The following is a 72,089-nucleotide window of genomic DNA, read 5'->3' as shown; positions in this document are numbered from 1 at the left end:
CTTAGACTTCAAATTAGCTCAAATGCTTTCAAAAACATCAATAGCAATGACTCTAGTTGAGGATTAAGCCAATAAACACAAGATTTGACCAAATATTGAATGCTTAATCTCTGTTTTACCAAAGTCACTTGCAGATTTGATGAAGAGCTTGGATCTCACTGTAGACTTGATCAAATTGAATTTTGACTTCACCAGCTTATAAAGTATGCTTGAAAACACTTGGGGCTAAGAGGAATTAGACCCATTTGAACTGATGAAGAAGAGATCTGCAAATTTCTCCCAGAAACAGGCGCCTGCTAAATTCGCGAATTCTCTCTCGTCCGGCGGCGGTTTGCTGCGTTGTTTCGACTGGCTGGAGTAGCAAGGAGTTGGCTAGCTAGGGCTAGAAGCAATAGGCCTAATTTTGAGTCTGCAAGGAGCTAGAGCTCCTCCATTGGCTGGGGGTACAGAGGCTAGTTGAAAACTAACTAAAATTTTGATTAATTTTTACTAATCCTAATTAATTAGATAATGGTCTCATAAACCTAATGGATTCTAGGCATGGCTCTGATACCATGTGAAATTAGAGCAATGTGATGAGCTATGGTGGATCAAATACTACAATCAACATCATTAACAAAGTGATTAGTAAATAATTAAGATGTAATTAGTGAGTAATTAGCAAATAATTAAGATATAATTAGTGTGTAATTAGCAAATAGCTTAATGTAGGCATGGATAATCAAAAACCAGCAAATTGTCATTAGGCCAATGCCTCAATTTATAGAGTTTACATCCAAGCATCAAATCCCACTGATTTCTCCTTGATTCACTCCACCTCTCCCAGAATATCTCCACCTCTTTTGCTTGATTCTCTCCACCTCTTCACTTTTCCCATAATATCTCCACACTTCCTAAATCTTCTCATGCTACCCTTTATTCTCTCCCAGTAGATTCTTCTCACCTTTTCATAGGTTCTTTCACATTTACACATTCTCTTTTATAGCCTCTAACCAAGGGCTTGTTCCCGCACACACCCTATTCACTTGTATATTTCAATAGGTTCCTCCTCATTACATAAAGTAGAAATGAGAACATGATCCACATGAGAATAATATGCATGATGAGAACTTGCACGAGTTCTTCTAGGTAAAGGAGCTGCCAACTTGCTATCCCTCAATGTCTGCACACAAGCCATTTTGGCATATGCCTAGATTCTTCTATGGTTGCTCTCTCCTCATCCACTACATCCTCAATAATTGCCTCATCAAAAGGCTGATTTGCAAGCTAATTTTTCACCTGCAAAGGTGGAATTTCAGCACTTGGTTGAGTATTAAATTGCTCTACATATGGCTGCCCTCCATTAAACAAAGGTAGGAGCGAATCAAACATGTCCTGTGAGCATACATTCTGCTATTTTTTGCATGAAAGCATGGGCTGAATTGATTTTTTAACAAAAGCAACATCTCTACTTACCAAAATATGCTTTGAGGCCGGATGGTAGAATCTATATCCCTTGATTTCTGAACTGTATCCCACAAATATGCATTTAACTGCCTTATCATCAAGCTTACTGCATTGTTGCTCAGGAACAAGAGCATAAGCAAGACAACCAAAAACATGCAAATGAGCCACAAAAGGCTTCCTGACATGCCAAGCTTTATAAGGAGTTTTAGATTGCAACACATAGTTGCCTCTAACCAAATACCATGAGGTAAATCTTGGGCTTTCACCATAAATCGTGCCATCTCCATGAGAGACCTGTTCTTCCTCTCAGCGACACCATGTTGCTGAGGTGTGTATGGCACTGTACATTGATGCCTTATGCCTTTTTCAGCCATATATGCATGAAATTCCTTGGAAATATACTCCCCCCCTCGATCTAAACGAAGGGTGCCAACTTTATATTCACATGCATTTTCAGCCATGGATACAAAGTGTCTAAAGCACATAAAAACCTCTGACTTCTGCTTTAATGGATACACCCAGCTATATCTGGAGTAATCATCAAAAGTGACGAAGTAGAGATATCCCCCAATAGATGGCGTCCTCAAAGGACCACATACATCACGATGTAGAAGCTGTAATTTCTTAATAGCTCTCACAGATCCATCCTATCCCGTCGCGTTTGAGCAGTAGTGGGAGGTACTAGTGGTGCATGTGGAGGAGCCACATCTATATCAGATTCTACTTTCAGATATACTTGCAGCACCTGGTTGCACTGGTAGTTGTGAAACAGGACGAGTTTCACTACCACTAACCACATTCCAAAGGCCTTTAGCAACCAATACATGCCTCATCATATAGGACCACAATGGGTAGTTAGTCCCATCAACAACATGTTGAATACATCACTACTACCAGAACCATTACTTTCTACCAAATGCAAAAACTTTCAACACACTACAAGTACTCAGTATTCACTGAATGCAACCTTGGATGGTTGTGAATGAGTGAATCACCTGTAAAGTGTATGAAAAATAACACAGAGTAGAGAATAGAGTGTTAATGGTAAAATTATGATGGTTAATGTTGTTGAAGACACTGTAGATGCTGCTGCACACTAAATCTTTGCCACCGCTACACAGCCCAAACACCCAAAATCGAGCAAAACCAATCCAAAATGACACCCTTGAAAAAACAAATCAATAGATAAATTTTCAAAAAAGATAGCTTACATACTTGAGAGATATCAAGATCATTCTATATACTACACACTACATTATACACTATAGTATACACCTTCTTCTCCTAAGAGGGTATCTCAATCAGAGACAGAAAAATAGGGCCATGTGAGGAGGGAGACAAACTACTAGATCAAGTGTCAAGGAAGCTAGCTCTGATACCAATTGTTGGAATTAGGGTTAGGGTTGTAATAATGCACACACACACAAGATAGAGAAGCTTGAGATCACACAAACTCATTAGATTAGAATGAACAAATGTGTGCCAGATATAAAAGATAACTACACCCCAAAATGAGTAGATAAGAGGGTGTACATATGCATGGGGGAAAAAAACATCCTAGTGAGGGAAAAAGTGCCTCAGTGGTCCTAAGTGTGTTCACACACATCAATACCATATAATGCTACAATGGTTGGCGATTATGGATAAACATAGGGAAAAAGTAATCAAATTTTTTTTTTAAATATAGCCCTAATGAGGTCTTAATGTTTGGAGGTTGGAAAAATTAAAGCAAATTTCCAATTAATTTCTAAACCTTCCCATGACACATCAATAGGTTAAAGTGGGTCAATAATAGGGGGACATGTGGATGTGGTTAAACCATTTCCCAAGGGCTTTAATAGGGAAGGAATGATGGCAAAAATTGGGTCAATAATAGAGGGGACATGTGGGATGTGGTTAAACCATTTCTCAAGGGCTTTAATAGGAAAAGAATACAGATGTATCAATTATAAGGACATGTTTCCCAAGGGATCAATATTCCTTAAGAAGGCTCTAAAACATTTACTACTAGCATAAATACAAGATTGAGAGAGATCATTAAATTCTAATAAAACCTCTTGTGGTTGATAAAGAAAGTGTTTCAAAGAATTTTTGTATATATTCACACAATTTATGAGGTTCAAGACTCAAGTTCTTATGAAGTCAAAGGTTTTACTACAAAAGTAATATGCTTAAATCTACCAATATACAAATGTTTACAAGATATTAATGTTTTCAAACCATTGGAGCATTGCAAAATATTTTTTTCCTTACTTTTTTTACCTTTCCATTATCTTTTATGACTGGTTGACTTGGTGAGGAGATATTTGAAGTAGAGTTTTTTTATTAAGTGTCCCTTAACTTTTTAATTAGTAGAGATATCATCACCGGAGGGGGGGGGGGTGGAGAAAGATTCAGGTAAGAAGATCTTAGGAGACTAGATGGAGTATTACCCCAAGATTCAGGTAAGAAGATCTTAGGAGACTAGATGGAGTATTACCCCAAGAAGGGCACCGACAAAAGGATTAGCTAATGCTTAATATTTCTATGTCATAAATTATCCTTCATGAAAAAAATTAAAAAAAGTAAGAGTAATACAAACTTCCATGGGTAAAGTGATCACCCACCAAGATAACAAAGCAAAAATTTAGCATAGGGGGGTGAAATCACCCAGATTATTCATAATAAACTAGAGAAGGTGATTAATCCATAAGATAGTAGTAGCAACAAATTGATAGTTTTTATCCATAATCTTATGACGACACGAAATGTAGGGTTGAAAGAAATTTCAACAATTTTTTAAGTAGTTGGGGTCACAAGGGACATTACTAGGAGATTTAGTGTGAAAAAATAAGTTCAAAGTCATTATTGGAACTAAGAAAAACTAATTTCAAACTCATTATTAGAACTAAGAAAAATGGTGGCTTTAATAGCATAGGCTTTGCATTGAACGGAATACTCAAAAGAAAGGCCACAAATAAGACCAAGGGAGCAGTGAAAAGAGATGAGTGGCTCATGGTTTCATGATTCCATAACTTTTGATCTGGTCTAAGGGAATTGAGTTCAATCTATCTTAGAGGTAATAATGGAATGAAGGAAATAAAATCATAAGGAGAGCTAGAGATTTTAGAAACAAGGATACTAAAAGAAGCAACATCAACAATACTAATTTAGTTTTACGAGTAAAGCTATCAAGGTCAATCAAAGGATCTGAGATAAAATTTTACTGATCAAAAGGGATAGTAAGGGCAAGGGTAGCTAAATCATTCATAGTAAGGGCAAGGTAATCAAACCATTCATAGTAAGGGTAAGGGCAATTAAACCATTCATACTAAGTAGTTTATTAACATAATAAACAAGGGAGAAGCCTTATAAGATTAACACTATTACAAGGGAGAAGCCTTGTAAGATTAATAATCAAAAGGGATAAAAAGGGCAAGGGTAGTCAAATCATTCATATGTAGTTGATTAACAATAAACAAGGTAGAAGCTTTGTAAGATTAACAATTTTACACCTCCATAGAATCTAAGGAAAATTTATTCTAAGAATTTATCAAGTTTAAGAACTCCAAATGTTTGATCAGTTCTACAACAGGAGGCAAGCAAATAATCATTAATAGAGGTAGTGTGAAGTCTTCCAAGTTCACATCTAAGGACTAATTAGAGGTTGAATACTAAAGTCTAAGTTAAATACCATTTAGCAGTTGAGTTAATACAAGCCTAGCATTGCAAGTTTAAAACTTTTGAAAACAATGGTCTTAAGCTATGTGAATCTTTGTTAAGAGAATCAATCTTTTTAGGGAAAAAGATAGATATGCATAGCATGGGAAATAATGAAAAAAAACCTATCAGGAGGCAATTGGGAATATCTAACAACATAAAGAAAACTATAAAAAAAGAAAAAACTTAAAACTTTGATGTAAATTTGAAAATTGATGCATCTCATCAAATTTTGAAAAACTTAAAGTTTTTCAAAATTCTTAAAACTTCAATGCAAGACTTAAAATTTGATACATTGCATCAAATTTTTGACATAAGATTTAACCTTTGGCAAATTACAATATATTTTTTCTACATAAGTCTCAAAATTGGAGAAAAACTTAAAACTTTGATGTAAAATTGAAATTGATGTATTTCATCAAAAATTTTTTATGAAAACTTAAACCTTGATAAAATCTTATATTTTAAAAAACATGAATCAATTTCACCCCCACCAAAAGGTGTAATTCAACCCCCCTCTTCTCTATGTGGTTCTGCATACATTGCTTTAGCTTAGCTATAGAACTGTAATGGATACATCTTGTAGGCTTTAATTGGGTGATTTTATGCATAATTAGAAATCTATTGGTAAGTTGTATGTACGGTATTCTAAGAAATAAGGACACTTCTTTTGTAGTGGACAGTAACATAAACATTTAATACTTGGTTGATATTTGGAAGATGATGAGAGATATTAGTAATAATCAAATAGAAGTGGACTGATAATTATTATGAATATTGACCGCAACTAATAGTATGAGATATTTGGAAGATGAGAGATATTAGTAGTAATCAAATAGAAGTGGATGGATAATTATTATAAATATTGACCCAACTAAGAATAACCTAATGTGATAATTTGGAAGATGAGAGATATTAGTAGTAATCAAATAGAAGTGGATGGATAATTATTATAAATATTGACCCAACTAAGAATAACCTAATGTGATAATTTTATGTGGGTCGGGACCTTAATGGTGGTATCTTACACCTTAATGGTGGTATCTTACACCTTAATGGTGGTATCTTACATCTTAATGATGCATCATTTAAAGGTACATATATACGTGATAGGGATGCTTTTTCTTCTTAAGTATTTTTTTTATTTTGATTGTAGATAAGGTAGCACTCTCATGTGAGTAAACTAAGTGAATAAGTGTGTGTGTGTGTGTGTGTGTGTGTGTGTGTGTGTGTGTGTGTGTGTGTGTGTGTGTGTGTGTGTGTGTGTGTGAGAGAGAGAGAGAGAGAGAGAGAGAGAGAGAGAGAGAGATGACCATGTTGGGGATTGGAGCAAGGTGAAAGGAGGTGAAAATTAGTTATGTGTATCAAAGAGATTTGAAGAGTTGCAAGGTTGAAAAATGAGTTGTTTGCTTCACTAAGTGAATGTACATGTGTGCATGTACTCACTCTCTCACCATGTTGAGTATGTTTGGATTTAGGCCAATATCCAAATTGAAAATGTATTGTCTTTAACTATTTATAAAATTGTCTCTACATTTCACATTTAAAAAAATTAATAGTAAAATTATGAATTTGTATAAGTTCCAAAAGTAATCTATTTTTTCTACAAGAAGGTCGGGGGCCCTAGTGACTCTCCTATTTCAAAAAAAGATCACTGTTGGTTTGAATGTCACATCTAACATATCACATAGTAGCACTACTTGTATCACATAGATCTTATACTTCTTACTGCTACTATCTTCTAAATGATGTTTGATGATAAGGGAAAGGTCAAAGGCTTAAATCTTTAATTTACAAACTTAGTGATGCAAATGGGGACTATTACCTATATGGAGACTAGTGTTGAGATTAGGGCATTGTGTGATGAGCTATGGTGGATCAAACACTAGAATCAACATCATTAACAAAGTGATTAGCAAATAATTAAGACGTAATTAGGTAATTAACAAATAGATTAATTAATGTAGGCATGGATACTCAAAAACCAGTAAATTCTCATTAGGCCAATGCCTCAATTTATAGAGTTTACATCAAGCATCAAATCCCACTGATTTCTCCATGATTCACTCCACCTCTTTTCCCTGATTCTCTCCACCTCTTCACTTTTCCTAGAATATCTCCACACTTCCTAAATCTTCTCATGCTACCCTTTATTCTCTCCCAGTAGATTCTTCTCACCTTTTCACAGGTTCTTTCACATTTACACATTCTCTTTTACAGCCTCTAACCAAGGGCTTGTTCCCGCACACACCCTATGCACTTGTATTTTCAACACCTCCCCTCAAGTGAATACTCCTAGTACACCTAGACCCTATACCAAGTTTGCCTTCCCTTACTTGATAGTCCGCGACTAGTGTCTACACCTCCCGTCAAGTTAACTTAGCACACCTGAACCCTATATCAAGTTTCTCTCTTACTTGATAGCCTGCGACCAGTGCCTCGAGTCCCTAAACTCATAGTCCTTGACACTCTCTCTCTCTCTATGTGTCCAAGGCTTACTATAGTTGCCTGCGACCTTGACTAAAGTGCTCACACATACATCTACCATGTGGCCTACATCATCGGTGGCTCAGAGGTGGTTTTACTTTGTTGGGGCAGGTTACATTGGGTTGTGGGGTCTCTCTCTCTCTCTCTCTCTCTCTCTCTCTCTCTCTCTCTCTCTCTCTCTCTCTCTCTCTCTCTCTCTCTCTCAGAAAAGATGATTCGACTCCACTTCCTTTGGAGCCTCCATGAAGTTTGCCGATGTCGTTCCTTCTCACTGGGTTTGCTGTAGCAGTCTCTTGCCATGTGTCCTGGCTTTCCACAGTTGTTGCAAGTGAAGGTCCTGTTGGAATTAGGGTTGCAGGAATGCACACACAACTTCAAGAAGATGAGGAAGCTTGAGCACAACACAGTAGTGTATTATGAGTGCCAAAAATGAAAGATAACAAGCCCTAGAAGATAATGGGCGTATATACAATGCACAGGGGAAAAAACCTCCTAGTGAGGGAAAAAGTGCCCCGGCGGTCCTAAGTGTGTTCACACACATCACTACTATAATATGGTAACAAATCCCCCCTGGAGTGATGCGGTGAACAAGAGCTAGCACTCATGTATAGGGAAGTGTCTAGCTATGTGGACGAATCCACAAAAGGGAGTAAGCCCAAAGCTTTGCGAAAAGCTTCGAACTTCTCACGAGGCAGAGCCTTTGTGAAAAGGTCTGCAAGGTTATCCTGTGTTGGCACATAAGCCAAACTGATCTCTCCTGCAGAGAGTCTCTCCCTGACATAATGGTAGTGCACCTCAATGTGCTTCGTACGAGCATGGAACACTGGGTTCCGCGCAACTGCCAATGCGCTCTGACTGTCAGTGAAGATGGTGGTGGCAGATGGCTGCCCAACACCCAAATCAGCCATAAGGCGTCTGAGCCACACACACTCAACCGTAGCTGTGAAAGCTGCCCTGTACTCAGCTTCACAACTAGAAGTGGCCACAGTAGGCTGCTTCTTGCTCAACCATGATATGCATGAGCTTCCAAGCATGAAGCAAAAACCACTCGTGGACACGCGTGTGTCATAACAACCAGCCCAGTCAGAATCTGAAAAAGCATGTAAATCTGGCGACAATGATCCCCCCTTGGGATAAAACAACCCAAGATGCCGAGTACCACTCAAATAGCGAAAGATACGCTTCACTGCCTGCCAATGCTTAATGCCTGGGCTATGCATAAATCTGCTCACCTGTGAGACTGCAAACTGAATGTCTGGCCTCGTAATGCATACATAAATGAGGCAACCAACAGCTGTCTGATAGAGTGTGATATCAAAGTGATCTCCAGCATCATGAAGACTCAACTTCAAACCTGTCTCCATTGGAGTAGCAATAGGCTTGCAGTCTTCAAGGCCAAATCTCCGCAACAATGTTTCAATATACTTTGTCTGACACAAAGCAATACCTCCATCACACTGCTTAAATTGTATCCCCAAATAATGATGCAAATGCCCCAAATCTGACATCTCAAAAGAGGCATTCAAATCAGCCTTAAAATCAGCAATATGACTCTCATTTGGTCCTGTGAGCAGCATGTCATCGACATAGAGAGCAATGATTAGATGTACACCATCCACACGTTTAGCATACAAAGTGCTTTCTGTTGGACTATTCTGAAACCCATGTGCAGTCAAATATGCATGTATTTTTTCATACCAAGCTCGTGGAGCTTGCTTTAAACCATATAAAGCCTTTTTTAACCTGCACACTTTGTTTTCCTGCCCTCTTTGAACAAAACCACGAGGCTGCGATACATACACCTCCTCATGCAAATCTCCATTTAAGAACGCAGTCTTTATGTCCAGCTGATGTACATTCCAACCATTATGAGCTGCTAATGCACAGATGCTACGAACAGTGGTCATACGACATGTGGGAGCAAAAGTCTCATCAAAATCAATGCCCTTCTCTTGAGCATAACCTTTTGCAACAAGCCTAGCCTTATGGCGATCCACTGTGCCATCAGGCTTACGCTTCAATTTGTATACCCACTTAGTGCCAATGGCCTTCTTGCCAGGGGGCAAGTCACATAAAGACCATGTACCATTCTTCATAATAGCATCGTATTCTGCTTGCATAGCAGCCATCCAATTTTCTGAACTTTGTGCCTCATCGAATGAAACAGGCTCACTTTCATCGCACATACTAGAAACAGCCAATGCATAACAATCTGACGCATAAGAGGCACCATGAGAGCCAGAACGAGTGCGACTAGACAAAGGGGCATCCAACTTGCTGTCACGCAAAGTCTGCACCAGCCATCTAGGCATGTTTTTAGAGCCCTCAATCTCTTGTCTCTCATCCTCAAGTGCATCATGCACATCTGCATCAGATATAGGCTGATCTGTGCCATCATTTAAAACCTGCATAGGCTGAAAAACTGCCTCATGAGGTATTGCACTTGACTGTGCACCACTGAAAAGAGGCAACAATGTATCATAGACATCACGTGAGCTGATATCTGTCTCCTTAGTACATGAAACCAAGGGCTGAACTGCATCTTCCACAAATACAACATCACGGCTAACCAAAATGCGCTTTGTCTGTGGATGATACAAACGATAGCCTTTGCTCTCAGCACTATATCCAACAAAAATACATTTGACAGCTTTGTCATCCAATTTTCTGCGATGTTGCACAGGCACTAATGCATATGCCAGGCAACCAAAAACACGTAAATGGCCAACAGATGGCTTGCGGCCATGCCAAGCCTCAGATATGTCAAGGAAAGGATTTAATCGTTCCTGCAACATTTCTTTTTTGGAAGTCTCTGTTTCTTTGTTAGGAATGAGTTCCTAAAACCAAGAATCGTCACTTGAGAAGGAAAAGCGATCCGACTCACTAAGATCTCCCAATGTTAGTCATGGCCTCAACAAAGCTTCTTTTAATTTATTCTTGCTTGCGCTGCTACCTACCCGCAAGAGCATGTGAAACTTTATCTAATGCACTTCTCAAAGAGTTAGTGATCACCCTACCACTTCTTAGGTGCATAGGTTAGTGCCTACTATGAGTCACCTCAGATGGGCCTTTCGTCCTCAACAAATGATAATTTTCCTTCCTGTCAATAGAAGGCAAAAATCAATCCTCACTGATTCCATTTTCATCTATCTCTTCAGTGTTTCCTATATCTCTTCTGTCAGTCTTGTCAAAAGTGAAGGGTAACCGATTAATTAAATTCAAGAATGGCCGAAAACCCTCAAAAGGAGTGCTATGGAACTCAGGAATGTATGCACCTGTATACCAATCTTGAGAATAATAACTACTGTATTGAATTCAACTCGATACACAAGTCCAAGCATATAACACAATTGGATGTACACAAGGTTTTCATCCCAGAATTGGTCCCAAGTGGTCTATTGATAACAATCCACTAGCAGGGTGTAGCCCTTTATCTCAACTGAATAAGAGCCAAGAATTAGTTGTAAGATCTTGTATTGAATGTTTTCATACAAATCTTGTATGCGTGCTATCAAGGAATCCTCAATAGCACCATTCATTACATTCAATCCAGTCAGTTTATTGGTTCTTCCCTCTAATTTACTAAAAATAGTAATTAGACTAATGATGTCAAGACTGAACCAAATTTAGTAGGTACCAAGTCCAAAGTGTAACTAGGGACTAGGTAAACTCTATTCCTCAGAAAGACGCCCAGTTGGCTCATATGAATCAAACAAGAACTTTTCCACCATTTCATGGAAGGGTTTATGACCAACCTGTATTCTCTTATTACTAGCAAGATGCCAACTCTACTTAAGCTGGATTGTTGGGCCAGGTAAGAACTACTACAAACCAAGTGCTTGCCCCAAGCCAATACTTAATCTAGGAATTACAATCAAGCGAACATAGGTGGAAATTGGTTCCAAAATGGACTAAATTTTCAACCAAGTAAGCATGCAAGGTTTGTTTTTTTAGTGCACAAAACAAAGGACATATAGAGTCCATTCTACTCATGGTTAGGTATGGTTGTAGTCTGTCCTATTGTAAATAATCTTGGCACCCTAAATGCCTGACTGGGGTTCCCTCTTACTATTTATCGTAGCCCTCTTTTGTCATGTTGGCCAAGGAAGCCCAAAATGACAAATTTCTATTTTTCGCAGTTTAGGACCAAACTTGGTAGGGTCGTAGTCCTTAGGGTTAGCAACACCAAGCAAAAGTTGGAACTGAGTTTGGATGCCTGGTGTGACTGTGAGAGCCAATGTTTGAAGCTTTTAAAGCCCTTTAGAATTGCATCCTTTCAAACAAGGTCAACTTGATCGGGTCGTAACTTTTGACTCCGAACTCCGATTAGGGTTTTCAAGTAGTCAAAAGTTGTCTACTAAAAAAAAGGAATCTAAATCTAGAAAGACTGTGCAAAATTGGGTCCTTTGCTAGAAGTTATTACAGTTCAGGGTACTGCAGTTTTTTGACCTTACAGTTCGGGCATGGTCAACTTGATCGAGCCGTAGCTTTTGACTCCGAACTCCGACTGGGGTGTTCAAGTAGTCAAAAATTATCTACAAAAGCAAGGAATCTAAATCTAAAAAGATTGTGAAAAATTGGGTCCTTTGCTAGAAGTTATTGGAGTTCAGAGAACTTCAATTTTTTGACCTATTCTTAAGAGATTTCCCAGGTTTGATTGATTCCTTCGTTATTTGGGTTGATTGTTTAGCCCTCAAGTAAGCTTAGACATGTTGAGTTGGATAAAATAAAGCATGGAAGAAAGTCTAGAGCTTACTTGGAAGGTCCTTTTCGTTCCAGTAGCTTGATCCTAACTTGCGAAGAAGGTTGTTTTCCACATGATCCAAGATCCCAATCCAACCAATGCTTATGCAATCTTAGATAAAAGTTAGAAAATTTGGCAGAGTTTTGGTACTAAAAGTGAACATGGATGCTTGAGACTTATGCAACCATGTCCCGAAAGAGTATGTTGTCAAATTGTATGTGCATAAGTGAAGGGCTCAAGAGACCATACCAATGCTTACTATACCTCTATGCTTGCGAATATGCTTTGGTTGAAGTCCTCTTGATGCTCTTGTTGCTTATGGTGGTAGAGCACCTCACATGCCCGGATAGCACCACTTGCTCACCCAAAGAGTGAGACAGCCAAAAGCTTATGCCCTTTGCAAGAGGATTGCACTGTTTGAGGGGGTTTGCATGCCCTCAAACTAAATGCATTCTCCCCAAAGAAAATGAGGTTTGGCACTTACCTTTACTCACCTAAGTGGTTGTTGAATGTATGTCTTGTAAAGGATGCGGTTGGTCCCCCCAGTTATCCCTGAAAGTGGCCTACAATCAAGCCATCAACATCACTCAACCCACTTAACCCAAGAAATTTCAGCCATAGCATAAAATTAAGTGAATTTTTTAAACTTAAAAATAATTCAAATGGACTTAGGGGATTGTAGATGTTGCCAGGCTTATTCCGAATATGTCTCTAGATACAAGATCGGATGCTCGGTTGGAGAGGCAAGAGCGCCTGCAGGCAACTTTTCTACACTTTGTAAAACCTGCAAAGTAGCTTCCAACTCCCTCAATATCACATGGAATGCACACAGATCAATTAAAAGGAACTAAAAACTCTAAATCCATTCCAGAGAAGCCCCAAACAAGATTAAATCAAGTTAATCTCAATTAATATCTTAATCCCACTATTAATTACCTCAAATTTTCAAGAATGATTAAATGTGGGTTTGAGGCTTGAAATAACTCAATTTAGGTGCCCTGATTCCAAATCCAAGCTTGGATTTTGGGTTAGAGTCCTATTACTTGAGTTATTCAAGGATTAAGCTCACAATGCAAGCCTAAATGCATCTATTATGCTTAGAATGCAAAGCTACTGATTAGTATATGAATTAATTAGTTTGTTTTTAAGCTAAACAATAAACTTTGGGCCAAATAGACTCTATGCAAAAGGGCTTAAAGCCAAAAAATGAAAAAATAAATTTTTACCCAAATTAATGCACACGTAGAATTAAAAACTATGGAAATGCTAATCCAATCATTAATATAATCATTAGGAAGCAATACAGAAGCCTAAAACCTAATTATGAAAAATTAAAGGCATTTGGAATGGGCCTCCAAAAGCAAAAACGAATTTCTTTTATATATTTTTTAAATTTTTAACATAAACGAATCCCTCACCCTTTTCTTCTCCTTTTCTCTTTCCACCTTCACCTTATCCACACGGCTACACACATAGTGTAAGAAAAATAGAAGTAAATACTGTTGGAAATAAGTGCACACTAGGTGTACTATTTCTCTAGTCTAGTTTCAGTTGAGTCTTTGTGTCGTGAGTCTAGTGCCATGTGGCACCTCTACATTTATCTCTCTCTGTGGGACCACTCTACTAGCTGATTGTCTCTCTCTTTGTCTGTCTATGATCCACTCTTGTCCCTACCCTTGTGAACCCATATGAGGATATCACTTGAGGAGGGGTGTCTCAGGATCTTTTGTCTCTCATGTCTTGTCTCTCAGTCTATCAGTCTTTATGTCTGTCTTCTAGTCTTGTCCATCTTGTCTTCTAGCTTGTCTCTCAATCTTTGTCTAGTCTCTCTGTCTTGGTCTTATCTTTTGTCATGTTATAGTCTTGTCCTTTTGTCTTCCTCCTAGTGTCCACTTAAGGAGGGTGTTGGAAATAAGTGCACACTAGGTGTACTATTTCTCTAGTCTAGTTTCAGTTGAGTCTTTGTGTCTTGAGTCTAGTGCCATGTGGCACCTCTACATTTATCCCATAAGTCAGTCTACTCAATCTTGTACTTCTCACCTATATATTGTAGGTGTCACATCAATGAAAGAATCAATCTTGTGTCTTGTCTACACTCATCTCAAGGTAACTCTTTGTCTTTCATTTGTGTTCTTGTTTCATTTCTAGTCTCTTGCTTTCATATTTTCTACAAATACAAGAGAGAGAGAGCAATGGAAGAAAAAATGAACTGAGACTTGGCTTCATTCCCCAACATCGGTGCCAATGTTAAGCTTGTCTTAACCTACTCTCAAGAGAACACAACTCCCATGAAGGCTCAGCAAAAGAGAAAGCATAAAACTCACAAGTCATGGGGGATGCAAAACCAGCCTATCTTGAGCTTCCCAAGGGCGGCCCTACAACCTCTTGAGTAGAGGCCAGTTCCTTCTCACCTCCCAGTGTTTATCACCAACAAGGTGGAAGCATGTTAACCTGTTACAAAATAACATGTCTATGGACATTGCTAACTATCACAATTTTTAGCATTACCTCCTCTTTTTGTTTGGCAACATTTACCTCCTCTTTTTAAATGGTTATATGAAGAATTGTTTTTTTTGTTTTCTTTTGGGCCGTTACTGTGGTTACATAGGGTGAAGTGGGCCATCCAACGTGCCCTCTCTCTCTCTCTCTCTCTCTCTCTCTCTCTCTCTCTCTCTCTCTCTCTCTCTCTCGTTGAAGCTCTTGCATGCTATCTCTGTACTCATGCAACCCTAGCTTATGTGTCTTTGTCTGTGTTTTCTTGTCATCATAGCATCTCTCTCTCTCTCTCTCTCTCTCTCTCTCTCTCTCTCTCTCTCTCTCTCTCTCTCTCTCTCTCTCTCTCTCTCTCTGCTTATCTTCTTCTTTTTCAATTGCTAGATAGTGCATTTCTCTATTTTTCTCCCTCTCTCTTGCCCTCTTCTTTGCAGGCTTCTCACATTGCAAATCATGATCAACAATACTGTTGGATTGTCAGAGGAAAATTCCCATGTAGTAATTAGACAGTATGAAGCTATAAAAAAAAGAGAGCAACGGGCACGAAACAAATTAAAGAGATAGGCTGAAGAAGTGAATAGTGGTGCAGTTGTTGATGAGCAAAGAAAACGCAAGATATGCAGTGAAATAGTGAAATGCTTCATGGATCAAACAACAGGAATGGAACGCGAGACCAAGTGGGACATATTCAATTAGATGGTTCAACATCCAATGATCTTGGCACTGCAAGACAAATCATCTCACGAGAGGAGACTGAAGTCCAAGCAACCATTGTGGCTAATGTTTGAAACACATTGGCTAGTGTTAAACAGCCAAAATCTAAGGAGGAGCTATTTCTAAGGAGAAGCACGTTGTCTATGTTGATGATGTATTCACAGCATCATCAAACTACATAGGATCCTTTTCAAGATTGGGCTCTTCTTCCATAGTCTCAAAGGTATGTGTTTCCTTCATCTACACATCCTCTATGTTGTTAGACAGACTCCACACCTCTGGGTCCATGTGTATCTTGTCATCATCTTTGGCCTTGCTAGTGCTCTTCTCCTCCTTCATCTGCAAACAATCATCTTTACGAGCTGTTTTGCGTGAGGACCCCAACTTGTCTACAATAAACTTTCTTGCATAGAAAAAGAGTACATCACATCATTAATATAAAGCAAAAAGAAAAGGTTACATTATATCAATGATAAGTAGAGCTAATATACTGTTAACTAACAATGTTTGACAACTAGGCTATCATTCTACTAACTAGCACTTTCATGGTGCTAACTACATACTATTAACCAATAATTGTTTGCTAACAAGGACTACCATTCTGCTAATTAGCACTTTCATGCTGATAACTATCATTGTGATATTATTATCAAGCACTCATTGATAACTAGCACTATCATTATCTACCTATGTTTCATTGCTAACTAGCAATATTGTGTTGCTAACTAGCACAAATAGTTTAAACTGTTTGATAACTAGGACTATCATTCTGCTAACTAGCACTTTCATGGTGCTAACTACATACTACTAACCATATAATTGTTTGCTAACAAGGACTACCATTCTGCTAACCAACACTTTCATGCTGATAACTATCATTGTGATATTGTGATCAAGCAGTCATTGATAGCTAGCACTATACTACTAACTAGCATTATCATTATCCATTGCTAACTAGAAGTATTGTGTTGCAAACTAGCACAAATAGTTTACTAACTAAAACTGTTTGATAACTAGTACTATCATTCTGCTAACTGGCACTTTCATGGTGCTACTATATACTACTATTCACATTGTTTGCTAACTAGGACTACCATTCTGTTAACTAGCACTTTCATGCTGCTAACTATCATCGTGATATTGTTTGCAAGCACTCATTGCTACCTAGCACCAGGTCATGCTGCTAACTATCATTGTGATATTGTTTGCAAGCACTCATTGCTACCTAGCACCAGGTAATTGCTAACTAGCACCAGGTCATTGCTAACTAGCACTATGTCAGTGCTAACTAACACTCATTGCTAACTAGAACTATGTCATTGCTAACTAGCAAGAACATAGTGCTAACTAGCACTACCATACTGATGACTACTAGCACTCTTCAACTCTTAACTAGAAATCTAGGCTAACTATACTATCATACTGCTAGATAGTAGTATGATAGTGCTAAATAGCAGCAGTAATAGTGTTTCGTTGCTAAGTAGTAGTATTTAGTGCTAAAAAATCCAACAAAGGAGTCAATATACTACAAACAAGGAATTTACCTATGAATAGAGGTATTCCATGATCATAAGCACTCACAACCATGGACTTTGTTGATGATGGGATGGGTTGTAGGCAATTAGAATACCTACAACAACCATCCATTAGGTAAGTTGTTGCAAAGCACAATATATGATAAGGGTGTTTACATGGCAAAACCACCATCGACATGAAGTCCTCTGCCTGAAGTGAAAACCCGCACCTGACACATGTATTATCCAACTGTATAGAGAGGTAGTAGTTTGAACATTTGCTTGAGGTAGGGGTGGCACAATGGAAACATTATTTCCATTCGATATCTCTTTTACGAGCATGCATTGGCCTTCAAGGCGTCGGATAGTCCGGGTCTGTTCTACATGGTCAATCTATTTAGTAGGTGACTCAATATCTCTTTTACGAGCATGCATTGGCCTTCAAGGCATCGGATAGTCCGAGTCTGTTCTGCATGGTCAATCTACATGAAGACATGACAAACAACACACTAATTAGGTCTGAAGAGAGATAAGAAAAATCAAAATACAATACTTTAGGTGAAACACAATGCCTGCACGCATACCTCCAATGCAATGACCTTGTCTAGCAAGTTAGGGACTAGTGGCTTTTTCAACCGGAACACCTAGAAGCTGAAGTGTAGCTTTCGAGGAAGCTATGGTAGCTTCCAACTTTATGCATGCTTCATCAACCTCATTCGTACATTTAGGTAGGGCTAACAATTGATCTTGGGCAGATAATAGAGTTTGCCGAATATTATTGATGGCATCCGACATGGCCTTTGGTGCTCTGCAAGATGCCTTTGTCTTCTAGGTCCTTAACATGGTCCTCGGCAAAGCTGGCCCATGCTACAGTAATTGTTGACCTTCCCTCACCCTTTTTGTTGCCTAGTGGACATTTATGAACCACGTAGCCTTGTGCAAATAATAAGGTGATCTCTTGATTAGTGGGGGGTCGTTGATATACCTTATGGTGGAACACCATCATTTCTTGGAATGTCTCTTCTCGAATCTAATTACATTTGACTCTAGCCTCCTTAAAGATGGACAACCATTGATGTTTAGAGATTTGCTCATCCCTGAGTGTATGGGGATCGATTCCCTCCATGCTCAGACCATATTCATCATCATGAAACTCTTGCTTCATCACACAGAACTTCGTTTGTTTAGGGTAATCAACACGTGGAACCTTCCATCTTCTCACAGAGCCTGCAACAACAAACATATGACACCCTATTACAAGGGGGAAAATGGCACAAGCAACAACAAGCCTGTATGCAAAGCATGCAACATGCATGGTGCAACATACAAAGTTGTATTTTTACACACACACACACACACACACATAGAGAGAGAGAGAGAGAGAGAGAGAGAGACAGAGATCACGCAAGCTTCTGGTGTACGATTACATGGCAAACGGAAACCTTGATCAGTGGTTCTACACATCTCAAATTACAATGAGTTGGATTCAAGATAGCCTTGGGCGTAGCATGAAGCCTGGCCTACTTACACGAGAATGTAGCCACACCATCATCCATATGGACATAAAGCCTCAAAGCATACTATTAGGCAAAGATTTTAAAGCCAAAGTTTCTAATTTTGGGCTTTCTAGGCTGATGGTGGGCAGGGATGAAACCCATGTGGTGACTACCATGAGAGGCACAACAGGTTACTTAGCCCCGGAGTGGTTGACGGAGGTAGGTGTAATATCTGAGAAATGTGATGTTTTTAGCTATGGGAAGTTACTGCTGTGGAAATATTCGAAGGTGGGACGAACCTGGAGACTTCATTATCAAAGACAAAGAAGCTCTACTTTCCATCTTGGCTCTATCATCAAGTGGCACAATAGGGTGGGCTAGCTGATTTCAAGGAAATGACAAGGGTGGAGAGTAAAGAGGAGGTGCAACAAGCCAAGCCGGTGATGCGAACACACAAACCCGCTCATGTTCTGGTCTAGAAAATGGCATAAGCAACAAGAGTGTATGTAAAGCAAGCAACTTGCATTGTGCAACACGCAAAGAATGAGAGAGGGAGAGAGACTACTTGATGTAGCCATGGTAGATTTCTTTGCTGGAGGGGGCGAAACACTGACTTCTTGAGATTCTTTGTTTCGCATTGTTGTTGCCGAACTGAGGGCTATTGCTATAGGTCTTACTTCCCGCTTCCTCTTCTCATGGGTCCCCCTCCCCATGTTTGCCTATTCTATAAATTCCCAAGGGCCCCACATGAGCTAACTGTACAAAATCATGAAAGGGAGTTCTTCCACCTTCAACGTATGGCCATATGAGTATATCAAATTATTAAATGGAAATAAAAGACCATTTTTTATCAATTTATATCAATATATAAAACTTTATATCAATTTATAGTGCTAACATTTTTTGCTAGCAAATTCATACTAACACACACCAAAAGTGTAACAGGTTAACATGCTTCCACCCAACACTATTTATGCAAGATTTCTTGGACAACTCCCCTCACAGCTCCATAGCCATGGTGATGCAACTCAATATCCTGCAAACACACTCACACACACTAGCAAGAGGATAACAGAACAAGAGGCACACAAAGAGCCCTAAGATTGCACAAGGGAAGTGTGTGCTCTCATTCCTTACATTGTTATTTACACAAAACTTATAAGTGGCCATTGTGTAAAATGAGAACTATGTGCCTCTACACCTACTAGTGTACATGTGTATGTAATGCTGGCATCACACTTAGCTCGAACATCCCTTGTTTATATTGTGATGCGTTCATTTGAGCAACAAAAATCCGTAAAATGTTACATGAAGTGCTAAAAACCCGGTGATCGGGCGGTTTAAAAATTACAAGTGACCCTTTTGAAATAACTTGATGAATGATGACCACTTGCTTTGCTTAGATAGCCTTTGAAAAATATGTTGGTGGGCTTGCCTCAGCCAATTGCCCAATTAACCGCCATTGGAAATGCGATTAACAACTATCCAATACAATGAGTGTGTACTCTCAAAGAGCTAGGTGTAGTGGGAGGAGAAGGGGGCACCAAGAGGTACAACTAGCCCAATGGCCAATACAATGAGTATGTTCTCACAAAGAGCTAGGTGTGGTGGGAGGAGAAGGGGCTCAGAAGGGAGCACCTAGATGATGCCAAATCAAGCTTCACCACAAGTTCCTTTATCTCCTCATCCACATAAACCAATCGTGGGAAAACGAGGGAAGGCATTCCATAACCTGTGTGGTTCCCGTTCTTGTTCTGCAAATGTGCATCCTTGGCTAAAGGCATTCTAGGTCTAATTTTTTAGTAAATGAGATTTTTTGAATTTTTCTATGATCATATCATGTGCTTGCATCTAAAAGGCTTGGCAATATATACACTTGCATCTCCTTAGCTTGGAAATTATAGCCATCATAAATATATACACTTGCATCTCCTTAGCTTGGAAATTATAGTCATCATAAATAGCATCATAAACCTAACTAGGAGATCCTAATGGGTCTAGCATTGCCATCATAACATCATCATTGCCACATGAATATGTTTTTGAGGGAGGGTGTTAAAATATGCACCCAAATACTCATGTATTTAGCCTTAGGGGATAATAGGGCATATAGTCTAGACTTGATCAAAGGTTATTTATATTCATTGGCTCAGTAGGATGTCATTTACTAGAGAATCTCTACTTTTGCAAGTAAAAGGGCATTGACTATGATAAAACCTTTCCTCCCACATCACGTATGACTACCATTAGGTGTATAATCACAATTCGCACCATACCATGGTTGGCATGTATCATGACTACCTTCTTGAATGGTGATTTGCATGAAGAGGTGTATGTATCTCAAGCTCATGGTTTTGTTCCAGAGGGGTAGGAGAAAAAAGTATGCAGGCTATAGAAAGCTTTGTATGGCCTTAACAGGCTCCCAAAACATTAATGCATACTTGGTTGCACATGGTTTTTGCAATAGTCCAAGTGAAAGTACCCTCTATGTCAAAAAGACTAAAGAGGAATTTTTGGTCATCGTTCTATACGTTGATGATAGACATGCTGCTCACAAGCAGTGAGGATGAAAAGACTTCAGCCTTCCAAGGCTAAATTACATGCATCATTTGAGATGATAGATTTGGGCATGTTGCATTACTATTTGGGCATTCAAATTCTTTAGTGTGATGATGGTATTGTCATGTTGTAGTTGAAGTATATATACAGAAGTTCTTGAAGAGATTTAATCTTGAAGATTGTAAGCTTCTTGCTATACCAATAGAGACAAGTGCCAAGCTTAGTCTCTAGTATCCAATTGACCCTTTTGATGACATGATGTATCAGCACATTGTTGGATGACTGATTTACTTATGCTACACAATGCTAGACATTCAATTTGAGGTCTCCCAATTGAGCAGATTTATGCACAATCAAGGTACCAGGCATTAGCAAGATGTCATGCAAGTTTTTTGCTACTTGCGTTGCACCCAGTACCTTGGATTGTTCTATCCCAGGGGGGTGAGTCACAACTATATGCCTTCAGGGACTCTAGTTAAACTGGATGTTACGACACCACAATGTCCATTAGTGGATTTTGCTTCCATCTTGGTAATTCATGTATTTCATGGCTCAACAAGAAGCATCCCCAATAGCGGCCACTTCAAGCTATGAAGCTATGTATATGGCAACTTTTCCAGCTCTAGTTGAGTGTGTTTGGCTTATACATAGTCGTCATCCACTACCATATTCACTGACAGTTAGAGTGCATTGGCAATTGTGAGGAACCCTCTATTCCATGCTCGACACTAAGCACATTGATATCATTATGTCTGGTAGAGACTATCTGCTGCAAGTGAGATCAGCTTGGTTTATGTGCCTACACATGACAACATGGCATATTTGTTTAGGAAGGCTCTTTCTTAAGAAAAGTTTGAAATTTTTTGTAAATATTTGGGCTTATTGCCTTTTGGGTATTGATCAGCCATATTTATGTGCATGTTTACATCATCACCCTAGGGGGGATTTGTAGACTATATGACATGGTATTGATATGTGAACTGATCGACGAGGACCAATGACACTTTTTCCCTCTTTAGGAGGTTTTTTCCTACAACCATGTGAACACCCACATATCCACATATCCACATTATAGGATGTACTTCTGTTTTGTACTTTGTACACATTTCATTACCAAAAAATCTATCAAGTTTTGTGCTCTCTTCCCTCTCACGCTTCTCTACATCTCCATGATTATGTGTGTGTATGTGCGTTACTGCTAGTCCATCCTTGAACCTAACAAATTGATGGGAGAATGTCTCTTAAAACATAGTTACAAAGAAGCAATGAATTGCTTGGTTAATATGAGGATAAAATGCCTTGAAAAGAAACTCTGAACAAAACTAGGACACCTTAAAGCACTCATAGCATATCTCCTCCTTTCATTTGAATACGTAGATAGTTAGGGCTTTGGCCTTGTTGAAACCAAACTATGTCATAGTTATGGGATCAGCAAGGAAAGATTTAGATGACCCAATTAGCCTGTAAGAAAAACTGGAATTTATATCTCCTACACCTATCTGTCACCATCATCTCATTAACCTTTAGTGCATGCTAATGTGTTACCATCTCCTTTGACTGATTATCATAGCCTCCACAGAATGCTAACATGTCTGTTTGTTGGTCATCTTGCCTAGCTCCATCTAAATGGCTTTCCTAAGACTAATGTCTAAGAATAGCATCCAAGTGTTGTTCTCTAGTACTTTTTGTTTCCCAAAATCAATCTACGGGCTCTACTCTGCCTAGAAAACAAGTCATTCACCACATGAAGGATGTTACACTCGCTTAAAGCAACAATAGTAGCCAAAGAAAGGAATCCAAGACATGTGTCATGACGTGATAGCACTAACATGGTTCAGGTTGTATGACCTTTAAACCCTACTCTAAGATGATCATATTGTATGAGATTGCTCGAACGTGGGGGTTTTGGGCTGTTTCAAGGGGTCCAAAACACTAAAATACATTTCAGCCTTTCTCATTTTTAAAACTCCGCATTTCAGCCATTTCCCCAACAACACCTATAGTTTCCCACGCAGAAACCCCGATTTCAGGCTTCATTTTAATAGCATAGATTCTCTTTTGTTCTTTATTTTGACCTATCTCCTTTCGACCCTAGTCTATCTTCATTTACTCTCCTATCTCCATGTGTTTCTCCTCTCCCTTATCTCCTCCCCCTTCCCCTTTTTTACATCTCCCTAGATGATGTGACATTTCCCTGGTTCGGCCCTCTCAAAAATGTCATTTTTGTTTATGTTCCCTTTTTGTTTTTGTTTTTGTTTCCCGTAATTATGACTTAGGTCATAGATAGAACAAGATGAGCTTCAGGGATATCTCACAGCAACAAAAAACATCATGCATTTATGTGAACATCCTTTCACAGTACATATGAAACCCCTCATTAATTCCAAAAAAGTAACATCGTGCTGCAAAGAAGAGTAGTATGCTTATACAAGTGAGTTTTCTTTTGGCAATTATCAAGTACAACTACACCTTATTGCTTTGTAGATTCTTCCTCATCAAAATCATGCCTTCCTCTAAACGGTGGATTTTTCTCGTGTAGCGTTATGAATAGGAATTGCTCCAGCAATACAATACAAACGCAATCCTTGCATAAACAAGGAGTAGGTAGTCATCCCGGACTACATGAATGCAAAGACTTTTTGACTTACATGCCTTGAATCTCTATTCAAATCGCGGTGGGATCAATCCAAGGACCTATAGTCATCATCTCCTCGGTAGGGCTTTCAGCTAGAGTCTAAACATGTAGGGAAAAACAATAAAGCATTTACTCCCACCAAATACATGGCTGACTAAATCATGGACAATCTAGTAGACCTGATTAAATACCATAAGCTCCACCCACCTAAGCCTCTCGCCCCCATTCCTCCTCCTTCCACTTAAGTATCGTTAGAGATGCCATTGAGACAGGATGTAGAATGGGAGAGCATACGATCATGATTGGCCACTTACCGAGCATTTCTCCCATGCCAGGCCACATGAGATTGTGCAACTAGAGATGGGGACTATCCCTATCGTGACATAGGCTCTTTTCTAGTCAATACATCTTGCACAGATTATGGGAGCTCCCACCAGATAGATACCCCCGGCTTGCCCTAGAGTCCTCAAGACAATTGGCACTTGATGGAGACATGCAGTGTTGGTATGCACAGGTGAGCACTTGGTTTGGTGTGCATGGCATGCAAATGGGGGCACTCCCACCATTTCAATACAACATAGAGGCCCCTTCCTTTGCTCTCAGCCACACAGAACTGAATAGGGTGATTGAGAAGGATATTGTGAGATTGGATACTCAGAGAACCTGGCATCCACCCCTCCAACCCGAGGGACGAAGATGGCTTTCTACAGAGACCATCTTCTTCACATGGCTTCATCATACGTTCGCACTACATGGATACACATCTCTCATTTGGAGTGCAGTGTGCGATTGGACAGATTCACACTCATCCCACCAATTGAGAGTGGAGACAACCAAATATGGGTCGAGAGTAGCTACACCACAAGACAGGACATGCCAACTTTGCCATATAGAGGCTGTGAGATTGAGGCACATTATACATGCAGATGCCTAGTATACTATGAGATCACGGGGAGGTTCCACTACCTCTTCTAAGAGGGATTTGGACCACTCTCTAGGATCATGGATTTCTAGACCAGAGATGCATGGGCTCTTTCTTCTGGAGCTCTGTGGACACATGGAATCCCTATTGCGTGACCCAGATCACCTCACCCGCCCAAGGACCAACACAAAGAGCTCTCACTAACTTCTTCCAGGCTATAGCCCCTAATAGCGGATCCACCCACTCCCCTTGACCTCCACGTTGATGCAAGAGCCCAGCCGAGAAGAGTGACATTAGACAAAGCCACCAAGCTATGCATAGCCTAATGCCCCCTACACTACATAGTGACTGTTGCCCACACTCACGTCACCTCAGGAGGATTAGAGCCATCATTTCCCACCACGACAGGACTTTCTCTCGCCAACTTAGCCTCACTACATTGCGTACCATGTTACAGCGCCCTATGCAAGATATTCTTAGTTGATGCAAGAGCTTGAGACTCTTGGATATTTTCTTTTAGTTTTACTTTCAATACCATGATGATGTATTCTAGACATGATGTAACATTTTGGTCTCATAGGTCATTTTGGCCTTTTGAAGACGTTAATACAACTCTCTCTCTCTCTCTCTCTCTCTCTCTCTCTCTCTCTCTCTCTCTCTCTCTCTCTCTCTCTCTCTCTCTCTCTCTCTCTATGGCGTGACCTTCAAAACCTGTTCTGGCTATGGCATGACATTCCGCCCCACTACTGCTCACACTTTACGTAGGTGACTCCTCTTCGTCGCCATGTGCAGTCCCACCACCTTCTCTCTTCGTCGCCCTGTGTAATCCCACCATAACTCTCTTCGCTACCCCTGTTCTGGCTGCTCGTGCACTGCACGCCTTGTTCTGCCATTTTTGCACAGGTCAAGGCAACAAGGCAGCCCTCTTTGGGCCCCAAGGGGGGAAATACCCCTCCTCCTCTCTCTCTCTCTCTCTCTCTCTCTCGCTATTGTGACAGTCCACCCGCAGAGATCTAAGAAACTTACACCATATTATGCATGAGTGAAGGAAAACTATATAAAGCAAGTGGGCAGTCCTAGTTTTTTACTATTACTATGTGTTAAATTTAGACATAGTAAGGATATGCAATTGTTAAATTCACCTCATTACATGATATGCAATTGTTGTCCTTAAGTAAGGTGGATGAAGTTTAAAATCACTTACTCTTGATATCTCCCTCTTTATTTCATTACACAGTGCCAAAATATTAATGCATCATGGATAAGCATCACTCACTCACTTCTAAGAAAACTTGAATTTTAACTGGCTAAGTAAAAAATAGGTTAGTAAACTCACTTCTTAGAAACCTACTTTTCACTTATTTGTCATGGCTAGTAAAAAATACGTTTGTACACATATATCCAAACCATTTCTATTTAAAGATGAATATTTAATACCCCTATTGTAAGTCAAATATATAAACCATTTCTATATGTATACATACTTTAAAGATGGATATTTAACACCCCTATTGTAAGTCAAATATATAAACCATTTCTATATGTATACATACTTTAAAGATGGTTATTTAACACCCCTATTGTAAGTCAAATACATTGGTGGGGCTAATAAATGATGCACTGTGAAATGTGAAGATTGTGTGTAGATTTAAGTTTAAAAATACCCTCAAGTGCAAAAAGAATTTCATGCATATGTTTGTGATGCCCAATCAAGAGTCTCGGTACCCACCAACAAGAGCATTGGTACCCAACAAGAGTCTACTTCCTTTACACACATTCTGATATTTATCATTGTGTCATCCTTCAAATATAACAATTATGCATCTTCACCACACCACATAACAATCTCATAACTACCATTAATCATATTAAAATATGATTAAGTTCTTTGCAAAAAATAAGGCATGAGGTGATTGAGATGGCCACCATTGGTGTGGTCTAAAAAGCTTAACTTCCATGTGCCATTCTTTTCTTGTCCACCCCTAGGGTCATTTCAGAGATGACCACCATTGGCGTTGTCTTAAAAGCTTAACTTCCATGTGGCTTTCTTTTCTTGTCTACCCTTAGGGTCATTTCAGAGATGTATTTTTCAAGTTGCGTGTCATAATTTTAAAGAATTATGTAAATAAATTTAGAATTTTAAATGTGTGCTACAATATCAAAGCATTATCTGTAACAATCTCATGAGCTATGCTAGTGTCCCAATAGTACTATGGTGATGGCTTGTGAGTCAAGGATCATAACTTAGGAATTGGTAACCTTGGACCATAAGCTCTAGTGCTAGGGACATGTGAATTTATGTGGTATTCAAATCCAAAAGCGATCACTTTATGTATATTCAAAAAATTTGGTAAAAAAAGAATAGAAAAACAAACCCATTTTTTAGAACTTGGTCATACCTTGGTGATATAATTAGACATATCTTATTTAGGGCTAATATTATCATTCATATACCAACAAAACTAAGATCTCTTTCCTATATGAAATGGACCTTTTGATGGCCACATCTTCATTTAGGTTGCAACCTGCATTTTCATATTTCAATGCCATGTTAATTAAGGTGGCTCCCTTTTTGTCCTTTTGAAGAGCATAAATTCCAATGATAATTTATTTAAAAATATAAAATCATTTCTAATGCATTAGGTTTACTTGAGTCTTTAAAAAACCTATTGAGTTTCACATTGCATGTAAATTAGCATTAACAATTACGAGAGTAGTTGCATAACTTTATAAATCATTAATGTTTGGTTGCACTCGAGGCAAAGGGGATAGAGCTCAATCTAGTGAAAGAGTACCTTAACTAAGATCATCAAACTAGCTCGAGGACTCACATTATTACATGCTTGGCTGCACTTGAGATAAAGGGGATAGAGGTCAATCTAGTGAAAGAGTACCTTAACTAAGATGATCAAATGTTTGGTTGCACTTGAGGCAAAGGGGATATAGGTCAATCCAATGAAAGAGTACCTTAACTAAGATGATCAAACTACCTTAGGGAATTACATTATTACATGCTTGCCATTTCCAAGGCTATTTTTTAAACCTAAGGTTAAGTGTATTAATTCAATTCTTATGGGCTAGAAGTGATAGAGTCTCTCTACGCTTAACCTAAGGTTGAGTGAAGTGACTCAATTCTTATGAGCTAAAAGTGATAAGAGTCTCTCTACTTATGGCATACACTAATAAAGGAGATCAATTTGAAGGACTTCCATTATCCTTAAGCCATTCCAATCCAAGTAAGTAGAGCCTAAGGGCATAACCATATGTTTGAGTATATGGGTGTATGTGTGTGTATGGGTGGTGGGGGGGATGTGTGTACATGTGTGTTATTGACATATAAAAGCCTTGCATGTTTGATATATGCCTGTGTATATATATGTGCATGTGGGGTGGGGGTGGTGAGGGGCATGTGTGTGTGTGTGTGTGTGTGAAATTGACATATAAAAGCTTGCATATATGGGCCAACACACCAAATTTATTAGGGGATCCAAAGGATGGAGGCATTTGGGTAACTATAAGTATGAAGATGTGAAGTGAAATCTAAGAAGGCATGCACAATCTTCATGGAAAGGGAGAAAATTAGGTGTTAAAAGAAAGAATAAGGTTTTCGGAAGCAAGCCTTTCTCTTCATCCACAATGACATATTCTTTGCCATGGTTTAGAAAGGCTAAGCACGTTACATGAAAACTATTACTATAATGTGCGAGCTTGATGAACACTATTGGCACTATCTACCATTGGTCTTAGTGCACTAAAGGGCACATGGAGAACACAAGCTATAACATTAAAGTATATCTATGCCTATGCAATTTGTTGATTGCTTGATACATTTGTCATGGTAAATAGTCTACATACATGCCTACATAGTGATAGATCTTTCACCTTTGCATTAGAAACACACATGTGTCAACATCCTCACAATACCTAATGTATTCATTGATGGAATGAAAAATGAAAGTGTCAAGTGCACTTGAAGGTCTAAACCACTATAGATGCATTTATCAATAGAGTATCCAAGAGTCTTTTTTTTAAAATTTTAAAGATCCCTCATAACTATAGGCGCTTTCCCAATTCCTTTCTCATCTTGTCTCTTATATCTAGACGTATTTGATCATCCACTCTCCAAGCTCCTTTATTGATCACTTTTTAGGCACCATCATATGTTAAAGGAGTGATAACATCAACCAATTTCCTATGAATGTTCTCTTCTAAAAAGTAAGCCTAAATTTCTAGATTTTGCTTTTAAAAATCACTAGCATCTAGATTCTTCCTATACCACTCTTGCCAAATCACAAGAAGTATACTTTTCATAACTACTCTTGCCAAATCAAAACAAATATACTTTCAATAAATAGTGGTTGCTTTATTTTAAGCCTATGTGACTTGCCTGCATATCTGTTAAGTTTCTTTTTGAATTTATGATTATGTAGCCAAGATGAGGGGCCAATATTGGTCACACATGAGCCGAAGATAGGGGTTCTCCTGCATCCAAGTTGCCACTTCTTCACTTGCTGGGGAAGGTTTGTCTGCACTCAAGAGGATGACAAGATCCAAATTACCATGACCAATTATCGTAAGTTTCGAGCAATTAACCTTCTTTTGTGAATATGCTAGTCGAGCTTAGATCTCAAGCCACTCTTATATGCTCATTCTATCCAAGGTTCGTGTGTCCTGTTTCGTGCACTTTGGTGCTGTCATACTCGAAAAGTTGGGAAGTCCCGGGTGGACACATTCATGTCCGGATTGGTGCGCTTTGGTGCTACCATACGACACTAGTAGTGACCATGCTAGCTTGGCTCTATGACCTTCACATTCATGTACTTTGGTGCTACTATATGACACCAAGTGACCACGCTAGCTTGGCTCTATGACCTCGGTGAAATATTTTTACCTTTGGATTTGAGCCTTGAATCAGCGTGTGGAATTTCTAGGTCTCTCACGGCCACCTTCGAACAGCATGCGTGTGCCGGACCCCACATTCCAAAGGAAAAAAGAAAGATCTCAAAACAGGGCACCAAGTGGTTTTCTGTGTCAATGGGAGAACTCGAGCTCGCTGGCTATGGCCTCGGCTGTGGCGATGGCATGATCTGAACAGGTGGAAACCCAACCCTTGCATTTTCTTTACGTTTGGATGAAAGCAGCAGCCGAAAACAACTGCAACTTTTTCTGTCTGTCTTCCTTCCCCAACCCCAATTTTCTTAACCAGGAAAAGAAAACCTTTGAAAACCTATTCTTGGAAACCCTAAATAGCATTTATTCTCTACAGATCTGCAGAATCCCTATTACTCGGACGTTTTTCCGCTCTGTGAGGTGGTTTTGTATCCTTTTCAACCTGCATCAGGCCTTATCGATCCTTTGATACAGAGGTTTTCTCTCCCAGCTTATATGGGATCGCAAACCATGTTTTCGTTTTCCGCTGGAGGGGGCTCAGGCTTAGTTACATACTCTCCCATAGCCAGACAGCCTTCCATTTACTCTTCAACGCTGGAGGAGCTTCAGAATGTAATGAATGAACCAGGTAAGAAATTCGGCAGCATGAACATGGACGAGTTTCTTAAGAACATATGGGTAGCAGAAGATGGCCATTCCGTGGCTGCGGCTATGGTGTCCTCTGACCCTAGGGCTGGGACCCCGGCTCAGCAGCCGAGCCTGCAATGCCAGAAGAGCCTCGTTCTACCCCGTGCATTGAGTGGCAAAACTGTGGACGAGGTTTGGAAAAATATCCAGAGCCAGCTGCCCGATGCCCACTCTACAAACAAGCTGCAACAGGAGCTGCCGCCACCGTTGCAGCAGCAGCAGCCAGAAACCATGGGAGAAATAACCCTAGAGGATTTTCTGATGAGAGCTGGCATTGCCAGGGATGATGCTGATGGTGCCACCCCTGCCCCTTCCACCATCACCTCTGCCACAGTTCTTTCTACTACTAATGGCGCTGCCCCTAACCTTTACCCCCCTATCCCAACAAATGGTGCTCTTACCTCTACAGCTGTTGACAATTTGTCTGCAGCAGATTGGATGAACTTTGCTAATCACCAACATCATCAGCGATTGGTGCAGCAAGCAGAAGCTGCTGCTGCATTAGCAGTAGCCAAAAGGGGGGTCTCTCTCTCCTCTCCGATGTTGCCAGGTGGCAATCCCATGTACGACAGCATTCCTGATGGTGCAGGATATGGGCCAGGCAGCCATGCGAGCAGTCTAGCACTATCCCCTGCTGTCTCAGACTTCTCCATGCATGGTAAAAAGCGTATAGCAACTGAGGCTGTATTTGAGAAAACAGTGGAGAGACGGCAAAAGCGGATGATTAAGAATCGTGAGTCTGCTGCTAGATCCAGAGCCAGAAAACAGGTTAGGAGCAGATTCTGAAATTGTTATGAAGTAATTTTGTCAATGATGTTTTTACCTACTGGTGATATGCCTTGTGATTTTCCAGGCCTACACGGTTGAGTTAGAAGCTGAGGTAACTCAGTTGAAGGAGGAGAATGCGAGACTCCTGCAACAACAGGTGTGCTTTAGTCTTTTCTTTGGGTGCATTCTAGGCTTACGTGCTCTGCCATGGTGCTTGTCTTTTTTGACATTATAGCGTTGTGAATAAAATTCAACATTGGCATTTACCAGAGTAAATCAAGTATTCTAACTGCATGATTGTGTTGTGAAGTTCAAATCATACCAAATGTCTTTTGTACCTTGTATAAACTGTTTGTGAAACACATGACGAAGCTTCAAGTGCAAAGCCAAACTCTAGACATTGACAGCAAGCATGGGTGATTTGAGAGCATGCAAGGGACTTGTGATGTTTAGGCATATGGCATTTTTAATTGAGGCACGATTCTCAAAAATTTCATGGGGACAACTGCAAAAGGTTGTGTTCTTATCACATTGAAGTAAGCACTTTTCAAACCTCTTGAAAGATGATTTTAAAGCTGGATTTTAGCTTCTAACACCCTCCTACTTTTAAGGAGCTGCTTTCCTACACATTACCTGGCTCATTCATGAACTAAACTGAAGATTGGGCGTGATCAGTGCTCACACATGCACAAAGTTCTAGTAGCAAGATATACTTTAATGCCGATCACGGATACCTTACGAAACCATTGCTTACAAGTGGTGTTGAATGGGTAGGCGAAGGCGAATGTCTGATTTGTTCCGATAAAGTCCTTTTACAAACAGCCTGCTGGTAGGTCAAATCATGGTTGGTCAGTCCCCCCTGATCTTCCCATACTGCTACTGTCCTACCTATTGAAAATGGTGAGCCATAGGAACTTGCACGCTGAGAGACTATGGAGGATGAAAGCTCTTCATGGTGTGAGCAGAGAAAGAGAGAGAGAGAGAGAGAGAGAGAGAAAGGCTCTTAGAGTATTTGCACAACTCAATGATGTTTGATTGGCTGATCCATAATCACCAAGTACAATTCTCTAGAAATGCAAAAGTGGATTGATAGATTTTAAAGCATCACATGGAAAGAACAAATGCTAGAGGAGAAGACATAGCTTTTTGTGTCTTGCGAACTTCCTCACAAGATTTCGGAGCGGAGGCACGGTCGGTGACGAAGGCTCGTGTCGATGTGAGGCAAAGGCACTCCGTGAGGTGGTCAGTGTCGAAGGCTCTCGTCGTCGGTGGATGTAGAGGCACTGCGAGGTCGTAGTGTGCAGCGAAAGGTGAAGTGATGCAAGCTCTGATGACAAGGGTGCTGCGGTACTTGAAGGGTGATGAAGAGTAGAGAGGGCTGCCGTCCTGAGTGGTGGTGGTGCAAGCTTTGGTGACAAGGGTGCTGCAATACCTGAGTGGTGGTGAGGAGCAAAGAGGGCTGCCGTCGCGAGTGGTGGAAGTGGTGCAAGCTTTGGTGACAAGGGTGCTACAATACCTGAGGTATGGAGAGGAGCAGAGAGGGCTGCCGTCCCAAGTGGTGTGAGATGGTGAGCAAAGAGTGTGCTGCTGCCCCAAGGTAAACTGTAGAAGAAAAACGATGATGAACTGTAGCAGAGAGTGAGCTGCTGTCCCAAGGTATGTACTGAGGATAAAATGCTGAGGTGCTGTACTGTGTAGCAGAGAGGGCTGCTGTCCCATAAGCTGAGGATAAAAATGCTGATGTGCTGTGTGTAGCAGAGAGGGCTGCTGTCCCATAAACTGAAGATAAAAACGCTGATGTGCTGTGTGTAGCAGAGAGGGCTGCTGTCCCATGAACTGATATGAAACGCTGATGTGCTGGAGTTGATAGGCGAGGATGATGAATCAGATGCAGTATAGGCATGGCAGCAACAGCAGAGCAGATCATGATGTGGTACCAGATGTGAGCAATGAAGTACAAAATGCTGAATGAAGAGGCTATGCTATATATATGGTGGTGTGTTGCTGGTCGGCCAGCAGCAAGACACAAAAAACATGAAATAACGGCGAGGCCAGGGGCTGTCGGCCAGCAGCAAGACACAAAAAACATGAAATAAAGCCAATAAAATCCAGAAAATTCCCCTTTTTAGGGCTGGATAAATACCATTTTCACACATGGACCTCTAGGATAACCTGCATGTAGAGTAGTAGTTGGGAAGCCTTGCAAGTACCAACATTATTCAGATGGTAGACGTTTGATACCATGTGAAAGTGTGCATAGGTGGAAACGATCACAATAGACAAAGGAGAGAGAGTCAGAAAGAGAGAGGAAGTAGGCAATGATCAAATTCTTATCATAGCAAAGAGGTTACAAGGGGTAGTACAGCCAACAGATGGGCGAAAGTACATATGCGCTGAGATTGATTGATTACAAGTGGGAGAGTGGCCCTTTATATAGGCGGGCAAGAGAGTTGGCCGATTGGCTCCATGAACTTGGCCGCCAACATAAATCAGCCACCACGACCATAGTAAAATGGGCCACGCCCTTTATACAAAATCTGTTCCCACACTAGAGATGCACATATTTTAACAGCTTGTGCAAATTAGAAATCGACCAGGAGCAAGGTAAACTAATTGAAGTGGAATTGGATAGTGGAAAGATTCTTTGTCATGCACCATGAGACGGACATAATTCAATTCTCTTTAGATGGAAACTCGACCAAAAGTAAGTTTAGAATTCTGTCCTTGGGCGTATATGATGGAATTCTTGGGATGGATTAGCTTACTCAAAATCAAGCTGACATCCATTGCCACAAGGGGACTTATCTTATCTTATCCAGATATAAGGGGGTGTTCACACCTAAGTAGGTGTTCACACTCACATACATATGAATAAGTCTACACATACACACTTAACCCTTTTGAGGCTGTTCACACACAGACACAAATAGGATGGACACACATATGAAGACTCCGAATACCCAACAATGTTCTCTTTGGGGCAAAGGAGGTGAGACCCAACACGAAAGAAAGACACTACCTTCTAACCCCATCACATGCTGTGTCGGAGCCGAGTCATCATGTACACGTCCTGTGTCATGATAGCCCTCTCTCTAATCACAGTGTGCAATTGAGGCATTAAGGTGAGCACTTTATTTTTTATTTTTTCTGAAAAAAGATCCTTCAATTAGTTAAAGAAAAAACAGCCGCAAAGGGCTAAGTACAACAACGATGGGCTAAATATAGCCTCACCTCATATAAGGGCCGGAGACAAATGATCAAAGAGAAAGAGATGCTTCTTCTCCGGCTGGCCGTTCTGTGAGGAGAAGTGTATCTCATACAGGGGGAGGGGGGAGGGGGGGGGAACTGTTAGAAGTCATCTCCTGTCTAGATTTATACACCAGGGCCTTTGTTGTGGGTGTGCCCGCCCTTATCAGGTGTTTTATCATTTTTCCTCACTCCCAGCATTTTTTCCCTATTTTTTTCCATTTTTCTGTGGCTTGGGAGGCAGCCCTGTAGTGGCAGGTGGACACTGAGCCTGGCCGACTGCATCTGTGTGATAGCCGACTGCACCTCATGAGTCGTGGGACTCTCCTGCTGCTGGCCGACTTATCTCGATGCTGGCCGACTGTGTTTTATCCAGTCGTGAGGTTCCTGTGTCCAGTCGGCTGCCCTACAGCAGGCCGACTGCTGATGTGGGGGCATATATATAGGCCCCCAGCCCCCATACCTTATTTGTATCATAGTTGGGATCTTCTTGTGTATATCAGAGCAGAGTTACACGCCTACTTCTCTCTCTCTCTCTTGTGCTGTTTTTCTGCCTGCGTTTTTGCTCTTGTGTTCAGATCTGGTCATCATCTCCGCTGCGTATTCTGACATGGTATCAGAGCCCTAGGCTCTAGATAGGTCTTGGGATTTGTGTGAGCAAGAGGGAGACTGTTTTGTGGCTGATTGGTGGACTGTTTTGGGCTGATCGGGAAGAGAAGGTGCAAGAGGAAGGCGGGCTGATTTGCTGGACAGCCACTTGCAGGTTTTAGTTCTTCTTTGTTTCCACCCACCCACCCTTTTCAGAGTACCTCCCCGCTATGGTAGATCTGTTTGAGATGGCCGAGAGACATGTGAAGATCCCGACACTCCCCACGTTCCCGGTGGACCGTCAGTTGGACGGGAGCAACTACGGCATATGGAAGGTGATGATGGAATCTGTTCTGGAGTCTTACGACCTCGCCGATTTCGTCGTTGTTGGTGTTCCACGGCCGGAAGTAGAGGAAGGGGAGTTACCGTCGATCCGGAAGGACCGGGAGGCCCAGACACAGATGTGGGATCGTGTCAACGCCAGGGTCCGTTCGTTTATTTTCCTCAACTGCACACCACAGGTAATCAATCATGTAAAGTATATGACGCTGCCCAGAGGTATATGGCAGCATTTGGCCTCACTTTACAACAGGGTATCGCCCATGAAGAGGATTTCCTTGGAAGTACAGATGCGGGTTATGAGCCCTACAAAGTCATCGACGATGCGGGAGCATATTAACAAGCTGCAGGCTCTTCAGCAGGAAGTTCTTCAGGCTGGGAAGGAGATATCGTCAGAGGACATGGCCATCACGTTGCTGTCACATTTGCCCTCTTCGTACTCAGCATTTTACTCCTCTTTGATTACCAGTGGCAGGCTCAGCACCATCACGTGGGAGGAGCTTGTGCCCATGGTCCTGGACCAGGAGGAACGATTCACGAACCCTCCCCAGGGTGGAGGTTCGGAGGCCTTAACTGGCCAACGGTCGAAAGGCCGTAACTCGGGCAAAGGGAAGGCTTCATCGGAGAAGTCTTCTGAGAAGAAGTCCGACGCTGACCGCGAGAAACTGAAGGCAGAGAGGACCTGTAATGATTGTGGCAAGAAAGGCCACTATTGGAGGCAGTGTCCCAAGCGGAAGACCGAGAAGGGAAGATTCCTCCGCAACAATCATGAAGACCCTGGCTTTTGTGCACCTGGAGGTGATGGACATCGATGCTTCATTTTCTTCAGGCAGGGAGGAGATTGGAGGACTCTCCGCAACGGATGCTCGGGGAGTGGATTCTCGATAGTGGTGCTTCCAGGCACATGACTCCTTCCCGTTCCGGTTTACAGGATCTTTGCAGGCTTTCTGGTCATATTCTTACTGGTGATACATCCACTATCCCAGTTCACAGTGAGGGCAGGATGGAGATAGTTCCTGATGGCAGAGGGGGGAAGCATTCCTCCCAGGTGTTGTATGTTCCGGCACTTGGTTTTCATATGTTGTCAGTGCATCAGGTTTGCAAGACTGGCGTACGGGTGGAGTTTGATGAGCATTTTGTTGCTCTCCGGGATAAAGCAACAGGCCAAGTGGTTTGGGAAGGCGGAGTGGAGAATGGAGTTTACAGGCTTTCAGCACTCCCTCTCCCAGGTCCTCAGGATTGTGATGAGTGGCAGTCTGGTAATGGCTACTCAAGTGTGGATATGTTGCAGGAGCGGGCTTTCCGAGACCAGGTGGTGGATAGCTTGCCAGTAGATGGCAGCAGTTGGCAGGAACTTTCCAGTACTGATGTTGGTAGTTCTTGTGTTCGACAGTCAGAGGAAGCTAAACAGGTCACTTATGCTCTGATGTCTCGTAGTGTTCGGGACATAGAACTTCCAATAGTTGAGGATGTTCTTTCCACGGGGACCTTTCGGAAAGCCAGGCAGGTGGCAGGTGCTTACTTGCAGAAGGAGGTGGTTTCTCCAGGCTTTGTGGTCCCGGATTCAGAGGGGGTGGTTGACAGGTTTCAGAAGGCCTTGCGTGGTCTTCAGCAGGTTTCCAGGACTTGTTTGTGCACCGTAACAGGTGTTGATCCTTGTGAGCAGTGTGATGCCTTTTTGACTCAGAAGCTGTATGGTTCATTGATCTGGTTGATGGACACCAGATTGGACGGGAGCTTCCTGATGAGGCAGTTGAGCTCATGGTTGCGGATGACTCTTTGGGAGGCAGGATTGCGTTTCCTGTGGTTTCTGCGGCATGCAAAGGATCAGGGACTCTTGTACACAGGAGGGGGATTGTTGGATGGAGTCCCACTCCACGGTTGGAGTGACTCAGTTTGGGGAGGAGATCCGGACACGAGGGGATCTACTTCAGGCCCAGGAGCAGTTTTACGGAGTAGCAGGAGGAGGTTACATGGCAGGTTTGGGCTTCCACTGGAGGAACCCATGGTCATCCAGAGGCACTTTGTTCGTGAACAGATCGTTGCTGATGACATCTTGCTGGAGTTCTGTTCGACGGAGGACAGTACGGTGGACCTCTTCACGAAGTCGCTCTCTCAGGATTTGCTCAGGCGGCACCCCAGCTCCCAGTGATTGGTTACACAGCCAGGAGCTGAGAGGGGATGTTAGAAGTCATCTCTTGTCTAGATCTATACACTAGGGCCTTTGTTGTGGGTGTGCCCGCCCTTATCAGGTGTTTTATCATTTTTCCTCACTCCCCGCATTTTCCCCCTATTTTTTCCCATTTTTCTGTGGCTTGGGAGGCAGCCTTGTAGTGGCAGGTGGACACTGAGCCTGGCCGACTGCATCTGTGTGATAGCCGACTGCACCTGATGAGTCGTGGGACTCTCCTGCTGCTGGCCGACTTATCTTGATGCTGGCCGACTGTGTTTTATCCAGTCGTGAGGTTCCTGTGTCCAGTCGGCTGCCCTACAGCAGGTCGACTGCTGATGTGGGGGCATATATATAGGCCCCCAGCCCCCATACCTTATTTGTATCATAGTCGGGATCTTCTTGTGTATATCAGAGCAGAGTTACACGCCTACATCTCTCTCTCTCTTGTGCTGTTTTTCTGCCTGCGTTTTTGCTCTTGTGTTCCCAGATCTGGTCATCATCTCCGCTGCGTATTCTGACAGGAACAACCATACAAGTGGTCTGTAATGCCAAATGGGGTCACCGCCTCTATCTGTGAGGAAAGGGCCAGGCCTCCAAATCTCAAGAAGGCTTCCCGCCGCTTCTGCTTGCGGTCAGAACATCCCTGCAGCTTCCCCCACTGACTGCAGAGGGTTTGAATGATATCGAGCCATATGCTCCTGATAGTCTCAGCCGACGGAGTGTGGGTACCCTCGATGGCCTCGCTACATCTAGCACGCTAGATACGCCAGGCTGCTATGCTACTGCAAATCTCCCATCGCTGGCATGAGCTTGGTCGCCAAACACCTATTGGTGGGGCTATGACTGGTACTACTGCAATAAGATGGTGGGAGACTTGAAGGGCAAGTCCTCCCCCATCCTTCTCGTAAGTCCTGACCACTCTAGCCTTGGTGGCCTAAGCGACAGTACCCCAAGTGATGATCCGGGTCGATGCCCTGCTCGTAGCGAAGATACGGAGAATTTGTTGCCAAATTTGCTGAGCCTTCAGGCAATCCCAAAGGCCATATTGCTGAGACTCTTGGGGGTGGCCGCACCTCGGGCAAGCTGCTGACCAACCTCCGACTGTGTCACATGCACTCTGCACTCAGTGCATGGTGACAAGATGGCTCATCATCAGCAGTGCAACAGTTGTACATTATTAGAACCCAGTAGGATGATAATTGTCGTACGCCGTGACCCCATTGTACATCCTCAGTCCAGGATGAGTCATGCACGAGCTACGTAGGTCATTCCTCAGCCTTAGCGGGTCAGTCAGTCAGTCAAGTCCCTTAACCCACTTGGAGAGAATCATTCATGCATGTAGAGTCAGTAGAAGCCTTAGGGTTTGCATCAGAAAGCACTCTGCATTCTACATAATATGCATTCATATGCATGTGCATCATTCAGAACATCCCAGAAGACTTAGGGAATTTACTAGGATTTATCTGGTAATTTTCCCATATTTTTTGGTATTTATTTAGCATTTATAAATATAAACTTTATTAAATAAATGACCAGCCAACTTGACCAGCCTCTAGTTAGTATAAATAGGCTTGCATAGGGCTTAGTTTCTCATTCAGTCTTCAGTGTGCTAAGAGCTTTCCTCCTCAGCCCTAGGAGTTCCCTTGCCTTCAGCACTAGACCAGTCTCATCCAGCCCTTGGAGTGCTTGAGTTTGCTTCAGCCAACCTTGGTTCTCCAACGCATGCAATTCAGCAGTCCCTACAGCCATAAGCGCATCAGATCAGCCCCAAATCAGCATAAGACACTTGCGTTTTCTGCATATGAACAGCCGCCTGCAGTTCAGTCCATTGCAGCCTGCGTTTACAGATCTTCAGCCCCTACAGATCTGCGTTTCTGTCCAGTAGCAGCCCCTGCAACTTGCGTTTCAGTCCAGCCTCAGTCCTACGCCAGAAAGCTGCTCTACAGCCCTGCGTTTGCAGATTTCCAGCAGTCCTTCCATGCGTTTTCAGTCCTACAGCAGTTTACATCCGTATTCAGCCTTCAATACATCATCCTGTCATACACCAACCCTCTAGTGAAGGTAACACCGCATTCATAAGCATTTACAGCATTCTAACATAGCTTAGAACAGTCCACCGCCTTCTTTTCTCAGCCTTAGGTGTGCAGCCCTTCCTCATGCCCTTGGGAAGAGTGCATAGGCTCGAGATCAGTTCATCGAGGTGTTTCTACAGCCGTGTACAGTTCAGCCAAGCTTCTGATCCTCCGAGATCTTGCGTTTGGCTTATCTACAGTCCACAGTCATTCTCTCTACAGAAATAAAGCAAATACTATCTCGTTATCGGGATAGGGGGCCCTTCAGTGGGTAATTTCGGGACCCAATCTGGTGTATAGTTCTCATATCTCTTTAAAGTTTGAAGTATTAAAATGGATTGCTAAACTCACGAAACTCAGGATACAGAAGACGGTGTGAGCATTTGTGTGACAGTATCTTCCAATACAAAGACTTCCGCTGCATATCACATTGGTATCAGATTCAGATTGTCCACACACCGTATCCTAGCGTGGGCGCATCCTTGGATGGTTAGATTGCGTTCCGGCACGACCATGGACTTCAGCATCATGTCTAGAGAAGAGAGTACTCATCAACCGGAAGACGACTCCCCTGAAGAAATGAAGCTTAACGGGGGCAAGCCCAAGCAGTCATCTCAGTCTAGTACCAAACCCCAGCAGCAGCAATTAGCTGCACAGACAAGGAAAGGTAACGCGTTGATGAGATAAACGGCAAAGACTATGATCTATTTCCTAAGCAAACAAGACCAGTCACTGGCGCCTCATTTTCTTGCAACTATCTCCCAACTCTTTTCCTTCACACTAAGCTGAAAACAACCCGGGCAAGAAGAATACACACATTCCCACAAAAACCTCCCTTACAAAGACTTTAGACGGAGATTACTTTCAGGTGACAAATAAGATACATTTTCCATCAAATTACATCAACTTCTGTACAAAACTCAAGATGATAAATGTATTCAGGGAGGTCCTCTTCAGCAGGTAAACGAACATTCTCCCATTCTTCCTCATCCACTTGCAAAAGTAAAGACTAGTAATCCCCATGTACTGCGGAGAATATGACTTCAATTTGAAAACCACAAAACAAGATTTCTTCAATACCACTGTCGAGCTCAATAGATAGAATCATGCTTCACTCTGAATAGAATAAACTCAGAGATAATCTGACCCACCAGGCAATGGATTCCGCCTCAATGGAAAGACAAAAGATAGTTCTGGAAATCTCTGATTTTCTGATCAAGAAAAATAAATAGCAACAAGACTTTTCTTCACATAGCATTAATGGCCCAGACTGATCATCAACAAATAACATGTCTTCATCAATTGCATAAAATCGTTCAAAGCAGAGTCTCAGAAATTAAAGATCAGCAACTAAACGATCAAGGCACATCACCAATCTTTCTCAGTTGGCAGCACGTCAAAATGAAAACATCTGCTCAGCAAATCGTCCAGAAGAGATTGCACCCACGTCCTCTGAACTTGTTCAGCATACCACAACAACTAGCCGCTTCAGCACATCAAACTTCTTCAGCTTTAAGGAGGCAGCATCACGATCATCCGCAAGTCCAGCAGTGAGCCGCTTCACCACGATCTTCACGAGTAGTAAAAGACTTGTATTGGGCAGCGTCACAAAATCATGTACGAGCTGGCCACCGTTCATTCAGAGCTTCACGATCATGAGCAGGCCGCCGTTCATTCAGAGCTTCACGAATCATCCGCAAGTTGCTTAAGTCAAAGGGACAACATGGGCATCACGATCATCAAAAAAAAAAAGTGATTCGAAGCAGGTTGTGGATCAAAAGCAACATCACCGTGGCGATTAATTCAGTCGGAGCAGGCCGCCGTTCTTCAAACTCACGGCAAAAAGTAGCATCACGATCATCACTTCAAACCAGCAAACTGCTCCTCTAAATGAGCTGGCGTCTTCTTCACCTTTTTTTTTTTTTTCACAGGTCTACGGCAGCGTCTTCAAACACGGGCCACCCCATTTTTCAGCGTCATGATTTTTCCTCAGTAAATCAAAGAAAATCGAAAATGCTCTTCTTTTTTTGTTTTCTCTCCCCTCTCGTTCTGACATGCGTACCAGCGTTTTATAGCGCCTGCAGACTCCATGCAAGATTTAGCAAGTAAATGCATGTGCTCCACGAACAAAATCGTAATCATCCAGAAGTGAGACACAGCCAGTTGTGGTGCCACCAGAACTTCAACTTCTTTTTTTGTTTTTCCTTCGTGTCCATTACGAGCTATTTTTCCAACCACCTCTTCATTTTAAACCACTCTTCCAAAAAGAATTCGCTAAAGTATTTAAATAAAAAGTCACACCCCCTAAACTCACATTTTCCCCTAAGCCATATTTAATACATGCACCACCTTGGGTTTTCAAAGAAAAATCCAATGGCTTGGCCCAAGTAAATTTACATTCTTCTCATAAAGGAAAATATGTACATAACACCCTCTCACTCATTTATTTCCACACCCTATTTACAAGCATGAACCAAAAAAAGTCTATACATTTTTTGTCCTATCATTTTGCCCATCCCCCAAGCTGCAGACATTAATGTCTAGCAGTCAATAATCAAACATAGTTGTTATTTCGGTGGAGATATCCTCATCCATGAGGTCTTTTATTTGATTGGTCTTCATGACGACTGGTCCACATGAACTTACCTGCATAATTCTCACAAAATACTTTTTTAATCTCAGACCATTTACTCTATTTTTATGAAGACTTCCATCCAAATCCGCCAGCTGGTATGATCCATTGGCAAACTTTTGGATCACAAAGTATGGCCCTTCCCATTTAGTCACAAATCGAGTTTTAAATGTGAAATCCAGCCTACTGTCATATCTCATCACCAAGTCTCCCTTATTGATTTCTTTGTCTTTGAATTTCTGATTTTTCCATTGATTTTTTTCTTGAACCTGTGTGTAGTGCTCCACTGCTTTCATTCTGTCTAGTTGTGCTTCTTGCATATCCAATAACCTATTGGTATAGGTTAAGTCTGGGTTCTCATCTACTTTCATCAATAATTGCAAGGCAGGTATTTCTACATCCAATGGTAGAAGTGCTTCCTTTCCATAGACTAAGTGATAAGGAGAGAATTTAATGCCTTCTTTCTCTGCTATTCGGTATGCCCATAATGCCCAAGGTACAACTAGATCCCAACTTTTTTCATGTGTTCTGATCATCTTTCCCATTATACTAGTTAACTTCCCATTGAAGTATTCATTCATACCATTACATTGGGGATAAAGCGGAGAAGAATATCTATGCTTGATTTTCAATTTTTCACAAAGCAGATCCATTAGCTCACTTCGAAAACCAGGCCCACGATCAGAAACAAGCTCCAAAGGAACCCCAAAACGGCAGCAAATATCTTCATAAACAACACACTGTTTTGGCATTGACTGCCTTCACCGGTCTTGCTTCAGCCCAACGAGATAGAAAATCAACAGCAGTCAGCAAATAACAACATTTCCTTGCAGTCATTGGCATAGGACCAATTGCATCAATTCCCCATTTCTCAAAAATGTTATAAGCAATCATGACATTTCTGAGTTCCGGATGAAGAATCCTCTTACCCATTTGTTGACATTGTAGGCATGACCTACACCAATGCCGGATATCTCTTTGGAGTGAAGGCCAAATATAACCTTCAGTTAAAATCTTCCTCATCATAATCTTGAAAGCAAAATGGCCACCACATATGCCTTCATGGTTAGTCTCCAAAATATGCATGATTTCCTCTTGCCAGGGTATCCTTCTGAGAATCAGATCTGTTCCCTTCATGTATAGGACATCATCTATCATAAAATAAGGTGCACAGGATTTCACAAATCTATATCTCTTCTGTTTGGGAAAATCATCAGAAACTTTCCCAGTCAACAAAAAGTTCTCAACCCTAGCCAAAAATTCTCTACCTCTAAACAGTGGTTCTTGTATCCTTACCACATTCAGACACACCTCAGTTTCATCCTGAGCTGCTTCATGAGCTGCAACATTTTGCCTCCTCTCCACATGTTGTAATGTCCATGCATCAAACTGCCTCAACATTTTTTTAATAGCCAACAACCAATGCTTGAGATGAGCATGCTTTGTCTTCCAAACACCAAGTATCTGTTTAACAATCAATAAAGCATCACCCTTAATAGCTAATCTTCTTATACCTTTCTCAAGACATGCCTTTAAGCCTTCATGTAAAGCTGAATATTCAGCTTCATTGTTGCTACTAACATTGAGCAGAAAACCTTTCTTTTGAACTAGCCTTCCCCCAGGATCATATAATGCCATGCCACCCTTTGCTAAATTTAGACTTTTCCTGAAAGAACCATCAAAATGAAGAACAAAAGCATTGTCCAGCATCTTTTCTTCCAATGGAACTGTATGATCATCAACCTCCTTCACCAATATAGGACCTTCTTTATATGTAAGTAAATCTGCCAGTGAAGCTCTAGTAGATTTTTCAACAAGGAAAGTAAAAGAATACTCTTGAAGTTCAGTTATCCATTTAACCATACACTTTGAAAGAGCAGTGTTATTCAGCAACTGAGGTAGCAGGGTGCAGCTAGTCAAGACAACAAATGATTGAGGAAGTATATAAGATCTGAATCTTCTACAAGCAAAAAGTAAACTGGCCATTATTAATTCAGCTGCTGTGTACCTCCTTTCAGCTTCAGTTTTGACCCTACTAGCATAATACACAGGTCGCATATACCGAGAATTTTCTCCTTGCTGTAATAATACAGCTCCTATTGCATCCACCCCAACTGAGGGATTCACATAAAATGGCTTGGAAAAGTCAGGAGCTTTCACACTAGAAATCTGTCCTAACATTTCTTTTACTGCCTCAAACACTTCTTCACTTTCATCAGTCCATTTTAAAGGATCATACTTTACTACTTGCTGAAGAGGATATAATGCATGTGACAACATGTGAATGAACCGTGACAAATATTTTACTTTCTGTAAGAAAGTATGCAATTGCTTTGTGGTTGAAGGAGAGGGCAGCATCATCAATGCCTTAATCTTGTCTGGATCTGGCTCTATTCCATTCTCAGACACAATGTGTCCAAGAACCTTAATTCTTCCTTGTGCTAGATGACACTTTCTTGGGTTCAGCTGTCCACCACTTTCATCCAATTTTTGAAAGACTTCATCAAGCTTCTGACTATGTACAGCACGATCACTATAGACACAGATATCATCAATGAAAACTTTACAGAACTTATCCAAGAATGGGGCCAATACCTGGTCGGAGTTTTCCTGATAATGAGACGGTGCATTTTTGAGCCCAAAGGGCATTTTTTTGTAGCCGAAACAACCCCATGGTGTAAGGAAGGTAGTCTTCACTCCATCTTCTGGAGCTATGGCAATCTGGAAGTAACCAGAATATCCATCACACAGACTATACATCTGATGGCCTGCTATCTGATCCAAAATGTCATCAATATGTGGAAGAGGATAATGATTGGCCCTTGTTGCTGCATTTAAAGGTTTGTAGTCCACACAGATTCTCCATTTGCCATCTTTCTTTGGCACAATAACCACTGGGCTGGCCCAATCAGAAAGACCAACAGGAAAGATAATATCAGCCTTAAGTAACTTTATTACTTCCTCTTTCAAAACTGAAATCTGTTTGGGTTTCAACCTCCTCATCCTTTGAAATACTGGCTGTGCATGTTCTTTTAATTCAATTCTAAGTGGCTTCCCTTTGAATCCTCTTATTTCCTCACAAGAAGTGATGAATAAGTTGGGATATTTTCTCAGCACTCTGCAGTATTCCTCTTTTTCTTCAGGAGATAGACCAGAAGATAGTGACTCTTCCATTAGAGTTAAAGATGACTCTGCATAGTTTTTTGGTTGCAAAAATCTTTCTATCTCTTCAAATCTATCCTCTTCCTCACTGTCATTGATGGTTGTACTACCCAAATGCAAATCTTCAACCCCTCCTACGAAGGCTACATCAGCTATATCACTCTCAGAAGTTGCACTACTATCTTCCTCACTACTACTAGATGACTCATCTCTACCTCTCCCTTTTCAACTTCAGAGATTTCAGATCGACTCACCATATCGAAACTCATTTTTTTCCCTGAAGAAGCATGTACAGTAATCACTCCATCTTTCCAATTCTGAATAGCCCCAACCTTCCTTAACCAGGGTCTCCCTAAAATCAAAGGATAGGCCCCTAATCCCGCAGGCATGACATGACAATCCACTTTACATAGAGTACTGAATACTTCAACATTCAAATCAGCCACCATTCCCAAGCATTTTACTTTTGCATGATTAGCCATCCGTATTCGAAAAGTTGAAGGGGAAGTTACCTTTAGATTTAGTTTCTCTGTACAAGATTGAGTGATAACACAGATCTGAGCACCACCATCAATATAAGCTTCACCAAGGTCTAAACCATTATGCCACGCCTCAACAGAAGGACAAATATCTGGAAGTTCAGAAATAGTTAATACATTACCAGTGGTCTTTCCCATCTTTTTCTTTGGATTCACAGCACGTCGCCAATCCTTCTTCAATCTAGGACATAATCCAATCATTTGGGCAAAAGTGATATCTGGCTTCCTCTTAGAAAGGTCTTACACAAGATCGTATTCACCTTGATCTTTCCCCATTGGATAGTCATATGTCTTGTACTTTTTCCTCGGCTTCCTGGTTTTCTTCCTCTGACGAGTGATCACCTCTTCCATTTGCTTGCCTTTCTTAGCACTGGGTTCAGCTTCTTCATTTCGATCTCGCTTGCCCAAAGGCAAAACAGTCACCTCATCATCTTCCAAACCAAGCAGACTCACTAGTTTTCCTTTACCTTTTTCTTCCACAGAAGTTTTGGAACTGCTACTTAATCCTGGTTGACCTGCATCTTTGATTTCCACACTATGATCATTCACTCTATTACTTAATCCAGAGGGCAAAGGATAAATTTCACAACCCATCCTTGGAGGCTTATCGCAATTAGTGCTATAATGCCCCCAATCTCCACAGTTAAAGCATTGCACATAAGGAGCAGTCAAACCTCGACCTCGTCCTGGAAACCATGATGATGGAGCTCCACCAGTAGGAGGCATACTGCTTGGTCCTTTGCCATTTGGAGCTCGTCCCCGACCTCTTCCTGCCATCAAGTTTAAGCTGAGATTCTTCATGAGTTCAGACATCTCATGAATTTCCTCTTTCAGCATTTCTTCTTTTTTTGGTACTGTGTTCGGTGGCTCAGCTACCATATGTGGAATAAGCTCTGGAACGGTTGGTATTTTTGACACCTCTATACCCATCTGAGTCAGCTTCTTCATCTTTCTTTCTTTTTCTTTGGCAACTCGGAGAACATCTTCATATGTGGGAAGTTCCTTGCATTCCACCTTTACCCGAATGTCAGATCTAAGACCAGCAATAAACCGGTCCTTCTTAATCACACGGGGAGGGATTTCTGGTATTAGTGCAGCTTGCCACTTGTTCCACATTACCGTGAAACGACCTAAGTAGTCATCCACTGATTGGCCAGAATTCTGTTGCAAGGCACACAACTCTCTCCATATTCCATCAGCATCTCTGGTGCAAACAAAATGAGCAACCAATGCAGCCTTCACTTCACCATACGTGGGGTTCCTCTGAACACCCTGGTCATCATGAAACTCAGCTCTAAAAGTTTGCAACCAGGAACGAGCCTCTCCTACCAAACAAAAAGATAGAATTTGAAGCAACACTTCTAGAGAATTTCGATCTTTAATCAAGGCGGTGAATTCTATGTTCTCTATAAACCTTTCCGGATCTTCATTAGGCAAGCCATAAAAACGAGCAAACTCGTGAGCCATACTTCCAGGTTTGTCCCGTCTTGGGTGCACACAAATCCCAATTGAGAAAACTTTGGTCCCCAGCAGGATCGCCAAAGAATGATGAGATAAACGGCAAAGACTATGATCTATTTCCTAAGCAAACAAGACCAGTCACTGGCGCCTCATTTTCTTGCAACTATCTCCCAACTCTTTTCCTTCACACTAAGCTGAAAACAACCCAGGCAAGAAGAATACACACATTCCCACAAAAACCTCCCTTACAAAGACTTTAGACGGAGATTACTTTCAGGTGACAAATAAGATACATTTTCCATCAAATTACATCAACTTCTGTACAAAACTCAAGATGATAAATGTATTCAGGGAGGTCCTCTTCAGCAGGTAAACGAACATTCTCCCATTCTTCCTCATCCACTTGCAAAAGTAAAGACCAGTAATCCCCATGTACTGCGGAGAATATGACTTCAATTTGAAAACCACAAAACAGGATTTCTTCAATACCACTGTCGAGCTCAATAGATAGAATCATGCTTCACTCTGAATAGAATAAACTCAGAGATAATCTGACCCACCAGGCAATGGATTCCGCCTCAATGGAAAGACAAAAGATAGTTCTGGAAATCTCTGATTTTCTGATCAAGAAAAATAAATAGCAACAAGACTTTTCTTCACATAGCATTAATGGCCTAGACTGATCATCAACAAATAACATGTCTTCATCAATTGCATAAAATCGTTCAAAGCAGAGTCTCAGAAATTAAAGATCAGCAACTAAACGATCAAGGCACATCACCAATCTTTCTCAGTTGGCAGCACGTCAAAATGAAAACATCTGCTCAGCAAATCGTCCAGAAGAGACTGCACCCACGTCCTCTGAACTTGTTCAACATACCACAACAACTAGCCGCTTCAGCACATCAAACTTCTTCAGCTTTAAGGAGGCAGCATCACGATCATCCGCAAGTCCAGCAGTGAGCCGCTTCACCACGATCTTCACGAGTAGTAAAAGACTTGTATTGGGCAGCGTCACAAAATCATGTACGAGCTGGTCACCGTTCATTCAGAGCTTCACGATCATGAGCAGGCCGCCGTTCATTCAGAGCTTCACGAATCATCCGCAAGTTGCTTAAGTCAAAGGGACAACATGGGCATCACGATCATTAAAAAAAAAAGTGATTCGAAGCAGGCTGTGGATCAAAAGCAACATCACCGTGGTGATTAATTCAGTCGGAGCAGGCCGCCGTTCATCAGACTCACGGCAAAAAGTAGCATCACGATCATTACTTCAAACCAGCAAACTGCTCCTCTAAATGAGCTGGCGTCTTCTTCACCTTTTTTTTTTTTTCACAGGTCTACGGCAGCGTCTTCAAACACGGGCCACCCCATTTTTCAGCGTCATGATTTTTCCTCAGTAAATCAAAGAAAATCGAAAATGCTCTTCTTTTTTTGTTTTCTCTCCCCTCTCGTTCTGACATGCGTACCAGCGTTTTATAGCGCCTGCAGACTCCATGCAAGATTTAGCAAGTAAATGCATGTGCTCCACGAACAGAATCGTAATCATCCAGAAGTGACACACAGCCAGTCGTGGTGCCACCAGAACTTCAACTTCTTTTTTTGTTTTTCCTTCGTGTCCATTACGAGCTATTTTTCCAACCACCTCTTCATTTTAAACCACTCTTCCAAAAAGAATTCGCTAAAGTATTTAAATAAAAAGTCACACCCCCTAAACTCACATTTTCCCCTAAGCCATATTTAATACATGCACCACCTTGGGTTTTCAAAGAAAAATCCAATGGCTTGGCCCAAGTAAATTTACATTCTTCTCATAAAGGAAAATATGTACATAACACCCTCTCACTCATTTATTTCCACACACCCTATTTACAAGCATGAACCAAAAAAAGTCTATACATTTTTTGTCCTATCAGCGTCTTCTAAAGATGCTAAGAAGGTCAACAGTAATAGTATGGTTGCATGAACTTGCATGGTTGCATGGGCTTGCATGTAGCATGCATGCAGGTAGGTAGGCTTTCATGTGAAATGCATGCATGAAAGTAGCTTTGCATGTTGCATGCATGTAGGCAGCTTTGCATGTTGCATGCATGCATATAGATAACTTTGCATGTAGCATGCATGCATGTAGATAAGCATGCACATGCATGAGCAAAGAGTAGACAACCCTGAAAGTAGAGAGTGGATAGCCCCTCCTCCTCTAATCTCCACAAGTTCTTTTGATGGCTCATATGCTTCATAGAAGAGAGCGACCAGCTCCATGAACACTTCAACAAAGGTCCCCAGCCTCACTTTAATGAGTGTGCACTGTGAATGCCCGGCCTCATTTTTAATGAATGTGAACACCTTTGGCTATAAGTCTTCATTGGCCTTCAAATACGCGTTTCTTTTGCACAAATCCACACACTACAGGTGAACAGAAGACAATTTGTGCAGCACACTGGCTTACGGGTGTAATCCAGGTGTCCCCAGATCCATGGGTGTCAAATCCCACTGGATCTCCTCGTGATCGTTCCTGGTACGAGACTCGAAACCTGCAAACAAACGAACAAACAAACAAGCAAGCAAGGGGGTGCAGGCCTGACTCACCTCCCAACCATGACAGCTGTGGGCAAGCCCACAGTCTTGGCTGTCCCCACTGAGCCACGAGCTGAGCTAACTAGGTTGACGTACCGACCAATCTCCTCCTCGCGACGTCCCATACCGCCACGAAGCTGTCCTCGCGGGCCTCGAGATTGCTGCCGGCCTCAGCTGCGTAAAGCAGGTGCACGTCTGCACTAGATCCAGGCTCCAAGACCATAGAGCTCTCACAAACTCGCGAGATTCTCTATATCCCAATAACTAACCTTGGCCACCCTTTTATAGGCTCTTGGCCGGTCATCGGGCGTCCACACTTGGACGCCCGCCCGTCCATACTTGGGTGCCCGCCCGTTAGTTTTTTCCTAACTCAGCTCGCCAATCAACCTGCCTAGTTCCAAGCTTCTCCAAGCCTCGAAACTAGTCTTGCGTGCGTGTAGCACACGGTAGATACACACTGTGCACATGACATACTCCCCTTCCTCTAAGAGCTCACTCCTGAGCTCACTAAAAAGCCAGGGTAATCTCTCTGAAGAGTAGTCAATGTCTCCCATGTAGCGTCCTCCTCAACACGATCCTTCCATTTGATCTTGTATTCCGTGATAAGCGTATTACGCAATCTTCTTTCACGAAATCCAAGAATCTTTTCAGGTTCGTGCGGAACAAATGTCATGTCCTTGACATCTATAATTTCTTGAGGAGTAACTAACTGATCTGTTCCACCCAGTACTTCCTTAAGTCTACTGACATGAAATACAGGATGAACTTTCACATGAGAAGGCAAATCCAATTCATATGCAACTGAACCAATCCGTCGTGTAACACGAAATGGTCCACAGTATCTAGGGGATAATTTCAGAGATCGACCTGTCCGTAAAGTCTGGGAATCTTTCGGAACTCGCAAATACACCATCGTTCCTTCAGAGAACTCTCTGGGTGAACGATGTCTGTTAGAATAAAACCTGTCTCGGTCTTGAGCACTTCTAATAGATTCCTTCGCAACTTGTAACATTTCCTACATATCTTGCAAAAAATTACGTGCTACATCATGCTGAAGTTCTGAGAATCCTACCGTAACATGTGATCTAGGTTGAAAACCATACATAAGCATGAAAGGACTAAATCCTGTACTCGTATGCTTAGTACTAATATATGCAAATTCTAACATAGAAAGATAATCCTCCCATGAACTTTGTCTTTTGGATACATATGCTCGAAGCATATCCTCCAAAATCTGATTCACTCTTTCAGTCTGGCCATCAGATTGAGGATGATCAGAGGAACTCAAATTCAAAGTTGTTTCCAACTTCTCAAAAACAAGTTTCCAAAAAATCACTCGTAAACTTAGAGTCCCTATCACTGACTATGTCCTGCGGTAACCCGTACAGTCTAAACAATTGCTCGATAAACTGCCGAGCTAATTGCGTAGCTGTAATAGTCTTCCGGGTCGGTAAAAATCTAGCCATTTTTGTCAAGCGATCTACCACAACCCAAATAGAATCGTGGCCTTGATGTGTTCTTGGCAATCCGGTAATAAAATCCATGGAAATACTTTCCCATTTATTACCTGGGATTTGCAAAGGATGCAACAACCCAGCCTGTCTAAAGCGTTCAGCTTTATTTACCTGACAAATTTGACACTTGAGAACATAATCTTCTACATACCCTTTCATCTTTGGCCAGTAAAAAGTGTGTTTCACTAACGATAGTGTCCTGTGTACCCCAGGGTGTCCAGCAGAAGGGGCGTTGTGACACTCCTTAAGAATCTTGGACCTAATGTCCGGGATCTGTGGTACACAAATTTTGTCATTACGGAATAGTAAACCATTCCGAATCATCCAACCACTGGCCTCCTGCAGCCTGAATGGTAGACTGCTCAGTCATCGAGTCTTGGTCAATCAATGAGCTCCCGTCCTGGATCTCCTGCCAAAATGAACCAAAATAACTGTAAGTCCTGCAAAGCCCTCTCAATGACTGAAATAAGTCGGTAGAAATCTCGGTGAACGACAAAGTATTCACCTCTCGAATTCGACTAAGCGCATCTGCAATACTATTCATGGACCCTTTCCGATAACGGATCTCAAAATCAAAATCTTGCATTAACTCCGCCCAACGAGCTTTCCTTCCTCTCAAATGATCCGCATCACACACATACTTGATTGACTGATGATCAATCAATACCACAAACTTGGAGCCATATAAATAATGTCTGCAAACCTTGAGAGCATGAATCACAGCATAAAGCTCCTTCTCAAGGGTTGGCCAACGAGATTGAGTGTTGTCTAGCTTTTTGCTTTCAAAAGCAACCGGTCTACCATCTTGAAATAGAGCAGCTCCAATAGCATAGTCACTTGCATCAGTTTCAAGAACATAAGGCCGACTAGGATCAGGTAATGCTAAGATAGGTGCTTCCTTGACTTTATCTTTCAAAAGTCTGAAGGCCATATCCAAATCGTTATTCCAAGTGATAGGCTGATTTGACTTACGTCCACGACCTTTCAATGAGTCGGTCATCGGTAGTGTGAGCTGAGAGTACTCCCGCACAGATTTCCGAAGAAAAACAACAAAACCGAGAAAGGAACGAAGTTGTTTCACTGTTCGCGGTATAGGCCAGTCCAAAACCTTCTGAACTCGGTCATAGTCAATGCTCAATCCATCTCTAGTGATCTTGTGTTCCAAATAAATGATTTCGGTCATAAAGAACTCACATTTACTTAACTTAGCATATAGTCGATTCTGTCTTAAAATAGATAAGACAATCGTGAGGTGTCTGACATGATCCTCAAGAGTACAACTATATATCAAAATATCATCCAAGAACACCATCACAAATTTTCCCAAATGTTCACGAAAAAGATCGTTCATCATTTGCTGGAAAGTGGCTAGAGCATTGGTTAACCCAAAAGGTAATACGAGAAACTCGTAATGGCCATACCTAGTCCGAAAGGCGGTTCTTTCGACATGCCTTTCATGAATACGTATCTGGTGATAGCCAGTACGTAAATCTATCTTCGTGAAATATTTCGCTCCTGCTAACCGGTCAATCAGGTCATCTGATCTAGGGAGAGGATAACGGTTCTTAATGGTCAGCTTGTTCAATCTCTTGTAATCTATACACATTCTCCAGGTGTTGTCCTTCTTTCTCCTAAGCAACACAGGTGCACCCCAAGGTGATTTACTTGGACGGATCTAGCCCATTCTCAAATAATCTTCGAGTTGTTTAGCCAACTCATCTTCCTCAGCTTGGCTTATCCTGTAAGGTGGAATACTGACAGGATGAGCACCAGGGATCAAGTCAATACGATGATCTATTGCCCGTTTAGGTGATAAACCCGATGGCAGTTCCTTAGGAAATACATCTTGAAACGAATCAAGTATCTTCTGTAATTCTTTGCTTTCAAACACACTTAATTCATTTACATCCTGCGTTCGTCTTGGTACCCTTTTGCTTTGGGCACTCGTTACACATGTGTCCTTTTTCTTCGTAGATAAAACAACGTCCTTCCTTCTTGAGCTTTAAAGCCCTAAGGAGTCGTTTCTTCTTCGCTCGTGTCGAACTTGAATTCTTCGAAGGTTGGTCCGAAGACTTTCCTTCTGTCGTGTTAGCCATAGGTGCGGAGAACTTCCTTTTATGCTTGTTCCCCTGCTCGGTAACGGGTTTTGACTTGGAAGAGACCATTGTATCATCATAGATACTAGCTGAATGAATGGCCTCGTCCAATGTTTTGCATTTGTTATTTTTAACTTGTAAACGGTATGAGTCTGGTAAACCAGCTACGAAAAACCCCAAAAGAGTAGTGGGATCCATCTTTGTAGCTTTCATCTGCAAGTCCCGAAACTTCTGGAGGTAGACCTCATAAGTGAGGTGCTGCGAGGTCATGGTGAAAACCGGGCAACAATATCATAATCATCCTCTTTCTTGAGGAATTCTTTCTTGAAGACGTCTTCGAATTGTGCCCAAGTCAAAGGCTTAGGGTTGAGTTCTTTCCACCAAAGCAAAGCTTTGCCGGACATGAAACGTGCTGCTAACTGGATCTTCTTTCCATCATCATATGGATGAAACTGAAAGTGAACTTGCCACTTATGTAGCCACGTGTCCACGATCTCCTTGGTGCGCTGCTTTTGCTCGCCCCCAAACGGTTCCGGAATAATATTGGGGCCTAAAGCTGAAGCCAAGCTATCCATACCCGATAAAGTAGAGAGGGTAGTGGTCAAGAGAGCGATGGAGTTCTGCAAAGCTTGCATCTGGGCTGCGATTTGTGCCTGACGTTCCGTTGAAGAAGCTTCGAGAGCTACTTTGAACTCTTGGAAAACTAATTTTGACACAAAATCGTCAAAAAGATCGGCATCGGTACCTTCTGTAGCCGGCAAGCCTTCGCATTCCACAAGGGGCTTCAACTCTGATACTTGGGTCGACATCGTGAAGAGGGTACGTGGAGAGAAAATTTGATCTTTGCACAAGAAAAGTGCAAGGGAACTTGAGAGCTTGAGAGCTTGAAAACTGGAGAGATGTGTGGCAAGAAGCCCACTTAAGGGGGTTTATAAAGGTTTCCAAAAAAAAACTAAAAGCCCCCAAAAGCTATCTTTGGCCTTGGAAAGAGAGTTATACCCCACAAATATCAGCTTGCGGGACTTGGAGTCAAGCTTCCCCCTCTGCTTCTTCGGAATATGTACATACGCGTCACTCCCAAAGACACGGAAGTGCGAGACATCGGGTTTCCTGCCAAAATATGCCTCAAATGGAGTCATATGGGGTACAAAAGTCGTCGGAGAGCGGTTAATGGTATGGACAGCCGTTGCCATAGCCTCACCCCAAAGTGGACGAGGAAGATCACGATGCTCCAGCATGGTCCTCGCCATCTCCACCACAGTCCTGTTCTTACGTTCAACAACTCCATTCTCCGAAGGCGATCCGGTATTGGCCAATTCCCTCTTGATGCCATGATCCGCACAAAACCGGAAAAATACAGTCGAGGAGAATTCACCTCCTTTGTCAGCCCTGAGAGTCTTGACCTGAAATCCAGACTCTTTCTCCACCATCACGTGCCAATCCTTGAACCGAGCAAAAGCTTGGTCCTTCTGGGAAAGAAAGTAGACCCACTTGAATCTGGTACAATCATCAACAAGCAGCATGAAGTAGAAAGATCCTCCCAAGGATGGTATCTGCTGTGGTCCACACAAGTCAATGTGAATCAACTCCAATGGTTTCGAAGCCCGCCTGGAAGCCTGCTTCGGAAAGGATTCCCTGTGCTGCTTACCACGTATGCAAGAACTGCAGCGTCCTTGCCTATTACCAACATCTGGCAAGCCAACCACCATGTGGTCCCGGAAGGCGCGCCGCAAAGCATCCACATTTAAGTGGCCAAAACGAAAGTGCCACAAATCTCCGACCTGAGAGCCTGTCAATGAGGAGAGTGCAGAGAGCTTGTAGATGCCATTCTCCACACCGCCTTCCCAAACAACTTTGCCTGTCTCACGGTCCCTTAGAGCAACTGAATGCTCCTCAAATTCCACCCGAAAGCCAGTCTTGCATACCTCATGCACTGACAGAAGATGAAAACCCAGAGCAGGGACATAAAGAACACGGGACGCATGCTTGCCCCCCTTGCCGTCGGGAATAATCTCCATCCGGCCCTCACTATGTATCGGAATAGTGGAGTTATCGCCAATAAAGATACGACCTGACTGCCGTTTCAGATCCAGAAAGAAGTCACGGGATGGAGTCATGTGCCTAGAAGCACCACTGTCGAGAATCCATTCCCGGGTATCCTTCGCGGTGAAGCCAACTGCCTCCTTGCTCGAAGATGATGAAGCATCGGAGTCCACCATCTCCAAGTGCACAAATGCCGGAGTCTTCGTAGCTGAGGCTGAGGAATCAGCACTCTTCCCTGTCCGCTTAGGGCACTTCCTCCAGTAGTGGCCTTTCTCGCCACAATCATTACAAGATCTTTCGGCCTTCAGCTTCTCGTTCTGAATCAGGCTTCTTCTCAGAAGACTTCTCCGGTGAAGCCTTCCCTTTGCCCTTGTTGGTATTACGGCCTTTCGACCGTTGGCCAGTTAAGGCCTCCGAACCTCCGCCGTGAGGAGGGTTCGTGAAACGTTCCTCCTGGTCCAAGACCATTGGCACAAGCTCCTCCCAACTAATGGTGCTGAGCCTGCCACTCGTGATCAACGAGGAATAGAAAGCAGAATACTGACCAGGCAAGTGGGAAAGTAACGTGATGGCCATATCTTCGGATGATATCTCTTTCCCAGCTTGAAGGACTTCCTGCTGAAGGGCCTGCAGCTTGTTAATGTGTTCCCGCATCGTCGAAGACTTTGCAGGGTTCATAACCCGCATCTGCACTTCCAAGGATATCCGTTTCATGGGTGACACCCTGTTGTACAAAGAAGCCAAGTGCTCCCATATGCCTCTCGCCAGCGTCATGTGCTTCACATGGTTGATCACATGTGGTGTGCAATTGAGGAAAATAAACGACTGGACCCTGGCGTTGACACGATCCCACATGTGTGCCTGTGCCTCTCGGTCCTTCCTCGTCGATAATAACTCCCCTTCCTCAGCTTCCGGCCGTGGCACCCCTATGATAATAAAATCAGCAAGGTCATATGACTCCAGAACTGACTCCATCATGACCTTCCAGATGCCGTAATTGGACCCGTCCAACTGACGATCCACTGGGAACGTGGGGAGAGTCGGAATCTTCACGTGCTTCTCAGCCATCTCTAGTAAATCTGCCATCGCGGAGAGTAACCTGAAAGGGTGGGTGGGTGGGGAAAAAAAAAATCTGAAAATCTGCAAGTGGCTGTCCAGCACCTTTGCCCCCCTTCCTCTTGCACCTTCTCTTCCCGATCAGCCCGAAACAGTCCACCAATCAGCAACTTGTTGCTCCCCCTCTTGCTCAGAAAAACGCCCAAGATCTCCTAGAGCCTAGGGCTCTGATACCATGTCAGAATATGCAGCGGAAATGATAACCAAACTTGGGTAGACAAGAGCAAGTAGACTGCAGAAAATAAACAGCACAAGAAACACAGAGAGATAGGTGTGTAAACTCTTCTCTATACACAAGATCCCGGAAAAACTGAATGAGAAAGTGGTGGGGGCTGAGGGGCTATATACACATCTCCTAGAGGGCAGTCGGCCAGCAGCAAGAGTGCCCACGACTGGAGAAAATAATCCCACGACTGAATAAATGCAGTCGGCCAGCATTCTGATGCCCACGACTGATCAAAACCAGTCGGCCAGCAGCCCTGAAGCCCACGACTGATGAAGATCCAGTCGGCCAGCAATGGGGTGCTCCTGGCATCATCTGGCAGCCCTCCCACCACTAGGAAAAATGGGAAAAAATAGGGAAAAAATACGGGGAGTGTGGAAAAATGATATACGGGCGGGCACACCCACAACAGAGGCCCTGGTGTATACAAATAGACAGGAGATGACTTCTAACACCTCTCATAGGCCTGGCCATAAGGCCACGTGGGCCTGGGCGCCGGCCGTACTTGGCCTGGGCACTTGCCCGCCTGGCGTAGGCGCTGCCTGGGCTGGCTACGCAGGCCTGGCCGCTTGGCTTTAGCCGCCTGGCTATGCAGGCCTAGGCGCCTGCCAGCCGACTGGCCCTGGCTGCCCATGCACTTGCGCCCTCAACCACCCGCAGCATCAAACTGCTCCCGGCCAACCGCACGTGACCAGCAGCACTCGGCCAGCATGCCCACTCGCCAACGTGTCCACCTCCGCACACGCGTGCTCTCTCTCTCTCAATCGTTCGCGAAAAGCAAACCTGCTTTTTCTGTTTTCTCTCTCTACGTTCATGCGACTGCACAACGAATCTCTCCTCTTCTTTGCAAAGCAATGACCCTACTTCGACTACCACCTCCCATCAACATGGGTTTCTTTGATGAAGAAAAACACATACTGAATCTGAAAACAGCAGTATGCACAGAAAAACAGCAAGCTTTTTAACACATACCTTTCTTCAACCTCATCTTCTCTACCTACCGACTTGCTCATTCATGAGGTATGCTTTGATACCACTGTCAAATCCCCACCAGATCTCCTCGTGATCGTTCCTGGTACGAGACTCGAAACCTGCAAACAAACGAACAAACAAAGAAGCAAGCAAGGGGGTGCAGGCCTGACTCACCTCCCAACCATGACAGCCGTGGGCAAGCTCACAGTCTTGGTTGTCCCCACCGAGCCACGAGCTGAGCTAACTAGGTTGACGTACCGACTAATCTCCTCCTCGCGACGTCCCATACCGCCACAAAGCTGCCCTCGCGGGCCTCGAGATTGCTGCCGGCCTCGGCTGCGTAAAGCAGGTGCACGTCTGCACTAGATCCAGGCTCCAAGACCATAGAGCTCTCACAAACTTGCGAGATTCTCTATATCCCATTCATTTGCTTTCCTCAGTATTGGACTTCATAGAGCATTTCTTTGTAGACGAAGTACTAGCTAGAAGTGTACACTACTAGGTCATATGGATGTGATTTGACGTCTTCTCAACCACATCTTGTACTTGAATTTCAGTTGTATTACTTCTTTCTTGTACATAATACTGAGCCTTAGTTTAGGACTTTTGTGTGTGTTGTATATGTAATTCCGCCGCACTTACTCTTCTATTTGTAGAAAACCCTAGCACGTAGGCGCAAGTGTTCTACATTAACACACAAGGTTAGAACAACATGGAAGGGTGCAGGCAAACTCACCTCCCAACGGTAGATTCCATCCGGATTCTATGTCACCCCGAAGCATCAAAATACAAGTTGTTGACATGCAAAAACGCAATGTAGCAAAAAAAGGAAAAAGAAAGTTTTGAAAAAAAGCAGATATTTCTACTACTAAAGAGCTTTGATTCCTTCCCCCATCATGCTGCTGCCGCTTAAGCTCTCTTTTCAGCCTTGTGCTTCATTTTCTTCGTCCCCCACAAAATTCTGCCCTGCATCCTTCTTTGTTACTTCAATCTCTGCCTTGCTCTCACTAGATCCACCAGCCACCTGCTAAACAGTGTTGCCCCCCCTTGTGTGTGTCCAGAATCCTTAGCATTTCAGCCATCTCTCTGCCTGTTTACATTGGCTCTCCCTCTTCTACAATCTGCACCCTTTCAGATTCCAACATTATCCCCTTTCCTTCCCTGCCTTGCCTGCTTCCTTCCATCTATCTATAGGATTCCAGGACTTTTGTGTGCCAGAAGATTTGGTCTACTTCATTGATGTCTTATTTTAGATACTACATTTCCATCATCCTTTTAACAATCAGTGTGATTTTCTTTTTGTAGTCAATTCGTTCTTTTTAGTGCAAGTGTTCTTTTTTTTTTTTTTCAGGCTTTGAGGAGTCAACTGCCAGAAACAGGACAACCACAACATTCACAGATTCGTGTACTTCGAAGGACTCGATCGTGGTGAAGGCATCCATCCTTCATGCTGTGAAGTTTTTCAAGAAGGACGTGCAGATTTTGTTCTCCTGTTGCTTGAATTTGCTCCTTGAGGACCTATTCATGCATCTTGGAACTTACATCCATCATGGAAGCCAAATTTATGGCAACAGGTTAGATTGTATATTTGTATATCAGACTTGGAACCTAGCTTTGAAGCAAGGTTTGAACTTAGTCACTGTACATGTAATATCTGTCTACAAGTCAGGTAGCTCCTACCTGATTGGTTAGCCTACCCAAGTGGTTGTGATCTTGAACCTTGATTTCTCTTTGAAAAAGAAATTACCTTCATACACGTGGCTATATGAACAAAGAGAGAGAGAGAAAGAGAGAGAGAGATTATATTAACACCTACAGAAGACAAAAAATGTTACATATGAGTAAACTGTATGTCAACAACATGAGAAAAGAAACGAGCTGCACAAAAAAAAACAGGGCCAGTGTACCACGCTGACTCTGCGTGTACAACGGAGTCGACATGAAAACCTCATGTACCACCAAACATCATGTGTCATCTTCCTTGATGATATCATACAGGGAGGTAATGCCCACTGCCTGGAGAGGTGCTGTTCTGTGGCTCTGAAGTATCTGCTGAATCTGGAGATTGCGAGGGGATGGACTGGATCTCGAGGGACGGGGGCACTTGGCACCTTATCCCTGGTACACCCTCGAGGAGCCAGAGGGTCTCTGTGGCACAATCTGGTCATCCAGGGTCTCTCTGCCTCTGATCTGAATGGGCTGGTGTCTATCTGTCACAGTGGGGTCCTAAAGAAGTCTGACGGATATCTGTGTGGTGTCCCACCTCTTGCCCTGCTATCTCAGTAGTTTGTCTCTGTGGTGACTAATCTCTAGTAAGTAAAAGCCTATACAACTCTGATCTCTGTAGTGTATCACACATGACAAAGGCCCGGACCCTCTCTGAAAAGACAGTGGAAACGTCCCCGCATCTCTTAGTAAAACCCATTTGACTGTTTTTACACTTGTTATCATAGTAAAAGCATCTTAAGATTAGAGATGCCATCCTCTTGGCTGGTTGATCGATGTGGTCCATGGACCTTTATGATCAATCTGGTCCATGCAACTTCATCAAAATATGGGGCCGCTGCAACATCCTGTTACTATTATAGTTGACGTTCCTTAGTGGGTCCCTCCACTTCTTGAGGTTCTTGAACAGAACCCACTGATATTCTTGGGCTATATGGCAAGTGCTTCATTAATTGAGATGCGAAGCCACTCTAATGGCATCTCTCTTTTGAGCCTGGGGACATTTATAGATCTTTCTGGTCTCTTAACCTTTTCTTGTTTGTTGAAATTACTATGGCACAAACTATATGCTGTGAAAGTATCTGGTCTTTGTGCAGCCATAGGTCCTTTTTTACAGGATTTGTGTAGCAGCTCTAGGACTTTGCTTCTCTCTCTCTCTCTCTCTCTCTCTCTCTCTCTCTCTGAGTATATTTTCACTGTTTCTAGATGTATATCATAGTGAAGATTCCTCTTTCAGAGCTTCACTCTGTACATTAATATAAACAATGGTTTTACAAAAGAAGAAGAATATATATATATATATATATATTTGCATACATGTCTCTTCTAGTTTAGAATTTCCGTACGAACTTGAAACGGGTGCTAGGCTCCTCCAAAGAATTGTATCTCTAAGAAGTTATATATATATATAGATTTGTGTAGCAGCTCTAGGACTTTGCTTCTCTCTCTCTCTCTCTCTCTCTCTCTCTCTCTCTCTTTCTCTCTGAGTATATTTTCACTGTTTCTAGATGTATATCATAGTGAAGATTCCTCTTTCAGAGCTTCACTCTGTACATTAATATAAACAATGGTTTTACAAAAGAAGAAGAATATATATATATATATATATATATTTGCATACATGTCTCTTCTAGTTTAGAATTTCCGTACGAACTTGAAACGGGTGCTAGGCTCCTCCAAAGAATTGTATCTCTAAGAAGTTATATATATATATATATATATATATATATATATATATATATATAGCATTGTATCACAAGAAGTTATATATATATATATTTGCATACATGTCTCTTCTAGTTTAGAATTTCCTTATGAACTTGAGACGGGTGCTAGTCTCCTCCAAAACATTGTATCTCTATGAAGTCGGTTGTACAGACAAACACATGAATGCATACTATGTTCTTGAGCAATTATGAAGTTGCCCCGGTAATGATTGGGGTGTACAAGAATTGGGGTGTCCCTTAGGGCCACCAGATTCCACACGAACATAAAGCAAACATAAAACAATGGCCCGGGAAGGTTTCTCTTCCCTCGTCTCATCTCCCCTTGGAGTAGTAGGCAACAGGCTCTAGGTGGCCGGCATAGTGGATGTAATTCACCCAGTTGAGTGTGAGCACTACTCATAGTGGTTGAGTACTTTATGGTGTGGTATGGTACGTGTATAGTACGAGTACATAAAGTACGCATCAAGATAAGTACTTTAAGTACGTTCATGTTATATATATATATATATATATATATATATATATATATATATAAGGAATATCTAGCATCCATAAAAAAAATAGCATGGAAGACAATGGTAATATTGAAATGAAAACTAATCTATTAACTATTGAGCAATGACCACTGACTATATATATATACATATATACTTATATATACATATATATATGTATATGTACATATAAAATAAGGAATATCTAGCATCCAAACAAAAATAGCATGGAAGACAATGGTAATGCTGAAATGAAAACTAATCTATTTACTATTGAGCAGTGACTAAAATAATTAAAAAACGGGCCAAATAAGTGTTGTATATTAAACCTCGTATTTGGTACGAAGACCTTTTCCATACGAGGTATGATACATATGGAGTGGTACGGAAAGTATTGAAGGTACACATCGGATGAGTACGGGTTTGGAATGCAACTATGGCACTACTTGGGTGCCATCTTGTAAATAATTAACACTCCAACACTCATGACATGGAAACATCACAAGACAGAGATAATATTGACTGACACCAATACATCACAACCATTGAGAGGGGTAACCAAGAAGTTATCAAACGTGAAGAGAGTGGGCTGATCCTTAATCCGTCCCCAAGCTTTGCATTCTACTCTCTTATTACCCTCATGACTTGTATTCTCTTGCACATTGGGAAGGGCATGTACACACCTTGGGTGCTTGTCATTCTCATTCTTTTTGCGTTGCAAGCATTCCCTAAACATGTGATCTTTGCTTCCATATGCAAAGCATTTTCCTTCTCTAGCTTATTGCTCTCTTTGCTCCGGGGTGAGACCAAACTTGTGCCTCTTGTTGGAGTTGTCTTTAGATGAAGTATTTTCAGCTTTCTAACCTCTTTAAAGTCTTCGTTTAGTGGATATCCACCTTTTTGTAGGTTTTGGACAACTCTTTCTTTGCCCCTTTAGCATAATCATCCTTGCCAAAATGATGTAATTTTTGCTTGAATTGCTTGGTGGCAAGGGCAAAAGCAATAAGCTCTTGCATATTCTTCGTCCTTTGGCACCCCTTCAATAATCGTTTGATTCATTGGGGTTATGCGAGGTGCTGGTGGTTGTAGGCAGCGGTATAGGTACTTCGGGTACTCTATACATTTCCCTCGTCTAGTGTTGCATCTTTAACAGATTTTCCCTTGGTGTGAGGCCTTGCCCAGGTGGTGCTAGTCGTTGCCATGTAGAAGGCAACTGAGATACTTGAGGTACTTACAGTTGTTGTGTTAGACGTGGGTACCTACACATACTCGTATCATGGTTCCCAAGTCGCATACAACGCATGCAATACATCAATGGTGGGAGAGGCCTCAACTAAGGACACTCAGTTCTCGTGTGATTTTGTCGACATATTGAGCATCATACCAACTCTCGTCGGGGGTATAAATGTTGATTGCCTCTTTTAGCTTTATCTTATCTAGGAGTTCAATGCTTAGCTCATCTAAAGTCATATCCTTTATTTGTCTCTTTGAGGTTGTCATGCTTATTTGGCCCGATGCATGTGACGGAGCTACGATAGTAACAGATTTGGTATCATTAGGTTGTAACTCAATCATGTTATACTCAAAGTTGATGGCTAGCTTGCAACAATCATCAAGTGATGTTGGTTTGGATAATATCAAAGTAGTCATCCATCTTAGTATCCCTTACTTCCCTATGGAAGCATGGTAGTAATTGCTCATTAGTCAACCTCTCCCTAGGGGTCCTCCAAGCAACAACAGTCAAGCCCAATCATGTGGGGTAAGATTAATGTCAAAATTCTCAGGTGATGGCGATGCTATATAATACCTAGAGATATTCGAATCATCGTGCGAGACTTGTGGACGAATCAATGACCAAATGAAAATATTTGCATTTTCCCTTACACTGGACGGGAAGACACATCTATGGTATCGATCACTTAAGCTAGATGACAAGATCACTTTTACATGACTTAAGAGTGTGTTTGTACCTAGTTTTGCATGAAGTGGAGACAAGAGCAACAATTATAACATCAAGCAAAAGGAGCATGAGTCGATGAGAGATTACATCTCTCATCTGAAAAAACCTAAACTCAAGGTAGGGTGGCATAAATTGGATTACCCAATTTGCTTTGCGAGTTAAAAACTCAATGAAACTAAGATAAATTATACCGTAACTGAGAGGGAAGGACTAGCCATGGTGTACAATGAAAAAGTACAGACACTACTTATTGGTGGCCAATAAGTTCATCTTCTTTGTGGATCATCAAGCTTTGGTGTATCTTGTCAACAAACCTTGCACGACTGGGTGAATTATTCACGCTAGTTGTTGCTATTAATGGAGTTTGACTTTACTGTCACAATAAGGAGATATTCATATATGTCAAGAATACCTAATGGTTTGGAGAAGCTGCCCCCACTGGTGTTGATGATGAACTACTAGCAGATGCTGCTATATTCAAATTAGATCTAATACTCGAATGAAGTGAAGAAATCTCCGAGTTCTTACCTATGGATTTCCATAGGACAAGCCATTAAACAAGGATAGGATGCAATGACTTATTAAGTTAGTCATACCTTATCAATTAATAGCTGGTCAATTGTATAAGCTAGGCAAAGATCATGTGTTGAGACGGTGTGTCAGGGAGCATCAGTTCATGACCATTTTAGAAGAGGCTCATAGTGAAATCGTTGTCGGTGAACATTTTGCAGGTGAAGTAATGGCAAGGAAGATCTTGCAAGGGCGATTATGGTGGCCAACTATGTTTGGTGATGTAATCAAATTTGTCAAACGCTGTGACAAATGTCAGCGCTTTAACATTCCCCATGGAAAAGATAGAATTCCTTGGATTCCAATCATTGTGCAACAACCTTTTGAGGAATAAGGAATAGACTTCATTGGACACATCAGCCAGTTGCGACGATGAATGTCAGCGCTTTAACATTCCCCATGGACAAGACAGAATGCCTTTAGTTCCGATCATTGTGCAACAACCTTTTGAGAAATGGGGAATAGACTTCATTGGACCCATCAGTCCAACTGTGCAACAATTGCAAGACCGATATATAATTGTGCCCCACTAACTATGTCACAAAGTAGGCAGAAGTGGAAGCTAGTCGAAAGGTATAACTACTAAATTTTTATACGAGCATATCATATCCAGATTTGAGTGTCCCCTAGTGTTGGTCAGCGATAAGGGCTCCCATTTTATCAACGAGGTCATTCAACACTTACTGATAAGATTTATGGTGGTACACCGTAACTCATCACCTTACTATCCTTAAGCTAACAAACGAATAGGAAGAAAGCACTAATAAAGTCCTTTGTGGTATCCTCACAAAGACTATGGAAGCTAGCCAAAACGATTAGAGCATCAGCTAATAGCCGCAATGTGGGCCTAGAAGACCTTCTATACGGTAACTACATGACAAACTCCTTTTCGGCTCGCCTATACGGAATTGAGGCAGTGATGCATACGGAATATTTGGTGTCTAGCTCAAGGATAGCCGTGAAAGAACATCTCAAGGAGAATGCTCTATTTAAGAGGTTGATAGAATTGCTCGATGTGACTAGAGTAATGGCTCTATACATGGAATGATAGTGGAAAGCTTAGGTGCAAATGATGGTTTGACTAGCAAACTTAAGAAATACTATGGGCCCTTAACCCAAGACATGTTGGAATAGGCATGTAAAAAGAAAAAACAAAATTTAACACAAGAAAATCTCAGGAAGGAAGCATAAGAAGGGGCTAAGGTGAGGGTAGCCCAAGCCAAAACAAAACAAAGGCTAACACTTCAAATAAACATGGCTACTCTAACCCTATTTGAGGAAGAGGACCTTGAGATAGAGCCTACGTGGCTCAAAGTATGCTTAGGCCTTTCCCATGCAACATCAGGCTAGCAAATCACAATGATCCGACATAACACATCCCGGAGGACTAACTAATTAACACTCTCTGACAAACTCAAATTCACGACTGTGAATCACAGCCGCGATTTTGCAGAATAACGTCACATCACTTCTTCCCATAATCATCTTGGAAGTCTAAAATCAATCCCAAAGTGCATCATGATCTAGTCTAAACCTTATCATGGCCTGACCCTCACTACCTTGTCACCATGATTTTGGTGGAATCACGGCCATGATTCTCCCACCTTGTAGAATCACGCCCCAAAAACTATTCTGAAACTCATCTTTTCTGAGCTATGGGGGTGTCATGCCTAGAAATGAAAGAATCACATGCCTTTTTAGCAATCATAGCTGTGATCATCACGGCCATGGATGATATGATCATGCCAACTAAGACCAATTACGTGGTGGCACATGTCACATGCATTAATCCTCTAGCCGCCGTGATCCACCCTAGCCATAAATATAGACAATTTTCTCTGTTTTCCATCTTGTTTTCTAGTCTTCATCTTCATCTTCTTTGAGTTCATTGCACCTTCATCTACATCGTCTACTTCTTGCGCACGCCTTGTCCACTAGCACACTTCTCATCAGGCAGGACTCATGGTTCCATCTTTGTCTCTTTATTGTGCTTGTGTTGTATCATCCTTACTGGTAAGGCATGCATAACTAGAACCCAAGTCGGTTTAACTCATGGTTCCATCTTTGTCTCTTTATTGTGCTTGTGTTGTATCATCCTTACTGGTAAGGCATGCATAACTAGAAGCCAGGTCGGTGAATATCATGTACATTTATGTTGTCTTTTATAATCTTCCACACTTCTTGTTTTACAGTCCCACTCATGCAAGTGCATTTTTACACTCTCTCCACTTCCCTCCAACACTTATAAATCTTGGTTCATCCCATCGGGATTGTGCAGTCTACACAATCACGGTCACCAAAAATCGTGATTGCATAATCACACCAAATCTTATATTTCATAACTAACAATTAACCCTTCCACTAAAACAGTTGAGTTGCCAATGGCATGAAGTCATGGTTACACATGCAAGGGCAACTGTGATTTTGCAGTTTGCGGAATCATGGCACATGATTGCCACATCACCATTCATAGTGCAACGTTACCAATCACACTCAAAAAAAATATTCGCGGTGCCACATCACCAAACACGCCAAAACATTCACGGTCCCACATCACCAATCATGCCACCTGATCACCACGTGATTACCATGTCATCGCTTCACAATCATGTCACCATCGTGGCAAAATCATGACATTTGATTCTTCATGCACACACCGCAACCTTTACTGTCAAACCTTCTCTTGTGTTTTGCTGCTCTTAACGATTAAAATCATGAAGGTTGTCATGCTGTGATTCTGTAGCCTCCTAAATCATGGACGTGATTGGAAAAATAGACGGTTACATTTCATGCCAAACCCTCACACAGTACTTTGCTAACATAAAATTCTAACATCTAACATCTAACAAGGGACCATGATGCTCTTAGCAGTCAGTTGACTAACAAGAAACCCATCTAACCCTCACACAGTACTTTGCTAACATCTAACAAGGGACCATGATGCTCTTAGCAGTCAGTTGACTAACAAGAAACCCACCTGGATCCACTATACGAGGAACCACGATCACCAACTTTCTCACAATGAGGACAACTCCCAAGAAGAGATCTAAGCCAAGCAGGCACATCAAAAAGGAAGCTACCTCGAACCCCTTATGGATCAATGCTGCGACACAATCCTTAACCACATAGAGACAGTGAACAACAAGAAAGTGTACTTCCAGTATCATTCTCCCACCTACATGTAGTTCGTTAAACGACACGAAAGTTAAGGAAAAGGTGGAGCAAATAGGACTAGTCTTCCTTTGATTCTCTGACCACTAACACTCTCATCCCTAAGGGGCACTAAACGGCGAGCCAGAGGTTGAGGGCTGATCCTATGCAACATGAACTAGACGTGGTGGGTATCTACTTTTGACCCCATCCTTGATCTCCCAGCTCTCCAGAGTACGAGAAAATTATCATGAGCGGGACCACTTTTGAAGCCTCGTCTAATGCGACAAGGTCTTTTGCAAATAACTCCATTCGACCCCACAACTTCAATCCAAGCTGAAGCTTATGCGCAATAAGGGCCCAACCACCAAATAAACCATACCCTTTAGTGGGTGATAGATCAGACGCAAGAGAGCTGAGGCACATGGCTCACCAAGAGTCCTAGTGTTCCAATGTGGCTTAAGGATCCAAGCTTGCCAACCCATTGGTGGGGCAGGCTTACTCAAAATCAGAATAGTCACATTCATGATCGCCCATGCCTACAAGGAGTGGAGGAACATGCATACAGTTAAGTTACGGGGCAGTTATGAAGAAATACAATGAAGAAATACAAGCTGATGTTGATGGCCAAGTTACGTCGCCAACTTTGGTATCCAGCCAGATTGCCCTTTCTTGCTATCAAAGAATATGCAAATATATACAGGGCATCTCTAAGGCACATGCGTGTGGACCCCCTGTATGTGCCAATCAAATGACAGTTCATGGCCAGGGAGTTCCATGAAAGGCATGCTCGCGATTCCCATATCGTTTATAATTTTCCTTACTTCGAGCACAACTCTTTTGATTCATTGAACCAACAGTGGCAATTCATGCTTACAATTGTCCATGCATGGCAGGCAATTCCAGATCTAGCCATCGTAGCTACTGCCAGGTTCTTTAAACTCGTCATTCTTCTCATCAACATTCAAGATGATTATGTCCATATAGCTACTACAACAGGGAAGGCATGCACTTTGATCTCAACAAAGGGCCCTCGGATAGAAACGTCGTGTATTATTATCATTGCATGTGTTGCCTACCCTCTTACATATATACAACATTTGAGGACATGATTGACACCGATTCCTAGAGATCACTCTACTTCTTATGCCGCACCCTTCGTGTCCTCCAGATAAGAAAGAGCCGCTACAAGGAATATCTTGGGCAGTAAGCCCGGCAATAGATTTTGAGGATGGAATCTGCATCATGTAGGGGAGATAACCCAATTTTGGGTTAACTTAGCATATCTCCATTACATGCGAGAGATAGCGCAATAAGTGTCACATCAAACACCACTCTAAACGTTGTAATCATGAGAATTGCTAGCTATGCCACAAAACTATGTAACTTGTAACTTCTAGTTCATCTTTCATTAAGTTTTGGGTGCCCAAGTGTGAATAAGGGTCAGTTGTATAAATAACATTATTCTCACAATGTAAGACACAATCCCCCTTTGTGCCAATTGAGTCTAGTCTTGTGTCTATAGTGCGTGAGAGAGAGAGTTAAGTTACATTCTTGGTGCATGTTCCTCTTATGCTTGTATTCTTAAGTGTGAGAGTAGAGAGGAGTGAGTGTCCTTGTATGGACAAAGGCAACCTCATGGCGACAGCTTGAGAAGGCAAGAGAGTGGTGCTAGCTACCACTAGGAAAGCTTGGAGTCTACTGAGATACGAGCTTGGACACCAGCAAGTTCCTTACGACAAGTTAACGTGAGCACTATCCATTACACTAGGAGAGGGATGGTGTAGCCTGAGTGTGTGTGTGTGTGTGTGTGTGAGAGAGAGAGAGAGAAAGAGAGAGAGATAGAAAGACAATTTTACTAACGTCTTCAAAAGACCACTAGGTTCTATGGGACAAAAAAGGTGTTACAAAGTATCTAAGTGTTACACTGATCCTGGTAAAACATAAATATAAAACACTAGAAAAAGACTACTAGCTACAAATACAAGTAGCATCCTCAAGAATACATCATCGGAAATACAATAGAACGATGACCCAAGGTCTAAGGAACATCAAGCAAGGGTGGAGAGAGAGAGAGAGAGAGAGAGAGAGAGAGAGAGATAAGAGTGCGTGCGTGCGTGCGTGCGTGTGTGTGTGTGTGTGTGTGTGTGAGAGAGAGAGAGAGAGAGAGAGAGAGAGAGAGAGAAGAGAGTGTGTGAGATAGTGAGAGTGTTTATGTGTGTGCGTGTGTGTGTGTGTGTGTGTGTGAGAGAGAGAGAGGGGAGGAAGAATATTACCTAAAAACAATTGTGGTGGATGCTTGAGAAGAAACACTCTAGCAAGCTTGAATATGGAGTTAGGAGAGTAGTTAACAAAGCCACATCATAATACTCAAACAACCAATGTCAAATCCTATTTGTCTCTAAACAATAAAAAGGCCCCTTATAGAGAAACCATGCTCTTGTTAATGTCACAATCGAGTGTGTATATTTCTACATGGTTTCAAGGTAGGCCAAAATGTTAAATGGCCAATGAATCTAAGCCTTTTACCTAAATTTATCTTATCAATTACTTTAACCACCTGCCCCACTCCTCGCATGTCACAAGCTATACTATTTATGGTGCCTTTTTACTGCTTGTGGAAAAGGGAAGGGAAATTGCATTTCTCAAGTCAAAATGTGCAAATAAACCTTTAAATTAAAATATATAAACAACGAGAATTATGTTAGCAAGTGAATGGTATTGGAAAGAAGCCTTGCCTTTTGTTGTCAATACATCCCTGCTTATGATCCATCAAGCTACATTCCTTGGGTATTGCCTCAGGTGTGAGTTTCTATGCCTTTGAAACCTTCTTCTTTCCTTTCTTCTTTGCTAGGGTGGTTACCACATCAGGTGTGAGTATTGCCTCAGGTGTGAGTTTCTATGCCTTTGAAACCTTCTTCTTTCCTTTCTTCTTTGCTAGGGTGGTTACCACATCACCTGAGGTTTTGAGTTTTGAGGACACGTAGTTCGAGTCCTCGTGCTCCTCCTTGTGGGGAGTCATCTTGTAAAAGTGAGTTAAATCTATCAACCACAAATTGGTTGATAGGCAAACTCCTCAATTGCTTCACCTCTTTTAGTAAGTGTTATAGGCTATTATAAGTGAAGTTATCTGTTGTGGGAGATGCAATCCAAACTTCTAGAGAGAACCAGCTCACGTGGTGAGATTGGGTTTGAATCTTGGCAAGTTGAGGTTTCTACAAATTGGATTACCGGAGGCCACCTAACACCTTAAGGTTTTGGGGTTTGGATGGCTAGACCAATTTGTGGAACACCTCAGTTAAGCGCACTTGCGCAACAGGACAAAATTGGGATGGGTGACCTCCCGAGAAGTGGGAGGATCCATGTTTCCAACATCTGTATGCTTGGTGATGCTCTGGATAGGTTTTCTTCAAGCTTGAAAAACCAGTCTAGTTTTTCATAAGACCCTGAATATCTAGAGATATTCATATCAAAAAATATATCATCAATTTGGAGTAAAACATGTTAGAATGGTTATTTGATACAAAAGGAGATGAGATTAATGTCAATAGAGCCATTCTTGAGAACTTCTATTGAGATGAGATTAATGTCAAAACAGCCATCCTTGCGAACTTCGATTGACATGAAAAAACAGTCTAGTTTTTCATGGCATGAATTACCTTCACATATTCATGTCAAAATATGTTAATAATTGAAGATAAAAATTTGTTAGAATGATATAGTTAGTCATCATAAGAGAATACAATTAGTGCTTAAAAAGTCATTCCTAAACAAAATTTATGGCATGAAAAACTAGACTAGTTTTTTTGATGACAAAAATTTATCTTTGTTTGACAAGATTGATGCGTATTAGTAATGCAGACAATGTATATGATGAGATGGATTTAGTAACATCTGTAATTTTCGGCCCTCTATACGTGAGCCCATAGCTAGGTCTTCTTCAGGGCTCGTGAGGAGAGCATTTTTCCATCTCTTACTTGATGCGCAAAGGCTACCTACTTGCACTATTCCTCTTTCTTTTGTGGTTAAAGCAATGAGTTCCTTTTTTAGAGCATGATACAAGGCCCAAGGGTTGTGCTTACCCATTCCCACCATGGAGGAGCTACTAGCTGCAGAGTTTGCAAATGACATCATTGCATACCTCACGGGGTCAGAAGGGAACTCTATCGCTTTTTGGTAGCAATGGTTGAGGAGTTCGGCATGGCTTCGCGAGCAAGAATCAACTGGCACAAGTCGTATGGTATTTGGGTAAGTAACACTCCTAGCCCAACTTGCAACTTCAGATGGATCCCTCATGGCACACGGTCATGCAAAATCTTGGATGCAAGGTGGGCATCAACAGCAGTAAATACCCTTGCTCCTCTTGATCATTTGAAGGATGCTTTTATATTAGAGCTATGCCCAAAGCTACCTTGAAGAGTAGAAGTACAATCTATCTATTTTGAAAATCTTGAGCTTGAGGGGGAGTGTTGAAGAAATAACAAGCCCGGGATAAACAGGGAGTTCAAGGCAAGTCCAATAGATCAAACGGCATCGAAATTGGAGCACACTTGCATGCTCCACAGGCACGTGTATGAACAATCCTAATTTAGTATGTGTGTGAAAGTGGGTTTTTTAGGCTTTAAGATTTTTCCCAGTTAAGTTTTTTTAGCAAAA

The 72,089-nt window shown here is 42.0% G+C and overlaps 1 protein-coding gene across 3 annotated transcripts; it reads left to right on the top strand.

The window, feature by feature from the left end:
• Window positions 1-29,592: 29,592 nt before the first annotated feature.
• On the top strand, window positions 29,593-59,559 carry LOC147604230 (ABSCISIC ACID-INSENSITIVE 5-like protein 2). Of its 3 annotated transcripts, none has more exons than XR_015265420.1 (4): window positions 29,593-31,054; window positions 31,140-31,211; window positions 31,365-31,590; window positions 59,159-59,559. XR_015265420.1 is itself a non-coding variant. In XM_086795375.1 (4 exons), the coding sequence occupies exons 2-4, from the start codon at window positions 30,095-30,097 to the stop codon at window positions 59,237-59,239; spliced, it is 1,113 nt and encodes a 370-aa protein (XP_086651501.1). In that variant the 5' UTR covers window positions 29,599-29,804; window positions 29,976-30,094; the 3' UTR covers window positions 59,240-59,559. The 3 variants fall into 3 exon arrangements, 2 of the variants coding, with proteins under 2 accessions (XP_086651501.1, XP_086651500.1); XM_086795375.1 differs by lacking the exon at window positions 31,365-31,590 and having other exon boundaries at window positions 29,599-29,804; window positions 29,976-31,054; XM_086795374.1 differs by lacking the exon at window positions 31,365-31,590 and having other exon boundaries at window positions 29,599-31,054.
• The last annotated feature ends 12,530 nt before the right edge of the window (window positions 59,560-72,089 follow it).

The sequence above is a fragment of the Cibotium barometz genome, chromosome 62 (assembly GCF_041138505.1).
Source record: "Cibotium barometz isolate CiBa-2024 chromosome 62, ASM4113850v1, whole genome shotgun sequence".
NCBI lineage: Eukaryota > Viridiplantae > Streptophyta > Polypodiopsida > Cyatheales > Cibotiaceae > Cibotium > Cibotium barometz.
This window is presented reverse-complemented; position numbering and strand designations above follow the sequence as displayed.

Coding starts and splice junctions, on each gene's coding strand:
- LOC147604230 (XM_086795375.1), top strand. CDS start 30,095: ATGGGATCGCAAACCATGTTTTCGTTTTCCGCTGGAGGGGGCTCAGGC. Junction 31,055..31,139: donor GATCCAGAGCCAGAAAACAG/GTTAGGAGCAGA, acceptor GTGATTTTCCAG/GCCTACACGGTTGAGTTAGA. Junction 31,212..59,158: donor CGAGACTCCTGCAACAACAG/GTGTGCTTTAGT, acceptor TTTTTTTTTCAG/GCTTTGAGGAGTCAACTGCC.